Raw genomic sequence first — 60,819 nt, forward strand, 5'->3', positions numbered from 1 at the left:
AAATGTCCTTTTTTTTTTTTGCTTCAAAGTGCTCTCCCATCTCCCGTGTTTGTACTCACAACAAATTGGTGATTCCTGAGACCTGGTGTCCCAACAGAAGAAACACTCAGTGTCCTTCGTAAAGACCTGAATGACATTGAGTGAACCTTCCACATAGCTGCCTGATAACTAAGATCATGAGCAGGAGGTTGGCCAAGAGAAGTATCACCCAACACTGGACAACCCATGCCCAAAATCTCACACCTCTCACGGAGCTCTGGTGAGACATTTTGGAAGTGGGGCCAATTCAGTGCAGTTAGTTGGCAGACGCTTAATTACAGTCTATGATGCGTTCCAGGCGTCTCCCACACAGCCTGCACGTATGATGGGGTGCAGGAAGGAGCACACAGCTCTCAGTCCAACTTCTGATTTGGGATGCAGTCTTCCTGTGTAGAGCTCAGATTAGCTCCAGCTGAGTGAAGGAGCTGGAACAATTGCCTTTTGTACTGCTCTTTGGATTCAAATATGCATTTTGCTTTTGATAAACCTTTGTTCAGAACTCAAAGGATCTGAGAAGTTGCAAGCTTTAGCTTGAAGCCTCTAATATTTGCCAGCAGAATGTTTTAACTGATATTGCCAGTTGTGCTGGCAACACAATGTGAACTGTGAGCCTAAGATATTATAAACAAAAAAGTCATGCTATAAATATGTCGAATTATTCCACCTGTATAGGGCAAGAGTATCAGTTTACGCAACTAATTTATACCACCAGCCCCTCAGACTCATGCAAGTTGCAATTACACATTCAATTAATAGCCTGGTGAATCTCGGTGCTGCAGTCACGTCCTATGTTTCGCTAAGCTTCAAGGTGTACGTCCCTTTCAGAGAGCTTGACATAAGAAGGTTTAATGTTATAAGGAGGTTTAGTCTTCATTTTGTGACTTGCAAAGGAAATGTCTTCAGCGGGACTAAAGAGGATGTAGGAACATACTACTGGCTGTCTCCAGATACCATCATTGGTATAGAGAGAGCATGGAGATTTCTCCAAGCGTAGTTCCCCTTTCGAAGGGCTGAAGGCAATTGGTTGAGTGTGTGGTAATGTGTCTTTCTATCCCGAAATCTTTACTCTCAAAGAGCTGAAAAAGCCCTATTGTTTTGACTTTGCAATTGTCATTTAGAAAGGCCCAGGGAGGGTTGGCTCAGCCTCACCTCCTTGGGCTGGTGATTAGGAACGAGAGATTTGTCTTGCCATCATGAGTAAAAGCCGTCCCAGGTGTTCAGTTGAATCTACTCATTAAGACTTCCTCTGTTGATGAAAAAGACCAATGCCTGTGGGTGTGAATCACCTCAGCTCCCCGGACACTGAGCCGGGGGCTGTTGTCTCTCCCTAATGTATCTCCATTGGGTCAAGGACGTGCCTGGCAATGTCACCCAACCTTCAGCAGTCACTTCTTGAATACTCAGCAGGCTGGAAGGTGCAGCTCTTCCCTTTTTGTTAGCTGTAGAGACCGCCAGACGATGAAAAAAAAGGTCTCGTGTTCAGATGGGTAGAGGCTCCAAAACAGCAATAGATGAAGATTTAACAATGTCAAATGGACCCCACGTTAAGAATTTGCAACGTCGTTCGAGTGAGAACATCACTGAAATGCCACAGAATGCAAATCCAGTGGGCGGACTGGAAGATGCCTCAGTTCCTGGGGGAACCTGCTCTGTTTTGGTGGGGTTTCATGGTGGTAGGAGAAGGTCAGTGAAATGCTGCAAGAGAATGCTTTTGCCGGGCACTTTGAGTCCTCGCATATGAATACAGACCCATAACTCAGTAAATTTACCTGTGGTGCAGGCAGGGAAACAACACATACATCACAACATGACTGCCAGTGTTTTTCCATGGTTGATTTTGGTAACTTTTCCGTGTCCAAAACAAACCTGGTGAGAGAAAAAAGGAGAGATTGTGAAATTAACCTCACAAAGTGCAAGCCTGCAAAATATGCCATCATTCACAGAAACCCATGAGACACAAAACCCCAAACGACACACAGCAAACAAATCACAAAGAGTTTCTTCAGAAAAAACGTTCACTAAACTATAATTAGCCTAAGTTAGGGGAGCGCTTCAAACCGTAATATATTCTAAGCCAACTTGCAAACAGAGCACTTTTAGATTCCTTTTTATTTCCTCAGTAGTTGGTATTTGCTAGGCTGCTTTGCATTTTGAGAAGCATTTATTGCTGCCAGGCAAACCAAACCCTTAAGCGCTTTAAATTAACGTCCTGATCCTATCAAGGCCAGCTTCCCAAACGTATATAAGGAGTGGCATCGCGGTGTCACCCCAGCGGGATCTCTGTTCCTCTCCTGCAGAAGAGCTTCCCCTCAACTCCCGTGATCCGCCCTCACCCACGATGAGCAGACAGGCACCGACGGTGAGGTCCATGCTGGGACGGCGAGGCTTCAGCTCAGCGTCGGAGATCTGTGGTCGGAGCTATGCTGCTGCATGCCAGCCTGCCCGGTGCGCGGCCGGAGCCTACAGCAGCCGCAGCGTCTGCAACCTGGGTGGGAGCAGAAGAATTTCCTATGTGAATGGGGTCTGTGGCAATGGCTGTTTTGGAGATTTTGGCTTCGGAGGGGTTGTTGGCTACGGTAACGCCGGAGGAAGGGTCGGCCTTTGCAGTCCCAGGGGATTCAGCATCGTGAGGGGGTACCCCGATCGCAAGGGAGAAGGTATCCAGGGCATCTGCATCGATGAGAGGCTCCTGAAGCCCCTCTGTGTTGGGGTTGACCCACTGGAACATGAAATACGCTGTCAGGAGAAGGAACAGATCAAGACACTCAACACACAGTTTGCCTGCTTCATCGACAAGGTGAGTGCAAACTGCTCCTTGCTTGCAGCTGGTGGTGGAAAAAGTAATAATAAACTCTCCCCAGACCTCCAGTGCTGCTCAGGCCATCCTGCTGAGCTGGGTACATGCAAGGGTCCACATTCTTCAGAATGAGGTCTTCAGTGTAGGAGATTGTCTCAGTGTGGGCGTATAGGATTTGATGGGGACTGTTCTGGCCGTGGCAGCACTGGATCTTCTTGCTGTTGTCTCCTGCCTGGATGGCCCCAGATCAAAGCTGAATTCTTGTTTCAGCCTTTTTTCTAGCCCAGCCAGAATCACAAAATCAAAAGAACCATAGAATGATAGAATCATAGAATCATGGAATTATAGAATTACAGAATCATAGAATCATGGGACCATAGAATTATAGAAATACAGAATCATATAATACAGAATGATAGAATCATAGAGTCACTGAATCATAAGAATCATGGAACCGTGGAATCACAGAATCATGGAATTGTGGAATTTTGGAATCATAAAATCACAGAATTATGGAATTATGGAATTATTGAATGATGGGATCATAGAGTCATGGAATCATGGAGTCATAGAATCATAGCAATACAAAATCAGGGAATCAGAGAGCAGCTAAGGTTGGAATGGTCATTATTGGTCATCCAGGTCCAACAGCTCCAGTTCAGATGGGCTCATCTTTCTGTCCTGCATTAGAGTCCTTTTTCCCTTTGCCATTAAATGTAGTGACTGTTCCAAAAACATTCCTGAAGACAGAGAAAGTTGTTCCTGATTCAAGTATTTAAATGTTAGGTGTCTAATTCTGAGCTGTTACATTAGGATCCCTTTGTAGAGAAAAGAGACAAGCAGGTCCCTCCAGTTGGGCGCTCCATTGGAGTCCATCAGAGCTTCTGGAAGAGCTCATTTGCAACCACTGGGGAGAAGTGGAGTTAGCACAGGCCTGTATGTATTTAAGATTTCTAAATACCAGCAGATAATTTCACATTCCTCATGGCATATCACCCCTCACTTTCCTAAAATCCCGTTCTTATGCCTGCAGGACTCTCGCTGCTTTCAAAGTGAGAGCAGACAGTTAAATCAGGTGCAGAATTATTGCATCCACCTTTCTTTGAAGAATCACTCCTTTTCGGCCTGCAGGTCCGGTTCCTGGAGCAGCAAAATAAGGTGCTGGAGACCAAGTGGGGCCTCTTGCAGCAGTATGTCCTGCCAAAGAAAGGGAAGAACCTGGAGCTCTACTTTGAGAACTACATCTGTGACTTGCGGAAGCGCCTGGACTGCTTGCTGTGCGAGAAGCAGAAGCTGGGCAATGAGGAGTGTGCCACAAGCCAGCTGGTGGAGGAGTTCAAGTGCAAGTAAGGGCTTTTGGGTCTCTTTTGAGACTTCTCTTTAGTTTATCTCAGACACATGATGTGTCCCCTTTGGGGATGTCCCATTTTTCTGTCTCATTTGCAGACTCTTTTGCATTGTTAATGCTGGTATTGGTGAAGAAGCTTGTGATCTTTGGATGGGCTAATGTTGGCTTGCATGCAGTGCCCTCAGTGCCTGATGGCAGCCTGAGCAAGGGGAGGCTGCTCTTTGTCGTGGTGGTTGTGTGTTTGGTGGTGTTGCTCAGCTCAGCCCTTTTCTTCTCTTTTCCCAACAGATATGAGGAGGAAATCAACAGGCGTACAACTGTAGAGAATGAGTTTGTGGCACTCAAAAAGGTGAGAAGCTCAAAGTAAATGGGTTGTTAGACCTTTCATGGGTTTATCTGGTGTGAAAAGTGGCTGCAATAGAGCATGGTGAGCAAACACTTAGCAGAAGTATTACAGTGAGCAGAAAGAGGACGCCTGTGAAGAAACACAGCCAGAAAAAGAGGCAAATGGGAGGAGAAAGTGAAAATACTCACAGCTCACATGATCAGTGCTGCAGCAATAGCTTTGTTGGACCAAACACAGCCTTAGATTGCGTGTTTCATGGTGCATTCATGGAATGAGGACAGAGTGTGGGGCCACAAAATGGTGTATGAGACACAGGTTATTTCCTGACAGTCTCTTCATATCCTTTATATTTGCACATCAGAAAAGGAGAAATCATTTGAACAATATTAAAAAATCATTCTAAAGTCCTCATTAGTCCATTCTGAGTTTGTAGCTAAGTCCAAATAAATAAACTAATCCCTGTCAGTCATGTTGGAGTGGCTTTGTTTTCCTTGAGGAGACAGTGGGACACCTGACTCATCCCTTTACACCTTTCTGCTCCTGGAACTCTGTTGGAACATGTCTCTGCTCCTCTGGGGCCGCCTCTACCTTCCCTATGCTTCAGAGCACATCTCCTCTCTTTCAGGATGCAGACTGCATCTTTTTGAACAAGGAAGAGCTGGAGGTGAAGGTGGACCTGCTTAGAAGGCAGCTGGAGCTGCTCAAGTGTGTGTTTGAAGAGGTGAGTTCCTCAACTCTGTCCCAGCACTGGGTGCTGCCTCATCCTTGGGTGCTCCAGGACCCAATCCCTCTTGGACCTGTCTCATCCCAAGCCCTGAACACTTGAAAGCATGGAACTATAAGGCTGATGTATTTGGTTGATATTAGCATGATTATGTTGGGAATTGGGTGGTTCCCCCTCTCTTAATGCATCTCTGGGTATGAATTGGCAGTGTCCTAACTCTACCCCTGAGAACAGAGGTGAACCTGTCTCGTTACTCCAGATTGCAGTTGTCTGATTAGAGATCCCAGCTTAATCCTGTCATTAACATCAGCAAAGCAGCTGAAGATGACAGGATACCAAGGGTTAAGTCACTTGCATACCTTGCCCTTGATGTGGACAGAATTGCTGCAGGTCAGCAGTTGGCACGCGGCAACTCATCCAGCAGGGAGGATTTTCTGCTGAGCCAACCTGAGGGAGAGCTCTTGACTTGCACCCATCATCCGAGCAGAGTGGCTCTTTGTTCCAGCCCTCCCTTTGCTACAAAGCCTGAGAATTCCTTGCAGCTGACCAAGCCATTCCCCAATGTTCAGGAGCGGGCTCAGGTCGATCGCCAGCTGTGCGACACTTCGGTCATTGTGAAGATGGACAACAACCGGGACCTGGACATGGAGAGCATCATCAAGAATGTTGAGTGCTGGTACCAAGAAATTGCTCAGAAGAGCAAAGAAGAAGTGGATGCCTTCTACCAAACCAGGGTGAGTAGGAAGCAACCTATTCCAGCTCATGGGCTGCAGATCAGATGTGGCAACTGTCTTGTTTCTGCCTTCCAGTTTCAGGAGCTTCAGGATAAAAGGGGCAAATACTGCGACGATCTGCAGAGCAACAAGTGTGAGATTTCAGAGCTGACCCGGATGATACAGAAATTGCAGTGTGAACTGGAGAATGTGAAGAAGCAGGTAGGTGGGACCCAGAGGCCACGTGTGTCTGGAGGACAGCTCAGGCATGGGGGAAGGTGATGCATTGGCCTTCAGGAGATGTATGACCCAAATCCAGCCTACCGTAGTGACCAGCAGTGAATTTAAACAGTGAGAAAGCTGAGAACCCAAATATTCCTTTCATTTTAAAAGTTGTTGCTTTAGTCATGCATTGTACAAAGTGGTAGAAAAGTGGATAGAGATAAGAAAGCACTCCAGGGAAGCTGGTATCTCTCCCTGTTTGCAATCAGAAGAGCTGCATGCAGAACACCCAAGCACTAGGAAACTGAAGACACCCGCACTGTTGTCCTCTCCTCTGACAGGTCTCCTGCCTGCAAACCTCCATCTGTGATGTTGAGCAGCGTGGGGACTGTGCCCTGAAGGATGCACGGGAGAAGCATGTTGAGCTGCAGAATGCCCTCCAGAAGGCCAAGGATGAGCTGGCTTGCATGCTGCGGGATTACCAGGAGCTGCTGAATGTCAAGCTGGCCCTGGACATTGAGATCGCCACCTATAAGACTTTGTTGGAGGGTGAAGAGAGCAGGTGGGTGGCAGAGGGTTTGTCTCTTTCTTCCTAACTATCAGAGCTAATGCCAGAATGAGTCCAGTTCTTAAGTGAACCCTGCAGGTCTGGGATCCTCCCAGGCTCACAGAAGCTGGGGATGGACAGATGGCTGACAGCCATCCCATTCACTTTCTGCCAGCAACAACAGTTACTGTCCTAGGAATAGTCAGATGTGTTGCAATATGGGATTAAGAGACAAGAGGACTGGATATGTGGCTGCAAGTGATGAGTGACATCAAATTTCTAGAGATGCATGCCACTGGATATTTTTAATGGAGTAACAATTAATGGAATAACACACATTTCTCTTCCTTCCCCTAACAGGATATGTGTGGGGAACCCGGTGAGCGTGTGTAAGTAACCTGAAGTTTTACAACCTGGAGGGTTTCTCCTTGTAGGAAGGGCAGTTTATGGGGCAGCACTGCCTTTCCCAGCCCCCTATGCCTTTGGCTCCCTGCCTCATTTCAGACTAGGCCCACAGTGAGAAACATTTGTCCCAGAAATCCCAAATGGCCCTGAATTTCAAGAAAACCATCGATTTGATGTAGGAGGGAAAGTCAAATTCATACCCCTTTTCTACTTTTGGGGGCAACAGCATTCTGTCCTGGCCACCAGAACATGCATTATGCATGGGAGAGAACGTTGCACCAATCTGAAGAGCAGCATGGGAAGTGGGAGGACATGGAGGGAAGACACTGGGGCATGAGGAGGAGATGGGAGGAGTAGTTTTGGACCAACTCAGGGGGAATCAGGCTTAGTTGGTTCTGCCATTTGTGAAATGACATGCATGCAAGACTCCCCCAGCTCCAAGTAATGCATCCCATGGGCTGTCTTGCAGCGGTGGTCAGCAGTGGCTACAACCTCCCTGATGACTGCGGGATGTTGGCTGCCAACGCAGCAGCATATGGCTATGGCTCCTTGGGGAGACGGTCCGGACGTCACAGCTCTCAGAATGGAGGATTCAGCTCCCGCAGCGCCGGGATCCACCCCAAGAGGGTCATCAGCTCGGTGGCCAAGCCGTGTGTCCCAGAGGTGTTCTGCCAAGCCGGAGGAGTCAACTGTAAAGCCGGGGGGTTCAGCTCCCGTAGTGGGGGATACCCAGCCCGCACCGTCATCAGCACAGCCAGTGGGGGCTTGAATGCTAGGATGGGGGCTTGCCAACCTGGCGGTGTGGTCAGCTTCGGGAACCAAGGCTGTGTCATCAGGCAGCTGGCGGGCCCGCCGGTGGTGGTGGCCAACAGCCCTGAGGTTGTGGCGTGCAACAACGGCGTGGTGGGGAATTTCGGGGTGGTCAGAGACCCTTGTGTGGTCCCATAGGGACAGCAGCCCACAGAGGTGGCACAGCTAGGAGCAGCGGAGCGCGGCGTGTAGATGCGCAGTTCCTACCACTGAGATGAGGCAGAAGGGTTTTTCTGCCCTCAAACAGCAACATTTGTCCATTGTCAACCCAGTCCACTCCCAAAGTCGTTAACATTACACACATGCTCTGAAAACATTATGTTTTCAGAGTCCCTGCCTTACAGTCACATCTAGCAAGCTTCTCCAGCAGGTGCTCCATGTCATCTTACTTCTTTGAGTTTATACTGCTTAGTTGACTGCAGCTTTTAGGTTTTGTTTGTTCCATCGCATTGCCCCCCCGGCTTTCCCATAGCAAGCAGGTGCATTAGGGGTGTTCTTCCTTACAAGACACCTCTTTCTTACAGCACCTCCCAAAGCATTTCAGAAAAGAACATGATGATTTAACTTCCCCAGGAGGCGCTGCACGGAGCATGTTCCTCTTCTTACCCATAGAGAAACCCCAAGCTGAGAATTTGAGCTTAAATTTTAAGCAAGGCAACTTCAGCGTTCAAAGCACCTGCTGTTTGCACCGCAACCATAGGCTTTTTGTGGAATTTGCTTACAGATGAATACGTAGTACTTTTGTTTGCTTGTGCATGTTAGGGGTGGCTGGTTCAAAGTGTGCCGAGTCTTAGAAGTGCTCACCCCCATCCCCACCCCTAAACGCTGAGGAAGTGTTAAGGCTTCTGACTCTGACGTCTTGTGCTCACACAAACAGAGCTTCCACTGACTGCTCAAACTTCCCAGCTTTCCACTGCGCCTTCAATAAACTGCATTGAAAGTATTTGTTTTGTTCCTGGATTTTTCCATGATGCTGGCTAATGTAATTACAAGACAGGGGGAGAAGTGCTCTTTTGCTCTCTGTATGTCCACAGGTAGAGAAAGGACCCGTTGTCTCTGTAGGCAATTTGGGACATGTTGGGGCTCAGACACAAGGAGAGTCCTAAGAATGTTTATTCTATTTACCTCCTCATGTGACATGAGCTTTTAGGTATTTTATAGGCCAAGGTGCCATTTGCTTAAGTAACAGCTGATATCAAAGCTTGCTAGGAATCCCCAAAACTTTTCAGAGTGTCGTAACACCTCCACAACTAGTGTGCCACCTGTAGCTTACTCACCACTGTGATATCTGAACAACACACTCATATGGTCCTTCCACATCCCAGCAATTGGATGAGGACAGTGCCAGCGCTGACCTCTATGGGCTTGGTGGGCTCTGCCAGATTTGTACGTACTCCAGATACTAATACCTTTATTTCAAGTGACATTAAGGCTGAGAAAGGGTGACGTTCCCCCATATGACTTAAAAGGGATGAGTCGGAAGATCTCTTGGCCATAATGGGGTGGAAATGAAATTTGTCTAATTTTGAAATCTCCCACGCAGAGCTCAAAGTGAGAGCTGGTACCTGGGGGCTTATTTCATGGAAAGAAACCAACATTTCCATGAGATGATTCACCTGACCAAACATAGAAGCGTAGTTTAGCATGAAGTGCATCAAGTGCAAGACTCTACTGGATGCATCAATTAGATCCATCTCGGCTCTACAGGCAGCCTGGGGCAGGGGCATTAGTGCAAATGGAGACATCACCATGCAAGACGTCTGCATACACTCAGACAAATGCACCCTGCCTGTCATCCACAGGGTTTGCAGACACTATTATCACCATGAATTTCTTCCTGTCTCCAGCACACAAAGAATTACAGGTCGCACGGAGCTATTAATCTCTGTACTCTCATGGGGCAAAATTCTAATGGTAACATTAAAAAAAAAAAGGGGGAATATTAAAGGCTGATGCAAAGAAGATAAGCACCTTGGGAATGGGCAGGAGGTGTCACTTCAGTGCTAAAAGAAGAAATTGTCTCATCTGAATCTGGGCATCAGAATGTCAGATCCAGGTTAAAGGAGATGGGCAGTCCTCTGGCTGAGCTCCACTTGATCGAGGAAATCCAGTTTGGTGGCTCATCCGAGCAGCTAAAATTGGATGGGATGGAGTCCACTTAAGCAGTTGATTTTGCATCTGAGTTTAGTGCGTTCCCCATTGCGTGCTCACAGATGTGAGTTGCGAAGAAGAGCAGAGCAGAGCCTGGAGCACTGCTGGGACACGGGCAGCTCCAGTGACCACCTGCATGTCATTGTCTCCACACTCTGGTCCACTCTGCAACTGCTGTGGCTCCAAGTTTGGGTTCTCCTTGGGGTATGTAGAGGCATGTCCATCCTCTTGCAATCCATAGCTAGAGCAACTCTGCTTGACTTTCCTTTGGAGGCTGAGTGGTGTCTGCTTTGTTTGGGTCTCAGTGTTGCTAAAGAAGACGGTTGTTTGAGAAAGATTTGGACCTGGATTATTGCCCAATCTGATGCAGGTTGACGTGTTGGCCAGTCGGTCTGGCCCTTATACGCAGCCTGGTAGAGCAGGAACTTGCTTTGCATGACACTCCCAACCTCCAAGGGCTGAGTCCAGTTGTGGTCTTTCCAGATCTTTCCCCTCCGACCCTTAGAGACTGTAAGGCCTGCATTCCCCAACAGCACCACCAAAGAAGACATCCCCTGGAATGTTGAGGTGTGAAGGGTAACTCAACCCTCCTCCTGCAGACAGGAATCTGCCAGCAAGGTGACTTGTCCCATCCCAGGAAGCAGCAGACGACTGCCTAATTGCAATGGAAGAATAATTACCATGTAGTGGCCTGAATAATAGAGAGAAGAAAGGAAGATGATAGCACTTTTTCCAAAACACGGGCAGCACCTTTCCTTCTCGTGTTTGAGCCAACACCCAAACGTTCTCAGCTATAATTTTCACAAACCAACAAGGAAAATGGAGACAGCACTTACTTCTTCTCTATGGCTACATCTGTAAAGACTCTGTCACTGCAACAAAGGGGAAAGGTTCATTTCAGATGGTTTTCAAGCTATTCATTAATACATGTATTACAAGCTTTGAGAGGCTGGGAACAGTTCCAGATAAGTGATTACTGTTTTTTCTTCCTAGTCTTGTTCTGTAGCTGTTTGTTTTAAGTATTGAAACAATGCCCCCATTCTGAATGATGGCAAAATAGCAAAACCAACGTTATTGTATTTGCGAACTCCTGCCAGCTATGGAGTTTCAGTGCAGACATTCCAAAGGACAGTTTTGACTTTTAAAAAGAATTCTTTTTTTTTTTTTTGCTCTTCTTCTCATTTTGCTTTTCTTAAACGAACTGCTGTTTCAGGCCAACCATCTGGATGTTTCTGTCTCTTCAAATACCCAGAGAAAGCATTTTGGTAACTGAGAAAAGATTCTCTCCAGTCCTTAAAAGCAAAACTATTCATGATATGAATATGGAAATATCATTCCAGAGATTTTATCGTAGGAAATGTTCAGGGTTTGGTGTTTCGCTAGTCCAATACAAGCACTCTAAAACCTATCTTAGCCAAGGAGATGAAGAACTGACTTTATAGGGAAGGAAGGATGACTTGTCATTCCCCATGGCAGTTCCCTGTGCTAAACACAGCCAGATAAGAAATTTGAGAGAGGAGGAAGAGGGGCAGTAATAGAAACAGAGGGGAAGTTGTCCCTAGGATGCCCCATGTCCCTGCAGCATGATATGGAAGAGATGGCACAACCACAGCATCAGCCTGAAGAGCTTTGAAGCAAGTATTTGAGCAGGTACCTTGAGTGTGACATTAAAGAAGGAAAAATTCTTCAGGCCATACTTGTCAATTAAGCTTTTTCACTTATTCACTATTTTCCATGCTTTTGTGTGATAGCAGCTAGAATGTTTTTTTCATCTCAAATTCAACCATTGGTTGCCATGAGCCAAAGCAAATGGCACAGGTTCAAAACCATTAATTTCGTCCAACCATGCCCAACGTGAGGGCTGTTTTCAAAGCGTGCCGCTAGATGGGCTCCTTCTCTTCCTGCTCTGCACTTTGCTATGGGTAAAGTCCTTTTCCATCTCTTTTTATCTGGATCAAGATGAAGATACAGCTTCCGAGGCTCAGCCCCCCCAGACCCTGGAAAATGGGTCTTTTCTTCTCCTTTTTCTGCTGGCTGGGGGATAACTGGGTTGATATTTGGAAGACAGTGGGTTGATGGTTGGACTAGATAATGGGTTCATGGTGAGGCTAGATGATATTAGTGACCTTTTCCAATAGATTCTCCAACTCTGTGATAAAGAGGTTTCAAATTCATGATCAACAGCAAAGAAATTGAGCAGCTTTGCTGAAACGAAAACTCACCTTTGGTCTCTGCAGTACTACGGCGATCTTGGTGATGGACAACACGGAGCTGCAGGTGGGGTGGCATGAGATGTGGAGTGTCACAGGGCTGGACTGAAGATCCCAGAGGCTGTGGGGGCCCCAGATAGCACGGAAGGTTTGGGTCTTATGGAGGGGACATAGGGAGAGTCCTGGTGATGCTGATCCTGGAGGTCCCACTCATTCTGCAAACTGTGGAAAAAACACCACTGCACCTTTGGGGCTGAAGGAGAAGAGCATGAAACACATACAAAAACTCAGCAGCAAACCTGCCCACTTCACTGATAAGGCAGGAGTGGGAATTTTGCTTTATTCACAGAATCACAGAATCACAGAATTCTAGGGGTTGGAAGGACCTCTAGAGATCATCGAGACCAACCCCCCTGCCAAAGCAGGTTCCCTACAAAGCCACAAAAGTCACAAAGCCTACAAAGCCTACAAAGTCACATTCCATGGTGAATTCCTTATGCAGCTGAAGCAGGAAGTCCCCACCTGCATCAGAAGGAAATGGTTTGGAAAATCCCACTTAAAAATAAATAAAATTAAAAAAAAAAAAGTTCATGTAATTTCACCTGAGGTGAAAAAAAAGGAAATAAATTTAAATACCTCAGGATTTCCTGGGGGACCAAAGCTGCATTTTTGTGGTCTGACAAAATGGATGCAGATTTATTGCGCTTTTTACCGTTACTCAGGGAATCATTATCAGGGTCCATCTGCATTTCCCTTGCTTCAGATGCCCTATTTCCAAGCCACACAGCTTGTTCCCAGGAAGCACTAGAGGTTTAATTTCCCCTCCCTGACCCCTGCACTGGTTGGAATGGCCTCGGTGTCCTCCTGATGCGCTGCTTTCTATTTTTTAATGAACACACTACTGCCCGTAATTATCATCACGTTATTATTATTGCTGGCAGCCAAATGGGGAACACGCATGGGAAATTGGAAGCGGTGCTTCCAGCCCCAAGAAGCAGATAGGTGCTTTGCACAGCTGGTGGGAGCAAATACCCAAGGAGCCTGCCACAAAGCAGATCATGAATAAATGCAGGTAAGAAAATAGCCAGTAATTAGTTCCTCTTGTGAATGCTCATTCCTTGCAGCCAGACGGCTCCACAACCTGCATTATATCCAGAAGCAAGTTGTTTCTTGTGATGTGGTCAATTGCACCAGGAGGGAGGGGGAGGGGCAGGCTTTAGGTAGAGATCTCACCTGGAAAAGGAGATGCTCTGGGATTCTGGTCCAGGCTTAGCCTAAGGCTGGAGGAATCCCCAGCCCCTGGGTATGAGCCTCACAGGGTCGTGCTGGATTTTCTTGCTTCTGCTTAATGAATTCTATTTCCTTATAGGATTATTTTAATGGAAAATTGCTCCTTTTCTTTCACTTTATTTCAGCAGCACTGGAGCAAAGTGAATTTTGGACCTGGTGGCTGGGCCAAACATCTGGATACATTCTGACCTGAGTGTGCCCGTGCATTTTTTGCTACCTGGATTTCAGGGCTGAGCTGGGCTCCAGGAGGCAGTGATTCCTCCCTTCACGGGATGTACAGGTTGGATATTAGCAAAAAATTTATCCTCTGAAAGAGTGGAAAGGCCTTGGAACTGCTGCCCAGAGAGGTGTTCAAGAACCATGGAGATGTGGCACTTAAGGACACAGTCAGTGGGCATGGTGGGGTGAGTTGGGGTTGTATCTGGTGATCTTAGAGGTCTTTTCCTAACTTAATGAGTCTAAGATTCTATGATTTTTTTTTCAGAAACACCTCATCTTTAGCTGCAGCTTTAGTGCAGACAGAACTGGGTTCTGGAGCTGGAATTTCTGCTGACTGAAAATCTTTGCATATGGAGCCCAAGACACACAGATGTTCTCCATGGGTTGGGTGGGTTAGCATAGCCATCAAGTCCACAGTGCAAAACCCTCCACCCAAACCCAGGGCCCATTGGCCATGGACCAGCTCAGCAGGTTGGCTTCATCCTTTCCTGGATTAAAGGGATTGTTCCTCAAGGATGAGTCACCCTGGCCTGATCCCTGCTGCAGGATGAGATTCACATTATGCAATTAGTTCTGCATTTCCCCAGAAGTGTTGCAAATGAGGGGGAATCACTCCGAACTGCAGCTTTTCTCAACCTTTAGGCACAAACTTTGCATCACCTCCGTCAGGGTGGAAATGGACAAATGATGGATGATGGGCACTGTTGGGAACCCAGCACCGAGCACAGCTCTGACCAGATGCACAACACACCAACCTCTTAACCCAACTGCACAGCTGCAACACCCACACACTAACTTAGGATGGATCCCTAAAAAACGGCTAATGCTAGATTTCTTAAAACAAGCTATTTTGTACAACAGAAGTTAAATTGATGCTGTTATCATTCCTGGGCAGCAGCGCCTTGCAGAAAGCAGGGAGGCAGAAGGGTGAAGCATAGAAGAATTTCCCATTGGAAGATACTTCTTCAGTTCTGGGGTCAAGAAGAGGGAATTGGGTGTTCCTAAGGAACAGGGTCTGAGCACTCGCTCCAATGTTGGTGATGAGGGGTGTGGGTGCCAAAGCAGCAATCATACCAAGCCCAGGAGCGATCTCATAATCGACTGCTTGTCTCTATCGCATGCTCTTGGAATAACTTGAAAGAAAGTCATTGGAGAGGGGTGGGACGCTTTGGGACAGTGAGACTCTGGTGTTTGTCAATCCTTAATGGAAATGAGGACAGGGAAGCCACAGCTGTCACGCTTGGTAATTAAAGGGAAAGTTGCACCTTGGACAGACGGGGATTTGCGATGCGGAGCAGCGTGGTGACTGCCTTTGCAAAATTGCCCTGGAGAAAAACAGTAGCTGTTTTCTGCAGGAAGCTGAGGAGCTGGGAAGGCAGGTGTGCAATTATTGGGATGTCCAGGGCACCCAGCTGGCTTCTGGTCATTGTCATTTCCCCATGCAAGCCATTCCTGGATGGAGAACAAGAGAGCCAAGTGCTGAGCACTGCCCGGTGTCACACGCAGGTGGTTACCCCATAGGGATTTCAGTGAGAATATGCAACCACATAATAACAAGAACAAAGAGAATAATGAGGCAACACTGATGCATGGAGCAAGAAATGACGCTGGAATTCCCCAAACAAACCTCTGCTAGCGTGCAGGCAGTCCGGCTGTTAAACCAAACCCTGGATTTCTGAGACCCTGCTCATCCTTCTGAAAGCAGAAGGTGTCCCTAATAACATGCTTCCCTGTGTCCTTCAACGGAGGAAGGCCAGGGAGTCCTGTGCAACCTATGGTTCACAGCCAGACTTTCTCCTTTCTATGTTTCTTTGCCAATCCCAGCTTGTTTTTTTTTCCCCGTCTACTGAGAGCTGTGTTTTCTTGCAGCGCAGTTCCCAATCCAGGGCAGTGGTCAAGGAAAGGTGCCAGCTGGATTTCAAGCCCACCATGGACATGTGGAAGAAACAACTTCCTAAAGCAGGAGATGGAGGTCAGAAAGCTCAGGAATCCACCGCAGAAAGACGTTCCAATAAATAGAAGCATGATTTTGCCTCTGATCTTGCTCCCCACAGGATGTGGCTGCTGCAGAGGAGTGCTCAGCTCCTGGAGGAAGCAGCTATAATTGTCATTGTTGCTTGGCTTTATCTCCTTGGCTATGTGGTTTGCTGGCAACTCAGAGAGCCCATGTTTGGGGTTGGAAGCTATGAGCCCGTGAGCTGCTCAGAGGGGAGATAGAGGCTGCAGTGCCCTCCGGGGCAGATCTGAGCACCTCTGGGTGCTGAGCATTGGGCTGCAAGGAATGGAAGCTGGCTGCATCTTCCTCCAGGACAAATGCTTCTCTTTATCACGCTCAGACCAGTGAGCCATTACCATTACACAGAGCTTACGCACCCAGCCACCACCTCTGCCATGACACACAGCCATTTTTTTGCATGCTGGTGGCAAAATGAGCCACAAAACACGTCTCTAACCATTCATTAAGATAATAGGTACATATTCTACAAGCTATACCTTCTATAATCTCCTTAATCTGAGTGTCCATCTGGAAGGCATTATGAATTGCTGTGTGCTTACCAGCACAGCACTGTTGCTTCTCCCGGTTCCCATTTGTCCTTTTTTGTTTGGCTTTGACCAAGAGCCCCACCTCTGCTCCTGAATCTGCCTCTGTCATTCCCCTTGACTACATGTGGGGCCTCCAGCTTCCACTTGGTGGTGGAGGAAACCAGTGCAAGAAGTCTGTTTATTCTCTCCTTATCCTACCTGCCAAGCCGTTTAGACCAAGCCTTTCATGAGATTTGCTCTCTAACATTTCCCCATGTCCCCCTCAACAGAGCGGTGTCTTGGCTCCACAAGCATGCAGAGCTTGCATTGCTGATAAAAGCTCTGAGTTTTCTGCTCTGTGCATGTATTCCACTGGTACTTCATTTTTATTCTAGGGAAACCTAAATGTAAGTCTGAAAAATTAATGCTATTATACATCAATCACACATGCTGCTGCACAGCTCATTTCTATGGCCATTACGGTGCACAAACAAACAGATTTCCAGACCCCACTGATGGGAACAGGTCGAAATTCTGCATTTCTCTCCTCCTACACCTCCACTGCTGCAGGGCATCTCTGGAGTCCCTGCGCATGAAGGAACGCGCTTTGGTTGGAATTGTTCATATCTCACCAGAGGAGAGGCAGAGGCATCTGTCCCATGACACAGCACAGCAACACTTCCAGCCTCAGCACCTGGCTGCTGTTTGCCACCTTTCCCCAGAAAAACACTTTGAGTGCAAACCTCACGCCCTGCTCCCAGCGCGTGGTTGCACTCCCTTTGCAGTGACCATTCCCAGCGCTGCTCCATGCGCTTTCATCGTGACCCTGCCTTGCCCATTCCACCCCATTACTCAGAGCCCTAATAACTCATCAGGCCACACGGCTGGCCAGATGATGCAAAAGGGCCTTACAAATTCCTATGCAAAAGAGGAACGTTACAAAGGAAGAGGGTGGACACCCACAGTGTTTGGTATGAAACCTATTTGTCTCTTGCAAAATAAGGTGGTAAACAAGGGCTATGAAGGAGAGTTTCTCTGCTTGGGTCACTGTCAGCATCATCAACGAGAAGATTTTCTAAACCCAAACAGGATGCTGTGTGCTGCTGTTGGATTCAATCAACATTTCCAGCAATCACCCAGCAGTGCCCAAAGCAGCACTCTATGCCCAGCTTCCCCACCATGAAAATAGTAAAAAAGAAGCACAGAATATGGCAAAGGCACCCCAAATGAAACACCTGGATTTGCTTTCAGGGCACCAGGGTTGGTCAATGCTTGACAGAGGAAACAGGACAGTAGGAAGCTCTCCATGGCGTGACGCATTGCCTCTGGGAGTAACGCTCACTTCTGTTTTCCTTACCGTCACAACACCCAGCATCGGTGCTGGTGAAATGACTGATGTTGGTGACCCTCTGTTCATCACTGTACAGATCCTCTTTCCAGTAGAAAGGCAGCAAATGAAGGGAAAGATTTTGGCAAAGTCCTACATAGCAGGATGGCAAATAAAGATGGTGCACGTGGGCAGTTGCCAATGCTGGCTTGGAATCACAGAATCCTGGAATCATAGTCATTAAGGTTGGAAAAGACCACTAAGATCACCGAGTCCAACCATTGACCCAACACCAGCGTGCCTACTCATGGAAGCAAAGAATCATTAAGTCTGGAAAAGACCTCCACGACCATCCAGTCCAACCCAAATCCATCCCACCATGCCCACTAAGCATGACCCTCAGTGCCACTTCTCCATGGTTCTTGAACATATCCAGAGCTGGTGACTCTACCACCTCCCTGGGCAGCCTGTTCCAATACATCACCACTCTTTCAGAGATTTTTTTATCCTGATATCCAACCTGGAAGGTTGGAATATCCTGCTCATTTTTTGTCCAAAAGCATCATGAAAGCAGTGTGATGTCCTGTGGAAAGCAAGGTTGAGGGTGGGCAGATGGGAGGCATGGTGCCCATAGTGATGGAAGGAGCTCAACTATTGTCCCAACAAATCCACCACCTGCTTTGATGTGGGAACATCCAGCTGCAGTTAAGAGCAGGAAGAGCCCTTATGGACCTCTGCAATCAGAGGGTGATGTCCCAGTGGCCTCATTAATGCTTTTAATGGTGACTGCAGGGTCCCTTTGCAAGGAGCCACAAAAACTGCCCAGGGAAGAGAGGGAGGGCACTGACAGTGCTGGGAGCACAGCCAAGCCCTGCTGGCCCCATTTCATCAGGAAAGGGTCTTTAAAAAGTGGTTTTCTCATTGGGATAAAGCAATCTTGGGTGGCTGGTCATCACAGCAGGAGGCTGGAAAACCCCTGGGGCTCTCTCTGTTTTCACAGATGATCCAACAGAACGAATGTAGCAGGGTGCTTAAATAGGACTAATTTGTCCTGATGCAAGGTGGATGTAGATCTCAAGGCCTCGGGTCCCAGGGTAGCCACCAGGGCCTGAGGCATATTTAAGGCCAAGGACCTTTGGGGTTTCTTGGCAAATTCAAGTATCATCTACTGCTTTAAAGCTTTGCTGAGTCCCATCAGCCTGAAAACTACAGTTTCAACTTTTTCCTTTAAAGCAGCAGATCAGTGCCTCTCTGCAGCTCCCCAGCCACCACCAGAGCTGCATCAGACAGGACAAAGCTCGGAGAGAAGGGAAGATGTGTGACTGCAATCCTTCCCTGCAGAAGGTGAAATGGCATCGGCGCGCTCTTTGCTTTGAAGTTTATGTAACCAGAACTGGCTTTGTGACAGCTCAGCAGCTGTAAACCACAAGCACTGCCCTGAACCCTCTGATGTGCGGGGCTGGGCACCTGCAAGCAGCCACCTCTCAGGGCTGGAGTATGGGCTTGGTGCTGTGAGTGCATGGGGAAACAGCAGGGAGGGGTTGCAGGGATGGTAGCTATGGGAGGAACACGGGTGATGGTCTCATTTTCCTTGCTTTACAACCCTAAAATTGTGCAAGCATTGCACATGTGGTGTAATGGGGCCACGAGTGCTCTGTGCACAGGCAGCACTCCAGGTTGGATTTCAGACAACACACCTGTTGTCCTGCACCAAAACTTGGGCACAAATACATTTCTGAAGTAATTCCCCATTTTGCTTACCAGCAAGAGGTTCAGCTGCCTGGGTGACTGTGGGCAGGATGACATGGAGACTGCAGAGTCCAAAAGCCCATCTCCTTCCTTCAGCTATCACGACCTCATGCATGGAATTACATCTCATCACTAAACTTGCACCCTCATTTCTCAGACCAATGTGGCTACAACAGAGCTACAACGTGATTAAAATTGCATGGAATATTTCATGCCTCATTTCAACCCACTCTGAGATCTGTAAAAAAGAATAGGAAGACCTTTAACTGGGGAGACACCACAAATATTCTGAATTACCATAATTCCTTTGCATTATTTTCTCATTCGAGACAATCCATTTTAAGTATACAATCCCATTGTCTAGGAATCCTCCCAGAACCAGGAAATTTTGCCCTAGCAAAGATGCAAAACCTTCTTCGGGCACGCTATGCAATCACATGTGCTTCTGTGATTAGGCTCCTTTGTTGAGGACCAAAAAAAAAAAAAAAAAAAGCACTTTATTTGTTTCCAAGCAAATTCAAAACTCTTTTTAAGAATTTTAATTAAGAAGACAAGGTGCTTTCTCATTAACAGATATCACTCGAATAATTTAACGTCCAGTAGGCGTGTCGCAGGAATAAGAGGAAAAATGTTCACTCTGGCCAACATGGCTCAACCTGTCTGAAATGTCTCTCTTCACTGCTTTGTTGCATCTCTGGTCCCATCACACCCAGACACCGAGCACAGCCGCCCCTTCCCTAAGCACATAATTCAGCACAAAACTCTCTTCCGATGGGCACCTTGACTTCTTGCCCATGAACCCCATCTCCAGAGCATCCCCCCCATGACCAAACTCAACACAACCACACAATGCTCCATTGGCTCCACCACCAACCCTGTGCTCTCCTCTTATCCCATCCAGGTTTGACCCAACACAGCTGCAAGCATCCACCTTGGAGAGCCATGGCCATGCACTGAGGAGCAGAAACGCGTGTACTGATGGAACCGTCTCCTACTCCATTGTCCATTGCTCAAGAGCAGCCCAGAGACCCTGGTGGGGCGTTCTGCAGGAGGTCCTGGAATGTAATTAAACGCCGTGGTGAAACCGAACCGTAAACAAGCCATGAATAAAAAACCCTTGAATTATTTTGCTAAACTATAATTACACAATAAGGAAGCAGATTAATTAAGTAAAATATAAGTCCTGAAACTGAAGCTTGCAAGCAAAGCAGTTTATTTTAATTTCCACATTATTTCATATGAGATGGAAGTGTTTGCTGTGGGTTGGAAATGTTGGAAGCCATTCCTTGCTGCCAGGCAGACCAAACCCAGTGGATAAATTAAATTTTTGCATCTCAGGCACCTCCTGGAACATATATAAGGAGCCGAGCTGCACCTGGGAGCAGCCACAGGAGATCTCCTCGCGCTCCTCTCTTGCTCCTCCACTTTCTTCCACCACCGTTGCTCCCATCCCCGTGTGCCACAGCATGAGCCGGCAGTGCTACACCTCCAGCTCGCTGCTGGGCCGACGTGGCTTCTCCTCAGCCTCCGCTGTCTGCGGTCTGGGCAGGGCAGGCAGCAGCTCAGCCTCGGTGTGCCAACCGACGGCACGGCGCTGCGGGTTGGGCGGCTTCAGCAGCCGGAGTGTCTGTGACCTGGGCCGTGGGCAGAGGATTTCCTTCGGAGGAAGCTGCCGTAGTGCGGCATACGGAGCGGGCAGCGTGGGACGATGCGGCGCTGCCTATGGCGGAGGTCGCTTTGGCGTGGGCACGGTGGTGGGGTTCGGTAACTGCGGAGGCTATGGGGGCCTGGGCAGCTACAGAGGCCTTGGGGATGGCGTGGCGATGGGCGGCTATGGCGGAGGCATCAGCATCGGGCTTGGAGGAGGTCGATCAGAAGGGATCCGCGGTGTCAGCATCCACCCGGAGCTCCTCAAGCCCCTGTGTGTGGGGGTGGACCCTGAGGAGTGCCAGGTGCGGACCCATGAGAAGGAGCAGATCAAGAACCTCAACAACCAGTTCGCCTGCTTCATCGACAAGGTGAGCCCCGCGGATAACGTGACACCAATGGCTCCCGGTGCAGGCACTGCTTGGATCCCAGCCCTTCTGCTGTGCCTCTTGATGGCCACCAGCCTGCAAAATGGCTCAGTTGGGGTCAGCAGCAAGCCAAAGCTTGTGGGACAAAGGAGGGAGATGCTGAGATGACCTTGGAGGTCTTCTCCAACCTAGATGGTTCTATGCTATGTGTGATTGGCAATTGCTCTCCTACCTCTACAAACACCAAAGAAACACCTTGGAGGTGCTCAAGACCATGGATGGGGCCTGGGCAACTGATGGAGAGGTGGCACTAGCCTAGGGCAAGCGGTGGGGATGGGGGGTTTTTGAGGACCCTTCCAACCCAACCATCCTATGGTTCTATGATCTTTCAGGACCCTTTCAACACAATAATCCTATGATTTTTTGGTCTTTAGGGACCCTTCCAAGCCAACCATCCTATGGTTCTATGATCTTTAAAGTCTCTTCCAACCCAACTATACTCTGGATCTATGATTCCATGATTCTGTGATATGGTTGTATCATTAAGGTCCCATCCAATCCAAACTATTCCACAGTTCTATGACATCTATATTCTTAAAGCTGTTTGTTCACTTCACCCTGCAGAGGGAGAATGATGCAGGTCTAGCTAAAATGAGGTCAACTTTAATTCTCTACCACTCTGTCAATGAAAGGACTTGGTGATTTCCTAAACAAACGTCATTTGTCATTACTATCTTAGCTGAGCCAAAGGAACTTTCATTGCTGGTTAGGGGTATGTTATGGAAAATGATTTTTCAAATGACAGAGGATTCTTTGCTCCATCCAAGCTCAGATTTCCCTGTGAGCTGTTCCGCAGCTGAGAAAAACAAACCCACGTAAAGGAGCCACCCTACTTCCTCCCGCTGAAAAATGACTTATTCATGATCCATAAAAGTTCCCAAGTACTTAGAGAGCTCTTTAATCTAGAAGTGAAAGGCATGATAAGTACCCGTGGTTAGAGCTTCAATCAGATGAATTCAAATGAGCTCTTGGATGGAGCTTTCAGCACTGGGAGAGCTTGTTCCTGGAATCAGCTCGTCAGAGCAGGAAGGGATCCTTCCTCAGCAGAAGTGTGCTTTGCTCAAACAGATCATTGGATTCCACATGGAGCAAGCACGCGGGTCTTGTTCAGCCCTGGGCTGGGAGATGATGCCCTTAGCACTCAGGCTGCTGAGAAATCAGCCCTTAACCACTTGCCTTTTAGTTTTGTTCTTACGTCCTGCAAGCAGAGGAACCAAAGTGCCTTTGCCCAGGATAAGAGAGGCAGGTGACTTTCTCATCTCTCCTTTCTGCAGGTCCGGCTGCTGGAGCAGCAGAACAAGGTGCTGACCACCAAGTGGGATCTGCTGCAGCAGTATGTCCTGCCGGCATCCCGGCGCAACCTGGAGCCCGTCTTCGAGAATTTCATCTGCAATCTGAGGAAGCAGCTGGAGTGCGTGCTGGGGGAGCGAGAGAGGCTGGAGAATGAGGAGCGTTGCCTGCGGGACCTGGTGCAGGAATACAAGTGCAAGTAAGCAGAGTGCAAAGGGGAGGTGGAGGGTGCTGGTTGCTTTTCGGAGCATGAAGCTAATGCATTGGTCCATGAGTCTAAAAACTTGGGCACAGAGCAGGTCTCTGTGCTGGGGTCCCATTGCCTCACACCCAAGACTTGCAATATACCCATAGGTATGGTATGGTAAGGACAGGGAGCTCCTTCCCTGACCCCGATGCTCCTGTACACAGCTGTTTGCCATATCAATCTTCCCACTTCACCAAACTCTGTGCCTCTGGTGTTGCCCCTGCCCACAGAACCCTTCATCCACATCATCCCTACTGGGTTCATTCATTCTTCTCAGAGGAAATGTGGGAACAGCTTTTTGATCTACGATGCAGATATTCCTTAATTGCTCCCTGTGTGCTATGCTCAGCCATAACCAGGACGCTTGGTGGCTGGTTATGCACAGCCAGGATGAAAGAGTCTTCTCCAAAGAGCTTACAGCCAAGCTCTCAGAAGTTTTCTCTCACTCAGTGAGGTCAGACTCATCCTGTGAAAGTTCTTCTCAGCCCCAATTACTGGGCCATTACGCACTGTCTCTGCTCTCATTGCAAATGGGAGTTGCATGGCTTGCTCAAGCTCCTGACCTCCCCTGGAGCATTTTGGCCACATTCTGCCCATAAACTCCCAGAGCAGAGTCCTGGATGCTTCCAAAAAACCTCACAGGGTTAGAAGGAGCACACCCAGCCTTCAGCTCGATGCAGTGTTTTGCACTTCTCGTGGTTTCGTCTGTCTTGCTGCCACCTCACACTAGCCACCGATACTGCTGGCGTGGGCTATTTAGAAGTGCTGAACTCAGCCAAGCAGGGAGGAAAAATAACAACAAAGCAAAAAACAAATTTGAGATGCAAAGTAAAAAAGGAGAGGTCCTGGCTTTAACCATGCTGTGCTGTGGAGACAGAACCCCCAGCACTCAGCAGCCCCCTCCCTCTGCTTTCCAACACAGGTATGAAGATGAGATCAACAAGCGCACAGCAGCGGAGAATGAGTTCGTGGTGCTGAAGAAGGTGAGCAAAACCTGGGGGAGAAATGCAAAGCCACAGCACTGCCTGAGCAGGGGAAGCCCAACATAGAGGTGACCCAAGGAATGTGCAGAACCTCATCAGGTTTTAAGCACGGATAATGCAAATCCAGGTAGAGTCAGGGGTTGGTCACAGCGAGAGTCCTGCAAAGCTAACAGAAAAAGAGCTTGGGCACAGCCCTTAGTTCTTTTCCCTCTTTTCACCCAATACATGGTTTCTCTTCAGGATGTGGACTGCCTCTACCTGACCAAGGAAGAGTTGGAGGTGCGGGTCGGCCTCCTGCGGCAGCAGCTGGAATTCCTCAAGTGCATCTATGCTGAGGTAAGAGCTGCTCACCCACTGCCCCAGGCTCTGAGAGCAAAACCAACACAGGAAAAGGTGTCTTCTCCTAAAATCCTACAACTGCAGCCCCCCTGAAAAGTTCCTATCTCTATATATGTACCTAGTAATGACACTTAGATGCTTTGGTTGTCTGCCACACAGCTGGCTGCAAAGGGAGAGTCCTTTTGCATGAAAAAAAGCCCCTTAAATTCGCATCCAATCCATGACTGGGAGCCACTGAAAAACCTCGATCTTGAAAACCCAGATTATTTTTAGCATTTCACTTTTTTAGCTGGATATGTCAACATCTTTTAGTGGAAGTAATGCTTTCACCTAAAATGTAGCAAGTTCCTACCAAAACTTGATGCTTGGTGCTCGCTCTCCACCTTTTCTAACTAACACATCCCAGCAGCCTGCAGGCATTGGGCCCAAAGCAGTTACCCCAAGGGATACCCAGCCCAAAAATCTGCTGGCACAGTCACAACACTGAGCTGCAACCCAGCGAGTCACTCCAGCTGGATTGCTTTGCTCCTTCAGGCAATCCCATGTCGTGCCACCACAGCAAGTCCCAGCTGTTGGGAACCAGTCGGCTGCTTGAAGTATCCCATGTCCCAGTTGGGCATCCATAGGACAACTGTCCCTAGTTGTTCTCAAGGCTCCTTCTTCCCTCCAGACCCTTTAGCTGAGGTGCAGCCCTGGGACTGGTATGGGAAGGGGAATGACCTGTGATGGGTCTTGCAGGAGAGAGCACAGATGGACTGCCAGCTGTGTGACACTTCAGTCATCGTGCAAATGGACAACAGCCGGGACCTGGACATGGAGGGCATCATCAAAAGCGTAGAGTGCTGTTATGAAGAGATTGCCCAGAAGAGCAAGGCTGAAGTGGAGGCTTTCTACCAGACCAGAGTGAGTACTGCACAAGTAGCAATGAAACCCTCGCTAACAAAACACTGAGGAGAACTTCTGTCGTTCATGACACAGCTCAAATCCATCCCTTCCTTGGTGTTCAGGCACTGTAGTTTAATAAAGAAAACTGTGCCAAAAAGAAACCCAATCAACACAACGCCGTAACTACTGCATCTGAAGAATTTCCCATAAAAACAGAACATCACGATCTCCTCTTGCACACCCATCAGGAGCACTGTTCCCTTCCCAAAGTGCTCAGGGCCCACATAAGGTCCCATCTCAGTGCTACCTTGGAGCATTGCTGCAGCTCCAGAGCGTTGTCCCCTTCCCTGCAAGGAGTGATTCCCAATATAATGTTGTCCCTTTCCCATGCACAGCTGGAAGAGCTCCACAGCAGCCGGGGCAAGTTCTGTGATGACCTACGGAACAACCAGAGTGAGATAGCTGAACTGAACCGGATGATCCAGAAGCTGCAGTGTGAATCAGATAATGTGAAGAAACAGGTAGGTGAAGAGCTGAGCACTGCATGGGAGGCAGTGTGCAAAGGAACCCCAAGGCCTAGCTCCAGCCTGGATGTGTCATCTCACTTCTCTGGGTGGCAGATTTATTTCCACCTAGCAGAATCCAGTTGGTTTGGCTCTGCCAGAAATAATGGTGGCTGCATGTTTGCTACAGTGCAGTCAACACATCCCTTCCCTTCATCCCCCAGTGCATGGCCTCTGCAGGAGCCCAATCAAAATCTAGGTTTCTCCAGTTTTTAGCTGAGAAACAAGGGGGGAAACTTGTAGCCCACCCAAACTCTGTGTTGCTATTTCAGCCACTTGTTGCCATTCACAGATCGCAGCTCTGCAGACAGCCATCTGTGACGCCGAGCAGCGCGGTGACTGCGCCCTCAAAGATGCACGGCAGAAGCTGGTGGACCTGCAGACAGCTCTGCAGCAGGCCAAGGACAAGATGGCGTGTCTGCTGAGGGACTACCAGGAGCTGCTGAACGTCAAGCTGGCCCTGGACATCGAGATTGCGACCTACAGGACTCTGCTGGAAGGAGAAGAGAGCAGGTGGGGGCATGCCCAGCTGCAGCTTGCAGCAAAACCCAACAGGAGAGGGAGTGGGGAATGTTGGGTGGCTGCAGTTCCCCGTGAGTACAAAGAGGAGCTCCTTCCCATCTCCCCACGGGTGTAGAGAGTAGCATTGCTCCCATTCCCCTCTCTCCCACTCAATGCAGCTGCATCGCAGTGCTGCAGGACAGACAGACAGGGATGTGACATATGGCCACCTGTGGGGTTTCGGGTCCAACCCGCAGCAGTTCAGTGGCCAATACAGACGACCCCCAGGCACACAGACGAGGTGAAGGACCCCCAGGATTTCTAAGACTGGGCAGCATCTCCATGTGCATGCATGTCTGGGGAGCATTCCCTTAAGCACATCTCTGAGACATTGCTTTGTTTTACAGGATATGCACTGGCAACCCTGTGAGCGTAGGTAAGCCCACCAAGCACCTCCCTTTGCAAGCCCTTTCATACCCTTTTACACTTCACACAACCTACCTGGGTGCTGCTCAGCAGTGACCAGACCCTTCTTTTTCCTGCAGCCGTGGTCAGCGGCGGCGGCACAGTCGGTGAGTGCCGATCCCTATCCGGAATCGGTGGCAAATGCTCTGTGAAGACCGGAGTCAGCTCAGGGCTGGGTGGGGTGGTCTCATCCTTTGGGGTCAGCGGTGCTGGGTTCAGTGCTCGCAGCGTGGACTGCATCCCTAGGGTGGGGGGTGGCTTTGGGGCCCGGAGTGCAGCCAGCTGCGTGGGGCGCGAGGTGCTGCCCGGTGCTGATGGGCTGCAATGTGCAGCCGGTGTGGGCAACCTAGTGTGTGCTGGAGTGGAGCAGTGCAGCCCTGGGGCTGTCATCATCCCAGGGGCGGGGGTGTGTGGAGGGGGCAGCCGGTACAGCACGGCCATGCGCGTGGTCAGAACGAGCCGGTAGGTGGGCAGCACCGCGTTGTATTGAGAAAGAATCAGCATTTCTGCAGTAAAACAGTATTCCCCTTCCTTCTAACAGCTGAATCACACAAGCATGCATTGCACACGCAGTAAGGTCGGTAGCTGTGCCAAAAACATGGTGGTTTTTTGAATGGTCACCACTCACCTTCTCTCACATGGTGCTCTGGGGGTCAGCGGACCCCCAGGTCTCAGGCAGGCGAGATTTGCATTTCAGTCTGCTGCCTTCATGGCTCTTTCTGCTCAGCCCCTTTTCCAAGGGATTTCCTGTCCCTCACACAACAATTGCAAAAGAACAAAAAATTTGCTCATCAGAAAGAGCAGCCACATCTTACACTGCCCCAGATGAAGCTGCATCTATTATTTAGCTCCTTTAATGACACCTGAAAATCCAATTTTTCCTGTTTACGAGAGGGTTGGTAATGGTTATGTAAATGGGCCCAAGTTGCTACACCAGGTTTGGTAGAGCAGATTTTAATTACACGCCGACGAGCACCTTATATTTCTGTAGTTAAATGCATGCATTGTTTTTCCTGTGTGTGTACCAGATAGACGGATTTAATGCTTTTAATGTGTAAGTGAACAGTTGATTACCCTTCGCTTACTCCAGACTTTCAGCTGTACCTTCAATAAACTACATGCATTATTCAAGCCGCGCTCCACAGGTTTCATTTCCCTCTCAACATTACCAAAGCAGCGACGTCTTCTCAGACATGAACCTCCAAATGGGTGGAGTTTGTAGTTTGCAAAGTTTTAACTAAGTCCTTAGACACTGTCTGCTCTCCTTCCCCATGCACTTTTGCATAGCTCTGTTCCATCAGAGGTGAGCGAATGCACAGCATCACTCAGGACATTGGGAACTCAGACGATGCAGGCAGAACACAAAGCAGGCAGGCCCTTGTTTAAAGTAATCAGCAAAAAAAATAAAAAACAAAAATCCCACACCTCACCCCTGAAACCCTCTCGCAAGAGCAGGTTAATTTCTAAATGAAACATGTCTTTGCAAAACATAGCACCAGCGGTGTCCTCAAGCACCACGCCTTTAAAGCACACAGTCTGCACCAGGGTCTGCAGGATGCACAGGGAGGGATGAGCCCTCAGTGCACTTTGAGGCAGTTGAGATTGTGAGGTCAGGCTCCCCATCTCTTTGCTCTGTGCTGAGCTCCTGTTCCCAAGGCACCGTACCCCTGGAAGGTCCCCACAGCACAGCTGGATGCACAGCTGGATGCCGGGAAAGCCGCCATCCCCACAGGTGCAGAGGGATTGCATAGCTCCTTCCCATCTTCCCATCAGTTAATACAGGAGCATTGCTTCTTCCTATCTCCCATGGGTGCACAGAGGGGCATTGTTCCTTCCCATCTCCCAGAGGTGTGGAGGGAACATCGCTTCTTCCCATCTCCCCATTCTCAAATGCATGGTGCCCCCTGGAAAATCTCACAGAACAGCTGGAATAGGTTGCTGTGTGGGTGCTTGGCACAGCTGGATGCACACCTGGATGTGGACAAATCAGCCATCACCATGGCTCCCTCCTTCCCCCCACTCTCCTGGATAACACCAAACACCTCCAGGACATCTCTGCTTTGAGTTTCCCTTTGGAGAAACCCATTTGGAAGCAGTTCAGGGTGCAGGCAGGTTAATTTCCCTCTGTAATGCGAACTGAAGAGGAGTGAATGTTGCAATTTATTTCCTGCTCCACTTCCTTAGCTTCACTGCTGACTCATGGCTTGTCTGCCCCATCCTTCCTGCATCTCGCTCCACAGTTGGGGAAGCAAAACCATCCAGGCTTGGTCTGCTCATAGTTTCCACCAGGGGTAACCACCTCTGCTGCCCTCGTGCTACATTTGGGCTCGCTGTGTCTTGCAGGGATTTTCTGCTGGGAAGCAAGGAGGTTCTATGGGATGTGCTCACCTTGCTGCTGATGGCTGATTAATTTTTAGTGAACAGCATGGCTTAGCAGCAATCTGGGCTGTGGAGTGGTGGAATCCAAAATGATCATCCCTTGCAGAAAAGGCAAAACCCACCCAGCTAAAGACAGTATCTTCCCAAATGGTTATCTATGGCTTTTCTGATTCAGTGTTCACAACTTGGAATCCATCTCGTTTGTATGTAAAACAACCAAACAAGCTGGCAGTGCCCCAGCAGCTCATAGTTTATGTTGATCACTTCCCTGCAAAGAAAAACTACGCACCAGCAACCAGTTGCTCCCCATGGTACAAAAGCAGCCTGGCATCTCTCACATTTCTGGGTAAAAAACTTAAGCAGCCCTGCCCTTCTCAACCCCATCTATTGCAAAACCCATGGCTCTTGCTGCTTTCCTGAAAGAGAAGTAAATGTCAGGAGTCCAGGCATAGGATTTTTGTGGCTATTTTGGGGCTAAATCTTGCTGGATGTCACTCTAGATGTGAACCTTTGTTGGAGCTGATCTGAAGGGACAGATGTGAAAAGCCACATCTGGGTGTGGAGCCCACGACCAACAAGAAATGGGGTCTTTCCTCCAGCCCTCGCATCGCTCGCACGCCTTGCAGACAGTGGGCTGAAGGGAGAAGAGTGTGGGAGCCCCAACTGACAATTCCCTCTTTCTTCTGGCAGCCGCACCCTTAATGCCATTATATTCATTCAGCTATAATATCTGATCCGAACCCGTTTCTCAGCTTCAGGACAATCAGCCTTCACTGGGGTCAAGCCAGTATGAAGACAATCTAATTTTCCCATCGCACCGAGGCTTTGAATTTTATGCAAATAATGAACGCAATGGGTGTTTGTGGATTTCAGTAGTATCTCAGCCCAATGAGCAACCCAATGCACTCCAGCCCAGGAATTTCAATGGGAAATTCAATGTGAGCAACCAAATCCCTTGGTCCGAGCCCAACTGGCAGCATTTCTCCAGGGATAATTGCAGATGTGGTCTCATGTATGCAGCAGAACACCAAGCACCTGCTTAATTTCTCTTCCAGTGGGACCTCAGCTCATGCTTAACAGCTCTGCAGTGCTGGGACACATGAGCGTATTGCAGAGGGCATGTGGAATCCTGTCCTGCAAATGCAGAAGCAGATGTTTAAGCGCCAGTCATGCACACAGCATGGGATATCCACCAGAACAACAAGCTGAAAACTCAAATATGAAGAATAAAATATTGTAAACACAGCAGTTCCCTAAAAACTGAGAGGCCAGAAAGTGCCACCACACCCTGCTGGCTTTGCTCTTTTTCCCAAGGACTTCAGAAAGTAAAATAACCAGAATTTGTGGGAGGATTCTTTTCATGCCGGTTAAATCTTTGCTTTTGGCAATATTTTGAAAGGTTCAAAGATCTTTCAAAGCAATTGCAGCTGTAAGAGAGCTAGAAACTCAAGACTGATTGCTCCGAGTGTTAAGCATGCAAATCACACAGTTCCACAGATTTGGGCAAAATATTGTTTCAGAAAATTTGCCTCTTTTGTCGGCATGTTTTTTAGGTTGAGGTGCAAATGCATCACAACAACATCACCTGTAGGCTGGGAGCAGTGCAATGGACCCCATGGATGGATGGAGCTGTCTGATGGATTTGCTGGTATCTCCAGAAACGCATCCTAGAAAACTTGCCACGGACAAAATACCTGGCATTAAATGACCAAAATTGAGATGACACCAAAATGCAGCAACTCAAAGGCAAATGATGGATTGGATCTCTCTGTGCTTGGGTCTGGATCAGCTCAGATTGGGTCTCTGTCTGACGAGTGTGAACAAAGACGACAGGAGAAGTCAGAGCCCTGAGGAGGTGTCAGTCCTCATGAACATCACTCCCTCATTGTGTCTTCATGCAGCAAAGTCCCATGCAATATTTCTCTTCAGCTTTACTCATTTTAATTTCACTGCCTTTCACTTGAGTTATTTTGGAGGAATCTCCACTAAACTCTTTTGTGATCTACTGCACCTTGAATAAGGCAGGGGATCTGGGTAGATATTTCTCTTCTTCATCTTTTTTTTTGTTTCTTTTCTTCTGCTTCATAGGGATGAAATAAAACAAGGCATCTGTGCAAGAATGCTTTGCACTAAGGTTGAGTGATTCTGGCCAGAAATCAGTTAGGTAACGCTTCTAGCTGAGCAGCTTCACGCTGTCTCCAGGAGGTGTGTTTGGGTGCAATCAGTTTAACAAGTTTCAATCAGACAGCTGGCTGCCTGGCACGTCAAAACCATGAAGGCTCTGAGTTGATCTCTGGACTTCCATGCAACCAAGCCCAGATCCTCGGGGGGATAAAAAGGGCCTCCCCCTGCTTGCTCCTCACACAGAGCTGCCCACTCACAGATTGCTGCTCCTTATTGTGACCTCCTGCTGCCATGAGCCGGCAGACGTACAGCACCAGAGCTGGGGGTGGAGGGCGGTCGTACAGCGCTGCTTCAGCCATCGTTCCTGGGGGCAGCAGGGCTGGCTTTAGCTCGGTGTCAGTGGCACGATCTGGAGGAGGTGGTGGTGGCTTTGGAAGGCTCCTCGGAGGAGGAGGAGGAGGAGGAGGTGGCGGCAGTGGTGGAGGTTTTGGCAGCAGGAGCCTCTACAGCCTTGGTGGTTCCAAGAGGATTTCCTTTGGTGTTGGAAGCAGCTTCCGGAGTGCTTTTGGGGGTGGTGGATCTGGCCTTGGAGGTGGCAGCGGTGGTGGCTTTGGTCTTGGTGGTGGTGGAGGGGGTGGTGGCCTTGGACTTGGTCTTGGTGGTGGCGGAGGTGGCGGTGGCCTTGGACTTGGTCTTGGTGGTGGCGGAGGTGGCGGTGGCCTTGGACTTGGTCTTGGTGGTGGTGGAGGTGGTGGTGGTGGCTATGGCTTTGGTGGAGGTCCTGGCGGACTTGGATTTGGTGGAGCAGGAGGCATGGGGGGACTTGGAGGGCTGGGTGGTGGCAGGGGTCCCGTGGGATTTGGTGGCCCTCCTGGCATGGGCACCATCCAAGAAGTGACAATCAACCAGAGCCTGCTGGCACCTCTCAACCTGGAGATCGACCCCAACATCCAGCAGGTGCGCAAGGAGGAGAAGGAGCAGATCAAGACCCTCAACAACAAGTTTGCTTCCTTCATTGACAAGGTGAGGTGTCATCAAGTGCTGTGGAACTGTGAGAGGGACCAAGACAGAGCTATATCTACAAAAATACGGCTTCAGGAATCTTCAGTCTCTTGCATGCTTCCTAAATATATGTCAAAAATTAATATACTTCTCGACAGCTACAAGGCGGAAAATGAGATATTGAAAACTAGAGGCTTAGATTCAGGTTTTGTTCCTTGAAAATAAGACATACTAGTTCAAATATTAGTAAGCCAGTTGCTTAAGCAAGTCTCTGTGGGGTATCATAGCAGAAGTTCTGGTCCTTATGTCCAGTTTTATTGCCTGCAAGCTAAAGCCCTTTTTGTATAGGCTCAAGTCCTTTCTTGGCTTTTCCTTGGATAAGTACCTTATATATAGAATAAATGATCAAGAGGCAAGGCAACTTAACTGCTTTTCACTTGTCTTGTAACCTGTAGTGCACAGATCTTAGCTTTAATGAAGGAAGATAAATATCACCTACAAAGAAGGAAAAAAGATTTTAAAGAAAGCAGGTGGTGAAGGAGCTGAGCCCACATTTTGTGATGATTGCTCACCAGCTTGCTGAATTACATTGTCTCTCATTAGAACTGTCCACCAATGGAAAATTTGCTTAGCTACTGGATAGGCTAACATAGCCCTAGATAGTCCAGGTGATATTGACAACTGGCCTTAATGCTCCTGGGATTTACTGTGTCTGTGCTGCGCATCTGTCTCACTTACTGACTCTTGGCCATCAGCATTTATCTTCTGCTAACCCCTTCTCCTTCCCAATGCCCAGGTTCGCTTCCTGGAGCAGCAGAACAAGGTGCTCGAGACCAAATGGACCCTCCTGCAGGATCAGGGTCAGAAAAACAGCTCAGGCAAGAACAACCTGGACCCACTCTTTGAGGCTTACATCAATAACCTGAAGCGGCAGCTGGCCAACCTGCTGAGCGAGAGAGGACGCATGGATGGGGAGCTGAAGAACATGCAAGACCTTGTTGAGGATTTCAAGAACAAGTGAGTGCCTGTTTGGTGGCTCATCCCGGCAGCCTGGGGTGAAATGTGATGCAAATGGTTCAGCTTAGCATTAGGCAGTAGGATTAGTCTCACTTAGAACTATTTTTCTCAAGGACAAACATCTAGCCTGAGATATTCATCAAATTTTCTATGAGAAAGGGGAAAAAAGTGCTTTAGTCCATAACATGAGACCGGATGAACCTCCCTGTAAAGCATGGCACTCACGCAGTGCCTCTGCCTGCAAAGCCCCTGCTACCTGGCATGGCAGAAGAGTGCTCCAGCAACATTTCTCCAAGCAGAAAATGCAGGTTCAGCCAGGACGTGGCAACTTGTGATGAAACTTGCAAACGAAAATCATCTCGAGCTGCTTTATGTAAAATGTCACACTCATCTTGCAGTCCCATCTGTACAGCTGCTGTGCTTACCAAGGTGTGACAAAGCACAGCTTTCCCTTTACTTTATTCCTGTAGGTATGAAGAGGAAATCAACCGACGCACAGCAGCAGAGAATGAATTTGTGGTGCTGAAGAAGGTGGGTGAGATGAATTGTATGCTGAGCCATCCCCCAAGAAGTGAGCTAACAGATGGGAGATCTCATAGAGATGCATCCTTGTCCTTTAAAATGGTGTTATGTTTTTAAGAGAAAGGAAGGAAGGGAGTTGAAGGAGGATGAAAGTCAACTTTTGACACCAAACTATGCATTTGTGCTTGCTTGAGCAGAATAGATCATGTAGATATAAAGATGCTGAGCAATGCTGGGAAATGCATGTCCCAAGGACAGATGGACTGCATGCTGTCCTTATCCTCAAGCAAGGTAACACCTAGCACTTGCCTTGGCCAAGAGATGTTCTCATGGTGGCCTTCCAGGAGCATGTGCCAAGCACAGCTTCTCCAGTCATGCATTACCACTGCAGCAGCTTGTCCCCGAGACTGACAAAATCTTGGTAGAGCCAAAGAAGAGATAACAGGTGCTGCAGATGTCCCCACGGCTGTTCTTTTCCAGGATGTGGATGCTGCTTACATGAATAAGGTGGAGCTGGAGGCCAAGGTGGATGCTCTGACTGATGAGCTCAACTTCCTCCGAGCCCTCTACGAGGCGGTACAGACACCCTCCTCCCCTGACTCTGTCCTGCCATCACCCCCAGGCAGTGACTGCCACTACAGATGGCACTTTGAAGGTAAGTGCAGCTGAGTTCCCATGTGCTTCCCCACAGGAGCTGGCTCAGCTCAGCACACAAGCGTCTGACACTGCTGTCATCCTGTCCATGGACAACAACCGGGACCTGGACCTCAGCAGCATCATAGCTGAAGTCAAAGCACAGTATGAGGACATTGCCAACCGCAGCCGGGCTGAGGCAGAGGCTTGGTACCAAACCAAGGTGAGCACGCCTGTAGGTGTATTTGTGGGAAAAAATTATTGCTGTCCCTGTGTGAGGTTGTCTAAGCCACCTGGACATCTCTGAATGTTTCCTCTTCCTTCTGAACCCCAGTACGAAGAGCTGCAGGCCACAGCTGGGAAACATGGGGATGACCTGCGCAACACAAAGGGGGAGATTTCTGAGCTCAACCGGCTCATTCAGAGGATCCGAGCAGAGATAGAGAACACAAGGAACCAGGTAGGAATGGCAAAAGTGCCCCATTCTGGGGTTCCTAAGCATTACAGCTCTACTCTCTGCCACCATTTGCTGAACAGAGACATCAGCAGTCACAGAGCATGATGTACCTGGAAGGGTATCACTGTGTCATGCATCAAACCAGGCTGGCTTTGCAACTCCAGGACTGTCAGATATGGTTGAATGACCTCAGTCATAACCATTGTTCATAAAGACCCCAGCCAGAATGGTTTTCTTCCTTCACTGAATCATAGAATCACAGAATGTTTTGGGTTGGAAGGGCCCTTAAAGATCACAGAGCCATAGAATGGTTGGGTTGGAAGGGACCTCAAAATCTCCAGTCCCACCCCCAGCCATGGACTGGTGCCGCTCCTCCCTCCATCAGCGGCCCAGTGACCCATCCATGGTCTTAAGCACTTCCAGGGAAGGAACACCCACAGCTTCTCCAGGAATTGCGTTGTCTTACTCTTACCCAAAGAGAAAAGCAGCAGTCAGGATTCTCTGTTGACCTCTTGCAGTGTGCCACCCTGCAAACAGCTATTGGAGACTCTGAGGAGCGTGGGGAGCTGGCTCTCAAGGATGCCAAGGCAAAGATGATGGAGCTGGAGGATGCTCTGCAGAAAGCCAAAGCTGATATGGCCCGGCAGCTGCGTGAGTACCAGGAGCTGATGAATGTCAAGCTGGCCCTGGACATCGAGATTGCGACCTACAGAAAGCTGCTGGAAGGCGAGGAGAGCAGGTGGGAGCAGAATTCCTGCAGAAATTAATAGCAAATGTCACTTTTCCACTCTGAGCATGTTGGTCCCCCTGCCTGCATCTGCATTTTGCTCTAATGTCCCCTTTATTTGCCCTCCAACAGGCTGAGCGGAGAAGGACTCAACCCCATCGGCTACTGTAAGTACCACAGTGCACATCTTCCTTGGGCCCATTGAGAGTAAAGGAAAAGAGAGATTTTACCCAACTGTTCCATATAAGACATTCAGAACCTACCAGAACCCTTAGTGACTAGGGAACAGAAGTTGGGTTCAGGCCCTATGGGTCCAAGCCTTGATGGTGGTGCTTTCTGGAAGTGGCTGACCACCAGAATAGATGTCCAACATTCTGGCTGTTTTTCCCTTGCAGCGGTGATCAGCTCCAGCTCTGGCACAGCTGGTGGAGGAGGAGGATTTGGTGGACTGAGCCTAAGTGGAGGCGGCGGTGGAAGCGGATACGGTCTTGGAGGAGGTGGTGGAAGTGGATTTGGCCTTGGAGGAGGCAGTGGAAGCGGATACGGTCTTGGAGGAGGTGGTGGAAGCGGATACGGCCTTGGAGGAGGTGGTGGAAGTGGATACAGTCTTGGAGGAGGTGGTGGAAGTGGATACAGTCTTGGAGGAGGTGGTGGAGGCTACAGCTTTGGAAGCGGAGGAGGACTTGGACTTGGAGGTGGGGGTGGTCTCGGAGGTGGGTATGGAGGTGGCAGTGGGCTCGGGCTTGGAGGAGGCAGCAGCGGAAGTGGGCTGAGTTCTGCAGGAGGGAATTTCAGCTCTGGGAGCGCAAAAGGCACCAATCCAGGTGTGAAAATTGTCTCCAAAACCTCCTCCAGCAAAAAGAGCATAAAGAGCCAAAGCCTGAAGAATGCCTCACAACCCGAGTAAAGTGATGCTGCCAGACCCCTTCCCCCAAAGCCATCGCTGCTGCACCGCTCCTGTACTCCCGCACCCACCACCTCTCTGCTGTAGTTCTTAAGCATTTGGGTTCCACCTCAGGAAAGCAGCGAGCACGAGCTAACTCGAAGCACCAAAACAGGTTTCAAAGGAAAACACAGGTCTACAAGATTTATGGAATGGGGAATTTTTTTTTTATTATTTTTTTCTTAATGAGGGTGAGCAGCCTGTAATTGCGGCTAGCTGATGGCCCTCAGCAGCACAGATCAAATAGCAGCTCAGACGCAGTAACTGGTTTTTGCATTCACTGTTCTGGCCTGCAGAAGCCCAGGGACGGGCTGGGAACATGGCTTCCATCCAGGCTGCTTCTCCCTCGCTGCTGGAACAAATCAAACTCATCTCTTCAAGTCAAGTAACTCATCTTCACACATCTCCATACATCTGTGAGGGGTTTTTCTGCTATGTAGAAACACTCTGGGAGGCTCCTGAAAGATCCCAGGCAGTGGTTTGCAAGCTCAGTGCTCCTCTTAAGACACCTCTTCCAATGGCAACACAGAACCGTGAGGAGACACTTCTCAGTCAGTGAGTTCGATGGAAAATATCCCTCTTTTCTCCACCTGTGGCCAAGCTTTGAAAAGTGTGTTGCTTCCAGATGTGCTGAGCAACCACACAACATCTGGAAAGCTCCCTGAGATGTCCACAGAACCCTGAACCACTCTCACTTCTGTCCTTTCTCTTCCCAAATAAATGTTTGCCCCATAGCAGCACCTTGCATGTAACCTTGCAGGTGCATTTGGTCTCCTCTGATAGATCCCAAGCAGGTGGGAAAGGCCTTGTTCCCTAAATTATCAGATTTTTGGGATTGTTTTAAAAAATAACCAGAACACAGAGGCTTTCAGCAGATCAGTGTTTGCAGTTACACTGGGTTGTTGTCTTGCTTTATGCTAGGTTTTGTGGGAATGGCTTAAAAAGTGCTGAAATCACCCCAATGCCCAAACCTCAGACTTCCCCCATGGTGTCGGCAGCAGCAATCAAGGTAAAAGTCTGCTGAGACAAAAGTTCCCTACAAAAAACCCACACAGAGGGCCACGTCCATGCTGCTCCAGGGGGACCTCATCCGCTCCATGGGGTATGCATTTCTGGGCCAAAAGAGATGCATTTGGATAAAAAATGCATTCATATCTCAGCCCAACACATGGAAAATGTGGCCATCGGGAGCAGGTGCCAAAGGTGCCCCTTTCTGATGGGATCTGCCCCTGTAGTGCTCCACTCTGCCTTTATTTTGGTGAAAATACCAAAGAAATTTGCAGCTTTTTATACTTCAATGGTAGCAAAACAATGCTGTGTTTTCCTTCCTCTCTCTTTTGGGAACATGTCCAATAAAACAACTGTAATGTATTTGTTCCTGAGTGCTTTTCTTCCAAAGCAGAACCAGCAGAATGAACCTGCAGAAAAATGAATGGGATGAGGATTTTGTTTCACTTTAGGGAAAAAGTTTCAAAACTGAAGAGGAAAATACAATTAAATGCTTGAAATCAGGTGTTTACTGTCTGAAAGTGAATTGAGGCATGTGGGAAAAGAGGAGGAAGGGGGACAAAAAAAAAAATCAGGCATTGTTTGTTTCTTGGATCATTAGGATTAACTCAAAAGCCTTTCTTCCAGAAAAGAGGGTTTGGAACAGCTCTAAAAGCTCAGGCAAAAGTGAAAACAGGAGAAATAAAGGTCACACAGTGTTTAATTTTGGCTTTCTCAAGGGACACAGAGTGCAAGGGCTCTGGGGGAGGATGTCATCAGGACAATGTGCGCTGAGAGTGGTTTTGGTGATGGAGGAGAGCAGCCTATGAGGCCTGCAGGTTTGATGATTGTAAAAGGGGAAGGAGAAAAAAAAAAAAGAAGAGAAAAGAAAAAAAGAATCCTCAGACAAGCCCTCACGCCTTATTGCATTTCAAAGGACCAGACGCTTCGCTCTGCCCTCACCATCCCCAGGGCAGGCGCGTGCAAAACCTCGCCGGGATCCGGCAGCACCGAGTGCGGAAGCACCACCCAAAAATCAAAGGAGCTGCAGTGAAAGAGACCAAAATCTGGAGGAAAATCCCCTCTCCACCGCCCCCACAGAGGATGGTGTTTGGGGCAAAGAGCCCCAGTAAACGGTGAGTCATCTCGGGTTGTGCGCCCTGTGCTAAGGATAGAATCTGCAGAGATTCTGCAGAGCGTGGTAGGAGTTAATGCAGCTAAGGATGACCCAACCTCTGCTCACCTTACACTGGGAATGTCTTTTATGCCAAAGAGAATAAAAATTAAAAAAAAAAAAGGGAGAAAAAACAGATAGGACCCAAAAGGGAGGAAAGGAGGTGGGGATGCCCAAAGGGGGCAAACAAGCAGCCCTGGGCAGCTACAGAGAGAGCAAGGAGTGAGACACTGCAAGAATTCTCCTCGAGTTCTGTGCCTAACCAGCTCACTGAGCCCTTTGTAATATTCCACTTAATTACCACTGTCTGCAGCAACAGGCTTTCCTAGAAGAGCGGGGAGGTAATGAGTGCCTTGCCATGAAGCCTTTTTCTCTTTGTGTTAATTACAACACTGTGCTTGGTTCCCAGGTGTGACTTTGCATAGCTCTAGGAGCCAAAGGCATGCTCCCCGCACTGCTGCTTGGCCCCTGTCCATGGCTCCATCTGCAGCGATGGATCCATTCACCAGAAACCCAACCTCTGCACACATGCTGTTCTCCCAGCACGATTTATTTCAGTCAAAAGCACGAGCAGCATTACTGGAATTGGCGTTAGGATTGGGTTCTACAGTCGTTGTGCATCACTGTGAAACCAGAGCTCTGTCAGCTTCGGGATAAATGAGTGTGGGTTAGATTTTCCTGCAAAAATTTGGTGTTTTCAGTGCCTCCATTCCTGAGCTGAGAGCACCCCCTCGCTACAGCCTGGCCCCACTCCTTCTGCTCACCCCAGTGCGCTCCATGCCCATGACTCACATCTTTGGCATCACGCAGTGGATGGCATGGATGAGGGTTGGGAGCGCTTTTATGATTGCAATAAGGAAATAAATAAAACAAAACAAAACAAAATAAAATAAATAAATCAAAAATCCCTTCTGCTCAGGTTCTTTCAAGTTCCCAGACAGAGCAAACGGCAGCTGGAAACACATCAACAGAAACAAGCCATGAGATGCCGCAGATACCCTGGAGCGACTCATCCTGGATTATGTTCCGTACTTATTGCTTACATAGCCAATTTTTAAAAATCTCTTTGATTCAGCTTTATCTCTCTGCTGTGTGCTGTTGGTTTATCTGGCACACGGATAGCAGCTGGGCTGGGTCTGCGTTGCAGATGGGTTTGGGTGGGTGGGGGGATGTGCAACTCATCACTTTGGGGGCACAAGAAGTGATGCCATCCATTGCTCCTGCACCATCCCAAAGCCCCACTGCAGGGCGGGTTCACCTGAGCTCAGGATCAAGGAGCAAACCATCTGAAATGATCTCAGCAGAGCGAGGGAAGGGTGGGAGGGAGATGGGGGAGAAGGTGGTAAGTTCCCCCCTGCTGAGCACAGTGATGTGGAAACTGTGGGTTTGAGGGCCAAAATGGGGGGAGCAATAGAAAACAGCTTCCTAGGGAACTTCTGAGCCCTCAGTTGGCTGGAAGACTCGGAACAAGAACAACTTCCCAGCAGCTCTGTAATATCTTCTTTAGAGGGGTCAGCGCACTATTTAATGCCGTTTCATGTTATTTTGGAAAGGTGAGTCCCTTGCTGTCTTTGAAAGCAACAAGAATTGATTTCTCTGTTCCTCCTGCAATGTAGAGAGACAAGTTTTTGCTAAAACAACCAGTAGACACCTCCCACTCAGACCCTGATCCCTCAGAGCTCTTTTCCAAAAGGAACCAAAAGTACAGAGCTGGGAAAAATATCCCCCCTTCCACCACTCCCCCCCCAGCTCTCCCCAGGGCACAAAACCCCAAATCAGGCCATCCTGGGGACATCAGCCCCCATTTTTTCACCATGTAACACAACACAACCCCATACCAGGAGGTCCTGGAGACATCAGCCCACATTTTTTCACTATGTAAAACAACACAACCCTAAATCGGGTGGTCTATGGGACATCAGCCCCCATTTTTTCACCACGTAACACAACACAACCCCATACCAGGTGGTCCTGGGGACATCAGCCCCTATTATTTTTATTTTTTTGTCATTCAGTGTGCTCAATCCCAAATTTCCCCTCGCTTCAGAGCAGGGAAGCTTGCTCCAACGGGTGAGCTTGGCATAGAGAACAGGATCTCCTGGGGCTCTGGGAGCTTCGTGCTGCGTCCTGCTCGTGCCGATCCCGTCCAGTTCTCCTTCAGTGACTCAGGGCTCTGGGGGTGGGGGGAGCTCCCTTGCTCCGTTACTTTCTTGCCTGCAAACAATGCATTTTTCAGCGCCTCGCCGTAGCCTAGGTGTGTTTGACAAGGCAAGTTGCTGCAAGGCACGTCAAGTTCTGAATCCCCGTGCCAAGTTTTCCAAGCAGATAAAAGAGGAGGCTCCCAGGCTCTCCCATCACAGGGGTTTCTGTCTCCATTGCCCTCTGCTGCTTTCCTGCTGCTCAGCTTCTATCACCAGCTCTTTCCCTCGTTCCTGCTCTTTGCGTTTCCAACTGCACGAGCCATGAGCCGGATCTCATACAGATCTTCCACCGGAGGGGGCATGAGGGGCTTTAGCTCAGGCTCTGCTATCGTGGGAGGTGGCAGTGGCACGCGGAGCAGCTTCAGCTCCGTCTCTGTCTCCAGAGTTGGAGGAGGAAGAGCTGGAGGCGGAGGAGGCTTCGGAGCCGGTGGCGGCTTTGGCAGCAGGAGTCTCTATAACCTGGGTGGAAGCAAGAGGATCTCCCTTGGCGGAGGGCTGCGGAGCGGAGCCGGCGCTGGATACGGCTTTGGTGGAGGAGCTGGCTTTGGTCTGGGCTATGGTGGAGGAGCAGGCGCTGCTTTGGGCTTAGGAGGAGCTGGTGGCGGTGGTGGCTATGGGCTGGGTGGATTTGGGATGGGAGGTCCCGGATTTGGTGGTCGTGGCGGCCCCGGGTTTCCCGTTTGCCCACCCGGTGGCATCCACGAAGTGACCGTCAACCAGAGCCTGCTGGCACCCCTCAAGCTGGACATCGACCCTGAGATCCAGAAGGTGCGGACACATGAGCGGGAGCAGATCAAGACCCTCAACAACAAATTCGCCTCCTTCATCGACAAGGTGAGAGCTGGGTCTCAGCCCAGGCACACTCTTTTTTGCCTCAGGGAAGAACAGCAGGAAGAGCTTTCTTTGGATTCAGGGCTTGCCTGAACTAATCCGCGCTTGGCTGAACATTAAGAATTGTCCTACGCTCTTTGCAAGGACAAGATTTCCAGAGCCTCGTTTCACTGACATAGCAAATCCCCCCTTTGCCTAAAAAACTGCCCAGGCACTGCATGGATCCTCCATGGATTGTAAAGGGGCAAAGTTCCTCCACAAGACACCACCAGTTTAAACCATTACGGAGGGCTGAGCATCCAGAGCAGGGAGAAACATGTAGAATTGCAAACGCAGACGTTTGGCAGCTTGATAACTCTTGAAAATTCTCCCTAAGCTGTTTGTGCTTCTTTGAAGAAGTCAGCGCCCTGAATTCCTGTGGAAAGATCCTCATTCCATGCTCTCCCTCTTCTCTTTCTGGTGGGTTACAGTCATTTTTTGTTTCCCCAGGTGCGCTTCCTGGAGCAGCAGAACAAAGTGCTGGAGACCAAATGGAGCCTCCTGCAAGAGCAGGGCCACACGGTCACCAGGAAGTCCCTGGAGCCCCTCTTCGAGTCCTACATCAACAACCTGAGGCGGCAGCTGGACAGCCTGATGGGGGAGAGGGGACGGCTGGACTCGGAGCTGCGGAGCATGCAGGACATGGTGGAGGACTTCAAGAACAAGTAAGAGATTGCGCTCTGTAGGTCAACAGACACAAAAACTGATTTCAGAGGGGCTGGGCTCTGTGGTGCATGCCTTGTGCTTGCACTGGGCTCCTCTTGCAGTTTGCAAAGTGAACACAGAATAGCAAAATTTGAACTTGGTTACCTCTAGTCACGTTGGGTTTCTTGCACACAGGATTGGCATTTAGCACAGGACTCTCCCATGCACTGTCATGGAGCCATGGTCTGAACCCTTGGGCTTCCCAAAATATCATCTGTAAATAGCAAAAAGTGTAGCTCATGACCGCACTAGACATGAAAACAGAGATAAAACATAGCCAGCTCCCAAAATCCCTAATTTTCTGTTGTAGCAAAGGACATCCCAAGCTTTCCAAAGGGGCCCAGGCAACCGCACATGCTCAGCCTCACTCAGTTCCAATCACATGGAAGATGCTCAGATCTTTTCTTTGCCCATTGACTCAGCTCCCGTAAAGTAAACCTCTGGGGAAGGCTGTCAGCCCCATCACCCAGCAGAGGGGGATCAATCATTTTTGGGACGTGTTGGTGGGTGCCCACTGGCATTTAGGTGCTTTTTTTAGGCGCGGCAATTTGTTTTCCAGCAGTGAGAACAGTTTCTCTCTCATGCAACCAGGTCTGGTCAACTGTAAATTTGAGTAAAACACCCTGAAGTACAGGGACATGGTAATATTAGAGAGTTAAGAGTGTGAATAGCATGTGATTTTGGAGGTGGGAGCTAGTTAGATCTGACAGGATGGTCTGACACAAACCAGCTCCTGGTATGTTGTCCTTGGGTGCATTTCAGGTCTTGGTATGAGTTAGAGCCTTTTGCAAGCATCAGCTAATACCACAAAGGGCATTGTCTGGATCTTGGAGCTACTGCCTGGGCAAGAGAACATGTTTTACTTCAAGTCTGGAGCTTGTTCCTCACCCTCTGGCTCATTTCGACCTTGCCTGCTGTCCACCCAAGCTCCAACTGCAGGCAGATGCTCACCTCCAGCATTAGCTGGAAGACTGGCACAAACCTGCCTTTCAAAGCCAGCTCTTTGCCACAGCAGCCCACATGCTTTGTCGGCTTTCTAGCTAAGCCCTGCCCTGATTATCTGATGAGAGGATGTTGCTCAGAGCCATAAAAAGTTCCTCATAGACGTAATCTGAGGCTTACTTAACGATCTGCCCTTGCACAACCGTGGTTAAAGAATCACAGACTTCTCCTTTTTTTTCTTTTTTAGTAAATTAAATGCTGTGGTGGGTTATTCAGAGCCATTAGCATTATTATAGTATCAAATATCAAACGGTCACATTGTTGGATATTGCAGCCCAGCTTCACTGAAAGCCTTTGCACATCTTTGCTTTGGGCAAAGGTCTCCACGAGCGCTATGCCACACAACCCTGCATGAACTTGGATCTAAGGGCAGCAGTTGGATTCTTTAGATTTCAGCCAGGACTTCTCACACATAGAATCCTTGAAGGTTCAGCCCCAGTGACCATTTGCTCAGCATCTGCTCTGTAAAGAAACGGGAGTGCAGGATGAATACATGAGCCACAATGAGTGACGTGGGACCCATCTCTGCACTCTGTGCTCTGTGGGGTTCTTTGCTGCTACCCAAACCCTCTCCTATCTCTGCAGGTATGAGGATGAGATCAACCGGCGCACGGGTGCAGAGAACGAGTTTGTGGTGCTCAAGAAAGTGAGTAAAGAGGGAGCGAGGGAAGGGGGAATGGAATAAAAGGTCTGAGCCCAAGCAGAGCTGCTGGGAAATGGGATCCTGCGGCATCACAGCAGGGTCAGGCTGTGGAATACAGCGTTAGCACAACCAGGAGTGGGTAATGGGCTGAGTACTGCTCCGGATACCCACAGCAAGGGAGCAATTCTGACTCCAGTCAGATCCCCATGAATCTGAGCTTTGCCTTCTGCCCAAAAAACGGACATCCCTTTGCTGTGGGTTTGCACCTGAAGCTTTGCTTTGCTTTTCTTTAGGATGTGGATGGTGCTTACATGAACAAGGTGGAACTGCAGGCCAAAGCAGACGGGCTGGCAGATGAGATCAACTTCCTGAGGGCTCTGTATGAAGCGGTGAGCAGTCGGTTCTCTGCACGACGTCCCTTGGCTCCATACTCAGTGCTGCACGGCAGTGAAGGAGGAAGCATCACTGCCTGTTAGAAACTGCAGTGCAGCCATAAGATAGAAAATTGTGGATAAGTAGAGTCAGAGAAGAATTGTAGACTTATAGGATCATTATGGTTGGGAAGGACCTCTAAGATCATCCAGTCCAACCCCAATTCATCTCACCATGCCCCCTAACCCTGTCCCCAAGTGCCACATATTTCTTGAACACCTCCAGGATGATGACCTGTGCCAAGAGAGATAGAGACAAATGCAAGAAATTGCATCTCTTGGAAGACAGAGCTCTGAAGCCATCTTAGGTTTCCGCTGCAGAAAGCAGACAATTAACTCAATTTTTTCTATCTTCTGCAGGAATTGTCCCAGATGCAGCAGCAAGTGTCTGACACCTCTGTGGTGCTGTCCATGGACAACAACCGCAGCCTGGACCTCAACAGCATCATCGCAGAGGTGAAGGCGCAGTATGAGGACATCGCCAACCGCAGCCGGGCTGAGGCAGAGGCTTGGTACCAGAACAAGGTGGGTAACAGGGACCACAGATGCTGCATCATATTAGCTGAAGGGAAGCAGGACTCACCAAGGAAGGATCTCAGCGCTGCACAAGAAATTAACTAACGTTCTGTGCATGTTGCAATGGGCTCTTGCATACAGATTGCCATTGCTTACTGGTGGACCGCTGCACAAGGCAGACTTTCCCTGCTGTGAACCCAACCTTAAACACCTTGATTCTGGGTTTACAGAGCTGCTGGTAGACCTGGCCTTAAACACAGGGCACTGCTCTTTCCCTTCCAGGTTCCTAAAGAAGGTGACAACTCACAGGCGCTCTATGCAAGGCATAGTTTGCCAACTCTGGGCTAAGCAAGGTGCCCAGAGGTCCCCCTCAACCTGCACCCAGACTTGGTACACACCATTCCCAGCCCCGTGGTCCCTCACCACTGCTTTCCCTCTTTCTGCCCACCAGTATGAAGAGCTGCAGGTCTCAGCTGGGCGCCACGGGGATGACCTCAGGAACACCAAGATGGAGATCTCAGAGATCAACCGGATGGTGCAGCGGCTGCGCAACGAGATTGAGAGTGTGAAGAAACAGGTAGGGGGAATGCTCCTAGCTTTGGGCAGGGATGGAAGCCCATGTCCTGCATTGGCAAGCATGGCCATTTCTTTTCCCTACTGGAGAATGTCCCCTGATGTGAGGATGTGCTGTGATTGCTGTTTTCTTGCTGGGGAAGCAAGCTGTGAGCTATTGCATCATGCCAGCAAAGCAAAGAGATGAAGATTTTGCTCATTTTCATGTGGAACAGGACTGTGGCTCTTCAGTCACTCACCCTCTGACACCTCTCCGATAGCTCCACACATCGCAGTGCTATGCTGGAGCCCCCAGTAGCACTGACAGTACCACAGGACTGCAGATTTGGGTAGCCCAAGTTAAACAGCTATCTGTTTCCCTCTGTTTTAGTGTGCCAGCCTCCAAGCAGCCATCGCTGAGGCAGAAGAGCGTGGGGAGATGGCCCTGAAAGATGCCAAATCCAAACTGGCCGAGCTGGAGGATGCCCTGCAGAAAGCCAAGGCAGATCTGGCCCGGCAGCTCCGCGAATACCAGGAGCTGATGAACGTCAAGCTGGCCCTGGACATTGAGATTGCAACCTACAGGAAGCTGCTGGAGGGCGAGGAAAGCAGGTGGGTGCAGAATCCCTGCAGACATATCAGCAAATATCACTTTTCCCTGCATGCTGCACCTCTCCTTAGGTCCAAAGCCTCAGATCACCCCAAGGATCTGGAGCATAAAGGAACATAAAAAAAGAGGGAGGTGGTGGGTGTTTTGATATGTGAGGTTCCTAGGAAAAGCTGGGTTCCTCCAGTTGTTGGCATCTGATGCACTAAGAAAAATGAGAATTGCCACTTCCACATGTGCTGCAGACATAGCCCAGTAGTGGACGGACCCTACGGACCCTATTGAAGGCCATGAAAGTCTAATTAGATGGGCCTCCAAACAGAAAATCCCCAAATTAGATGACTCCCCATTTAGATGGTCCTCCAACTGAGTGCTCCCCTAGATGAATGATTCCCCAATTGCATGTCCTCCTAATTAGATGGTCTCCCAGTTTGAAGGCCCTCCAATTGGATGGCCCCTCAGTTGGATAGTCCCCCGTTTAGATGGTCCCCCCATTGGATAGTTCCCCAACTGGATGCTCCTGCAGTGAGACGCTCCCAGGTACCAGGGCATCTTGCCTGCGTTACCTCCTCCTTTCCTCTTTTCCACCAGGCTCGCCGGAGAGGGCGTTGGAGCCGTGAGTGTCTGTAAGTATCTCTCCCTCTCCCACCCTTGTTTGCTGGGGTTGGTCCCCCCACCCCGGGGACCTGCTGAGGTGGACTCACCCACCCTGTTCCCTCGCAGCTGTAGTGAGCAGCTCCAGCGGGATGGGCTACGGCGGCGGCATGGGAGGAGGTCTCGGCATGGGAGGTGGTCTCGGCATGGGAAGTGGTCTCGGCATGGGAGGCGGTGGCAGCTACACCATGAGCAGCAGTGGAGGCGGTGGAGGATTCGGGGGTGGCAGTGCCAGCTACAGCTATGGCGGAGGCAGCAACTTCAGCTCCAGCAGCAGCCGAGGGGTCAGCTCCAGCACGGGAGGCAGCGTGCGGATCGTTTCCAAGACCACTACCAGCAAAAAGACCATCAGATAAGGATGGTTCTGGCCAACGGCGTGTTTCCTGCCTTCCAAAAGCAACGTGCTGCCTTACCAATCAGTGCTGTATATAGCTGCGATGCGCCCTCTCCTCCCTCCGTCCTTCGCCAGCCTCTCTCGGGGTACTGGGGGGAGATCAGGACCCCACTGTGAGAATCTGGAGCACCTTTGGCCAAAGCACAGGTTGTAGCAGATCACCAATGGGGCTTTGGGAACTGGCACGGTACCCGATGCCAGCCCTCCTCCATTCCTCCCCACAAGATCATGTATCTAATGCAAAGCATTTAAAGCACTTTGCTGAATGGAGGGAGGCCGCATGCATTTGTTTCATTCGCCCCACAACAAGGGGACAGCCCTGTGAAACCTCAGCCCCAGGTCCTTGGCAAGGACAGGAGCCCCAAGAGGCTCTGCAAGCCCCTACTCACATCACATGTTACAACCTCCAAACCTTTCAGCTGCAATTAAAAGATTTTTCCAGCCTCTTCTATTCTCTCAGGAACCCAGGTGAAAGTTTACTGCTTTCTGCATACAAGAATTGCCACTGATCTCCAACTTCTTGCCCCCATGGCTATAACCTCTTCATTTCCTACCATACTGTGTTGTCCAATAAAGAGCATCTGTCATTTTTAAAAACTGCTGTTTCTTGGCTTCATTCTCTGATGGGAATTTGTTTGGAGACAAGAAGGCTCCGTGGAGGCAGATATCGTTGCAGCCTTCCAGTACTTACATGGAGCTTGTAAACAGGAGAAGAGCAGCTTTATGCAATGGCAGACAGTGATAGGACAATGGGGAATGGCTTTAAATTAAAAGATAGGAGATTTGGGTGAGATGTGGGGAGGATATTCTTTACCCAGAGGTGGTGAGACCGTGGCACTGCTGCCAGGAGAAGTGTGGGCACCCCATCCCCAGAGGTGCTCATGGCCATGGATGGGGCGACGGACAGCTGATGGGGGGTGGAGCAGCCCATAGAGGGAAGACTTTGGGGTTCCTTCCAACTCATCCATTCTACGGTTCTGTGATCTTTGAATTCTATTCCAACCCACTGTGTGATTCTGTGATTCTAAGACTACTACCTTGAACTCGGGGCTAGGACTCAGACTCCAGTGTGGCTCTGGTGAGAGTGTGCTGGGCAGAGAACGAAGGCACAGAGAGGACAAGCTGCTTCTGGGCAAGACAAAAGCTGGAGGAACCCCACCATGGGGCTGTCTTTTTTTCTCATCCCTGCAGGAGTGAGAAAACACAGGAAAGGGAAAGGAAGGTGATTGTCAAAGGCTTGGCAAGATCCTTGAGTTAGTGTAGGCATAGCATGTAGCAAACCTTACAGCAAAGGAGCCCAGTGCTGGCATGAGGACCACAGCCAGGACATCAAGAACTGCACTGAGGAGGGGAGGCTCTGCACCGAGCCCCCAGGAAGGGAAATGTCACCCCCTAAGGGAGGAGGGCAGTACCAGCAAAGAGCAAATTGGGGCAGGACCACGGCAAAGCGTCCGATATCTCACTGCATGCTTGCATGTGGAGTTTTCCCTTGCACTGTGATATCTCGCTAAATGCTGCTCTGGAAGGGCTGTTCTGGGACCTGAGCTTCATTCTGAGAGAACGTGCAGGACCTGGGAGCCCCATTTCCACCCATTTCCACAGGAGGTTTCAGTGACCTCTGGGAGCAGGTTTGGGATGGGATCCCACCATTCAATGAGTGGCAATCCGGGTAACAGCAGCGATGGGTGCAAACTGGAAACCCAGCACAAAGCTCTGAGAGCTGCAGCGTGAAGGAGGGGAGCAGAGAATCCCCACAGCCCTTTGGGGGATGTCCTGAGGGTGAGCATCTCACTCTTTCCCAATATCAAACCACCATCCCACATGGCCTACCAGTTCCAATCATGGGTACCCCAAAGGAGAGGAAAGAGAAGGAGCAGCCCCACTGCCAAAAATCCCGAGGTGTGCAGGCACCCGACACCCCAGCCTGCTGTCTCCAGTAGGTGGGGACCCAGAGCAAGGGAAAGGCACAGAGCTGGCTGCCAGGCTGGAAGTATTGGTCCTACCATGCAGGGCCCCTCCAGACAAGGTTTTCACCCAACAAAATTATTATTTTTTAAAAATTTGCAAATGCATGCAGCCTGGAAATGAAGCAAGACACAAAATGGCTTCAGGGAAGGTGACGGAGGACTCAGTAAATCCAGCAGAGGAGCAACACCCCTGCTACAATGGATCACTCAACTGTTTGGAGAGCAAAACCCAGCTCGGAGACACCTCCTAGAATATGTGAATAATACTTGTTGATTTTACCTGCTCAGAGAATGGTGTTGTTTGTTTTAATTGGGATAAATTAAATTTTGCACAAGCGCTAGGTCTGTCTGCGAGAAACCCTGAGCTGGAAGCGGTGCTAGTGCAGGATGCTAACCTGAAATCATGAGGTATCCAGCAACTTCACTTTCACTGCAGCTTTACAATGAGAGAAGATTCACCCTAGGGCCATGAGAAAGGAGATTACAGAATCATAATCATAGGATGGTTGTGTTGGAAGGGTCCTTACAGACCATAGAACCATAGGATGGTTGGGATGGAAGGGTCCTTACAGACTGTAGGACCATAGGATGTTTGACTTGGAAGGGTCGTAGAACCATAGAATGGTTGGGTTGGAAGGGCCCTTTATGATCATAGAACCATGGAATTGCAGCATGGCTTGGCATAGAAGGGTCACAGAGCCCCATCCAGGGTATTAAAGGTGCTTGGAAAGTGCTACAGAATAATTTGGGGGCATTTAGGATTATTTATTTGGGTATTATTTATTATATATTATTTGAGTACCTCCATGCAAGCAGCTGTGTTCAGTGCAGAGCGGGATAAGGATATATACCCACCAAGGTCAGAGGCTCTTTTGGGATGCAACAAGCCATGGGCTGAAACGAGACCTCCCCAGTCTGCGACAACAGCAAAAATAAAAGCAAAGTTACTCCAGAACCCTGAGCTGCACTGGTGTCTCTGCACTAACACAAAAACCAATTATCTGGAGAAAGCTGGTCACACCTACACTTCAAAGTCCTGCACTACTTCCAGCTGACTGGCCTCCAGATACTGCTGGGAACAGGCTCAAAGTTCTGCAACGCCCAGCACGGGGCAACACCTATGGGAACGCTCCAGAGCAGCTCATCCCAATTCATTCCTTGGGGAAATGAGATTCAGGGAAGTGAATCCCAGCTCCCTCTCTGCTCCTGGAGGTCTCTGCCATGCCATGCAGTGACCATGGGGTGCAGTGTGGAAAAAGCTCAGGGTGACCATTGGGACTGCATTGGCTTGGGATGATATGGTAAATTACAGCCAAAATGAGCAGGGTTTGAATTTAGGTTAGCAGCCCAAGTTTAACCCAAAGGCTTTAATTTAAGCAATTAACGTAAATTATAGCCTTGACTTTACTGATAATTAAACTGAGATTAGGTAGTGAACCAACAAGAGTCAGTAGGACATGCTCTTATTTTATAAATGTCTGTTTTTCAAAGAAATCACATGAAGCCACTGCTAAAAGGTTCCAACCTTGTCTGAGAACAGACGTCCATCGTGAAATGAAGGCTCCCATGGCAGATGCATCTGTGGAAGCACCTCATGGTGGATGCTGGAGAACGGCAGGTGTTGGTGGCAAGTTGTTGAAGATGTCTTCTTTCTCTCTGGCTGGGAAACAGCTCAAATTTCCCACTACAAGGACCAGACTTGTAGTTATTGCCCTGATGCATCCAGAATTCACTTTTCTACCCTGAAAGGAGTGTATTGCCTCAATGTTAGGGTGATACCAGGCTGTACCCCAGGGATCTCCCACCTATTCCTGGAGGAGGAAAGGAGGGAGGAAGGTGGAAAAGGCTCCAGAGCTGCATCACGGAGCTCTCAGCCCCAGCACAGCTCTGTGATCTGATCAGGAGGAAAAAGCAGAGCAGCTCCAGCGTTACACTCTGACAGAGGAGAAGTCTGTATCAGGGTGAGCTATCTGCATTAGAGCAGCAAATTCATCCACATGCCTGGAGCTGCAGGGCACAGGGGAGACACTCCCCCGGGAGCTACCTGGAAACCCAATGTTTCATCAACAGGGCAGGGTGGGGACCCTCTGCCATCACCCATACCCCAGACCTGTAGCTGCAGCTCCTGGTGCTCCCAGTTCTGCCTTTTGTAATTACCTCTCAAATTCCTTCCAGATGAGTGACAACCGCATCACCTCCACCCTAGTGCAAATGTGAAATGGAAAGAAATTAATTTCTTTTTATTTGGTTGGAGGAGCTGTATTATTACTATTATTAACAATGGACTCCAACGCGGTTGGCGTATTCTTTGGCTAAAAAAGACGAGTTTCATATGTAAAACGGAGCCTGAGGGGGGAAAGGAAAGCACTGACTCATCACACTTGTTGGTAACCAAGGGTGGGATTCAGGCTCTGCACACCCTGAGTCAGCCCTGTGGTGCTGCAGCAGCGCAAAAGACGGGGAATCCCTTTAGTGCTGATGCCCTCCTGAGCTGCAGAGCAACGGGGAAAAGCTTTCAGGTGGAACCACAAGGGATGGAGGGCATCCCAGGGAGCAGTGCCCAAAGCGTCACAGGGCTTTGGGTGTGCAAATGTGCACACCTGGTGAATAGCCCCACTGGGACTGTTGCAGTGTGGAAGCTGCAGCATCACAATGAAAGCTCAGCCCTTCATTGAAGGAGCTGAAGGAACAGCTACCAAAATAAACAAAGGATTGCTTCTCCAGAAACACGAGATGAAGCCGTTCGGGGGGATGCTTTTGCAAAGTCACCCTCTTGTGTAATTACATATGAGTCATCTTTTCCAGACCTACCTGAAACAGAGAGGGCCAGATGCTCTTCCCACCCCTCAAAATTGAGGCTTTTTCACATTTTCTGTTTGACTCATTACTTGAACTGCTTGTGATGCTCATGCAAAGCAAACGTTTGCACTGGCACACACAGATGGAAAAGGACAGAGCCAGGTATCTTTGTGCCCAGATTGCTGAGGATTTGGGCAACAGATCCTGTGGAGCACTTTTCTCATGGATTCAGGTTGATGGGATCCCTCTTTCAGATGAGCTGAGAGAGCTGATTAAATCTTTGGGAAATGACATCATGTTTATAGACGGGGAGCTGGGAGCAGCCCTGGAGCACTCTATTTCCATAGAGCCAGTGGATTCAGAGCAGCTCCATTCCCACAGTCCTTCTTCCTCCTTAGTTTTTTTTTTTGTTTGTTGTTGTTTGTTTGTTTGTTTGTTTGTTTCGTTGTTTTCGTTTCCATCCTCCTAAATGCCAAATTTGAAAGCCTGGAAGCTGGGGGACCAGCACAGCAGTGACAGAGCTCAATGGCAGCTGTAAATAGGGCTGTCAAAGTCCAGGTGTGAACAAGAGACTGTGACAAAATGTTCCATTTTCATTCCTTCCAATCTCTCTCTCTCTCTCTCTTATTTTTAAGAGTCACAGAAAGGTATGTCTGCTGGAGCAGGATTTTCAGAAGACACCAGCTCTAGAAACTCAGCCTATATAGAGATAAAGCAGAAATATTTGTACAGATGTACTGCAGAAGAATGTGAGAGGGAAAATCTTCACCCAGAGGATGGTGAGGCCCTAACATTGCTGCCCAGAGAAGCGTAGGTGCACCTTGGGCTGCTCAAGGCCATAAATGGACCCTGGGAAGCTGATGGAGGAATGGGATCAGTCCAAAGGCAAGGAGTGGGGATGGGGGGGCTTTGAAGTTCCCTTCTTGCCCCAGCCACACTGTGATCTTGAAGGACCCTTCCAACCCAAGACACCCAAGGATTCTATGATCCCATGATACCGCAAAATCCCAGGATAAAACAACGTGCAATGTTCTGCAGGACTGCACAACGCTGCCCTGCCAGCACATTCATTTCCCTAAAACACCAGGGACTGCAACTTCTTAAAGCCCCATTCACAGAGATGGGCTGAGGAGAGCAGACCCATGGACTGAAGATCCCAAGAGCTGATCCCAAGTGACAGCCACTCTGAACGGTGTTTCCCTCCCGTGACCAGGCTGATTCATTGCAGCTCCCAAACTCTTTGATATGGTGCGGAGTCTGCCCGTCTACAAAGACAGCAGAAGGCGACAGTTATTCCCAAACAATACCACTGTTGCTCAGAACTTGGCTGTATTATTTCAGAAGGGCGTGTGTGCGGAGTGAGTTCTCTCTCCAGAATGCTGTTGGACATGCCAAGCCTAATTAATCAGAAAGACGATCCACCTCATCAAACCCATCCCAGTCTCATAAATGCATAAAAGGGCTCTCCCGAGCCCGTGCGGAGCACAGGTTCATCTTCCTACTTTCCCTCCCACTCCTTGCTCCAGGCCAGCACCTCCACTGCTTCCCTTGTGCCGTAGCATCCACCCCATCCCAAACCAGCCATGTCTCGCCAGTCCACCGTCAGGATCCAGAGGGGGAGAAGTGGCTTTAGCGCTGCGTCAGCCATCGTGCCCGGCACGTGCCGCACCAGCTTCAGCTCACGCTCTGTCACCCATGCTGGGGGCTGCAATGCTGGTAGTGGCTTTGCAAGGGTTGGAGGTGGCTTTGGAAGCAGAAGCCTCTACAATTTCGGTGGATGCAAGAGGATCTCTGCAGCTGGAAGGGGTGGGGGCTTCTACGGCGCCGCAGGGTTTGGTGGAGGTGCTGGGAGCATGCTGGGCTACGGATACGGGGCATTTGGAGGCCCTGGGTTCCCTGCTGGTGGCATCCAGGAGGTCTCCATCAATCAGAGCCTTCTGAAGCCCCTCAACCTGGAGATTGACCCCAGCATCCAGAGGATCCGAAAGGAGGAGAAGGAGCAGATCAAAACCCTCAACAACAAATTTGCCTCCTTCATTGATAAGGTGAGCCATGAGCTTCCCTGCCCTCATGTTTTGATGGGGATTCTTACTGCATGATGAGCACATGAGCTGAGCAAGAAGGAACAGTGATCAGGAATGGGTTTGGAAGATGCCTCTGCCCCTGGAAGACCAGGCAGCGGTACCTGCTGCGCAGTGGTTGCTATGAGTGCATCACCCAGCATCTGAGGCTCTCATTTGCTGCTAGGCAAATGGAGAGAGAAAACTCTCAGAGGCAATTGCACCCTTCTGCAGGTGTTGGGGTCTCACCATTGAGCACTGCAGGATAACAGGTATTGGGTGGTTAACGTGAGATGCGAGCAATCCTGAAATGACAAGAAAAGGAAGAGCACAAAGGAAGATATAAGGCTCTCAGTGCTTGAATTTTCCTCAAAGGCATTTAAAGCTCAGAATGAAACAGTACCAGCAAGTTGAGACTGCTCAAAATTGCAAAATCTGATCCGGCACTTTCTGTCCACTTCATTTCCTCATTAAGCATATTAGATGCACAAGAGCACCTGCTTGGTTTTTCTCCCACTTGAGCAGCTCCTCTTGCTACCAAGCAGAATGCTGCATTATTCTGCATTATTTCAGAGCTTTTTCAAAGTGGAGAAGCAATGCTGAGAAGGGGGGGAACTGGCACTTTTCTTAATAGGAGTTCCAATCTTGTTTACTCCTCATCTGATTTTCAACATGCTGTTTGCACCTTGCACACTTATTCAAAGGGAAGAAGGGGAAAGGAAATTAGTTCCAATGTTTGTTTGCAACACTGAGCAGGGAAATGGCAATCAAATAGCAAATTCCTGCTTCTATCAGAGGTAAATTTATCTGTGAAAACCAGCTGGAAAGGGTACTGCACCCCCTCTCTGGTACTGGGACCCCACAATTGCAAAGGAAGTTCACCCCAATCTCTGCCCTTTCCAAACATCTTCAGCGTATTTCTTCTTGCAGGTCCGATTCCTCGAGCAACAAAACAAAGTGCTGGAAACCAAGTGGAGCCTGCTGCAGGAGCAGGGGATGAAAACGGTCCGGAACAACCTGGAGCCACTTTTTGAGACATACATCAACAACCTGAGGATGCAGCTGAACAGCCTGCTGAGCGACAAGGGGAGGCTGGAGGGAGAGCTCGTCAACACACAGTACCTGGTTGAGGACTTCAAGAAGAAGTAAGTCCATGGGAGGTGCTCTGCCCACCTGATGGGTGCAGCTTCCCCCATCCCACTGCCACTTGGGGGTCCAGGTGAGTCCTCCAGCACTGGGGCATAGGAATCCCAGCAGTGAAGGAATTCCCAACAGCGAAGGCTGTGCCGCTTTCTCAAGATAAATGGTAACGGAGCAACAGATGCACAAATGCACAAATGCACAAATATTCAGGGAATAATTTAGAATATGATCAAAGGCTTATTAACTAAATTACCTAGCACTGAGAAAAAATTACACGGTAGGTCTGAAAGTTTTGAGGCAGCATGCTTAATTTGCTTAAGAGAGGCTGAAGAGGAATGAGTAACGGCCAGAAAGAGGAGAAAAGGAATAGCAGAGATGCTTTCACTTTTTTTTTTCTAAATGTACTTGTTTTAACTAGTTCAGCCTAGGAAATCGCTCATGGTCTCTTATTCAGGTGCAACGTAGGAGAAAAGAACATTGTATGCAAACTGCTATTAAGGAAGTTCATTCCAGCAAAATAAAATCACCTCCGTCTGCTACCTGCCTAAACAATACTCCCTCTGCCTCCTCCACTAGGTACGAAGATGAAATCAACAGGCGCACCATTGCAGAGAATGAGTTTGTGACACTTAAGAAGGTGAGAGCGCATTGTGGCTCATCGGCTCTTTGCAGATCTCCATCCACTCTCCATCCACAAACCCATCCGTACTTCTTGATGCCCTCATGACTTCTTCCCTGTCTTCTTCATGACTTCTTCCCTGCTCTGTTACTGCAGAGATACACATGTGAACAAGACTTTAAAACTCACTGCCCACTTCTCTCATCCTCCAGGACGTGGATGCTTCCTACATGAACAAGGTTGAGCTACAAGCCAAGGCAGATGCGTTGACCGAAGAAATCAATTTCCTGAGAGCCCTCTACGAAGCTGTGAGTACTATCACCCACCTCCTTCCAACAGCTCTTAATTCCTCCCCCCAGGAGATGCTGAACTCTTCACTCTTTAGAACAGTGCAGATAATGATCTGCAGCCTCTCCCAGTTTGGCGCGCTCATCCTTAGGGATGAGGAGGCACCACCGAGTGCAAGTTCACCCCGTTCCCATTGCAGGAGCTGTCCCAGATGCAGACCCAGATCTCCGACACCTCCGTGGTGCTGACCATGGACAACAACCGCAACCTGGACCTGGACAGCATTATTGCAGAGGTGAAGGCGCAGTACGAGGACATCGCCAACCGCAGCCGGGCTGAAGCTGAGTCCTGGTACCAAACCAAGGTGAAGGAGATGGGGCTTTCCGTGCTGCTGTCTTCATGTCTTGTCTTGAATAGAGAAGGGCTGACTCTTCCAGGAAAATGGAAAATTCTCCTATGGAGAAGGGATGAGGGATCTGGGGAAATTCAGCTGGAGATGGGAAGGCTTCCGAGAGACCTCACCGCAGTCCTCGCATGCATAAAGGGAGCTTAGAAACAGGAGGGAGACCTGTGGGTGCCCTATCCCTAGAGGTACACAGGTCCAGGCTGGATGAGGCCCTGGGCAGTTGATGGAGGAGTAGGACCATCCCAGGGCAGGGAGTGGGGCTGGGGGAGCTGTAAGGACCTTTCCGACCCAACCATCCCATGGTTCTACGACCTTGAAGGACCCTCCCGACCCAAACATCCCATGGTTCCATGATATGATATTCACATGCTGCTTCACCCTACAATGCTGGATTCTGTCCTGATCTCTGTCCCTCTCCCTGGCAGTACGAAGAGCTGCAGGCTACCGCAGGAAGGCACGGTGATGACCTCCGCAGCACCAAGCAGGAGATCTCTGAGCTCAACCGCCACGTCCAGCGGCTGCGGGCTGAGATTGACAGCGTGAAGAAACAGGTACAGGGCAGGAAAATCCATGCTTTCAACCAATTTACCCCCCAGATTGGAAGAAAGGAAAGAAAATATCAGAGGCAATGTAGGCAAGTTCTGCTTAGCTGACACTTCTTCTGTCAAAAACAGAAAAGTCACTAAAATTGGTTAAATTGGTAATGCTGGAATAAGAACTTGTGATTATAGGGTAGAAAAGGAACAAGCCAAGTGGGGGAATGTGACCAAGAGTTTCTCTCCCCTAGTGTGCAAATCTGAAAGCAGCCATTGCGGATGCTGAGGAGCGCGGGGAGATTGCCTTGAAGGATGCCAAAGCAAAACTGGCCGAGCTGGAGGATGCCCTGCAGCAGGCAAAGGCAGATCTGGCCCGGCAGCTCCGCGAATACCAGGAGCTGATGAACGTCAAGCTGGCCCTGGACATCGAGATTGCAACCTACAGGAAGCTGCTGGAGGGCGAGGAGTGCAGGTGGGTACAGATCCCTGCAGAAATATCAGCAAATTTTACTTTTCCCTGTGTGATCCTCCCTGGAGATGGACATATTCCATTGGGTTCAAAGAGCTGGAGCACGAAGCAGTATAAAATGAGAGAGGAGGTGGGGGGTATTTTAAAACAGGGGTGGGATGCTCCCTTATGAAGTACACGCATCGACTGGGATACCCAGAGGCAGGGGGAGGTCGGGTAATGGATTGATATTGTGAGGAGCATCCATGGACAATACCAAATATTTACAGGAGTCCTATAAAATGGCCCATGTATTTTCCCCTGCTGTCTTCTGTATCCTCGTCCTCTTACATTGCTGTTCTCTCCCCATACAGGCTGGCTGGAGACGGTGTCCCAGTGAATATCTGTAAGTCTCTAAAATCTATAAAATTACCTCACCTGATTGTTTTTATGCCCCTGCACTGAGAAGCCAATGCCTTATTACTTTTCAATCTCTTTGCAGCCGTGACCAGAACCACTGTGGGATCAGGATATGGAGGAGGAAGCAACCTCAGCATGGGGGGTGGCATGTGCAGCATGGGGAACAACTACAGCTGCAGTGGGCCCGGAGGGAGCAGTGCCCTGGGTGGGGGCAGCAGCTCCAGCATGAAGTTCTTCTCCTCCTCCTCCTCCCGGAGAAGTTACAGGAGCTAAAGCTCTCCCTCCCTAGCCAGAGAACACCACGACACGGGTCCTTCACCACAACATAATCAGGGGAAGCAGAACAGGAGCCACCTGAACCCGATGTCCTGTGGCGCAGGAGCCTTATTGGAAACCTCCTCTCTTGCACACATGCAGGGCTCCGCCGTGGAACGGGAATCCCTCTGTTTTAAATCTGCAGCTCGCTTGTTACCGCTCAGCTTTCTGGTTTTTTGTTGTTTTGTTATTTTTTTTCCAGCCAGATTTTGTATATAAAATGTGTCCCATGACTTTCTCTCTTCACTTTCTGGTGTTTGTCTAATAAAAATGCATATGTAATTTATTCTATTGCGTGGAGCTTTTAATTAAAGGCATGGAACAACAAATGCAAATGCGGATAACGAGCACTTTTCATGGGGCCCTGCCCAGTTCAAGGTGCAGTTTTTTGCTCCCTGTTCATGTCTCCTGAATCTCCCCATGAGCAACCAAATAAAGGCACGGTGCAGCAGCAAGGGGAGGGTGCCATGGGTTGCAATGCGTTGCTTCTCCTCACTGAGCAAGGAAAACCCCCGGAAGCAAAACGCAGGGCACGCCAAGGCAAGAGTAAGGCACAGGGGAAAAGGTCTGGGATTCATTTAGCGTGCAGCCTGCAGCCAGCACAACAGCTCCCAGGGGGCACAAAGGGCTGTGCCAGGCGTGTGATGTACCTGCATGAACTTAGAACAATAGGGAACTAATTAGCAGGGAGTCAGCACAACCACCCAACTTGTCCAAGGATATAAGCCCATCTCGAAACTCTATTTACTGTGAGCTGTCTCACCTCAGTTCTTGGGTATTAGAAGAAATTTCTCCTCTAGAAGAGCTGTCAGGCACAGGAGCAGGCTGTTGGAGTTACTGTTCATGGAGGTGCTCAAAAACCATGGAGATTTGGCACTGAGGAAATATTAGTGGGCATGGTGGGATGGGTTGGGGTTGGACTGGATGGTTTCAGAGGTCTTGTTCTATCTCACCGATTCTGTGAGTGTGCATGGTGGGGAAGGACTGATGGTTGGACTTGATGAACCTAGAGGTCTCTTCCAACCTTACTGACTCTATGATTCTGTAAGTGTAAGAGCAGATGCCTGGAAGAACTCCCCTTCTGCTCAGAGCTGTACTTTGGGGTATTCCCTTTCTAGAAGATTGTAAGAGGTGGATTCACACACATCCATGTGCTGTGTTGAAGGGAGCTGTCTCCCATCCAACAGCTATAAAAAAGTTATCCAAAAACCTGTCAGAAATAGCAAGTCTCCAACATCCACTGTTTCTTCTCGTTCCTAGAATGCATTGGAGACAAGATCTTGTTTTGAGGAGGTGGAGGAGAACCAGGGGAGGTGCAGCAGTTTTAGATGTGGTTCTGACACTAATCAGGAGAAATTAATTGAGAAATGAAAGCAGAGCATTATCAGGCTGAAAACTCCAAAGTAGTGACAGTTGCTGGAAAACAAGTGGGAAAGATACAGGATTTTCAAAAAAGTCCTCATTGCCTTTGTACATAAGGTCAGGAAATGGGTAGAGCCACGCTCTTGGGAAAATACTCAGAGTTGAACTGTTAGAGGAGAAAAGGCCCCTGAGTGGCAGAATATATTTAGGTTTTTCTTCAAAATCAGCTGTTTCCCATGCTTTTCTGGGATGCTCTGAACTCTTTCTGCTCCTCTCCACATCCCACAGGGAATCTCCCCTGCAGTGAGTTGCCAACAGAGTTACAGCTCTGTTGTATCTCCGTGCTCCTCCTCCTCCATCTCTCCCTGCTGAGGGCTCCTGGGATCCCCCATCCAGCATCCCAGCCAGTGCTGTGGGTTGCAACTCCCAGCCACCAGGACGCAGCAGTGCACATAGCCACGGGCACAGCAGCAGTTGCATCACACCTGGGTCATAGCACTGAGATTACGAAGCTCTTCAACGAGCATGGGAAAGGCTGAGGTCAGAATTCCTTTTCCCGGGCACTGCTTTTTAGCAAGATAGCAAGAATGAAGCAAAGTTTCTCATCACACAACATGCAGCTGTCGTGCTGCAGAGCACGGTCTGCTCTCCGTGCACAAACACGGATATAGAGATGAACTGGGGATGCTGTCCTGCAGGACAGCCCTCATTAACACTGGCACAGCCCAGAGACTCAAATTTGCAATGTGTGGAGGAAACTGTGACTCCAAACACCCATCACTGAGTGCTGCCTGTGATGGAGTTCTGCCGAGAGTCGAGACCAGTGCCTTAGGATTGGGTACTGAAGCTCTTCTTTGAGTGATGAGCTGCCTTGAAATCTGCTGCATGCTGTAGCTCACAGGTGACAAAACACTGCCAGGACAGTTATTTTACCTTCCTTGCAGGGTGTGTGATGGAAATACTAGGAGAGCAAGGAGAGAACAGAGGTGGACAAAGGGGAGGAGAGGAAGGGGGAAAAGAGAAGGGAAAAAGCAAAGGAAAGGAGGGAAGTGGGGGGAAAGAAGGAGAATAGAAGAGAAAGGAGATGAAAAGGAGGAAAAAGAGGGAAAGAAGGGAGAAAAGGGAAAGAAGGGAGAAAGGGAAAAGGG

General features: G+C 49.3%; 5 protein-coding genes across 5 annotated transcripts; all 5 read left to right on the forward strand.

The window, feature by feature from the left end:
- Positions 1-2,377: 2,377 nt before the first annotated feature.
- LOC100544391 (keratin, type II cytoskeletal 73-like) lies at positions 2,378-8,871 on the forward strand. The gene is made up of 9 exons (XM_010710539.2): positions 2,378-2,836; positions 3,968-4,182; positions 4,473-4,533; positions 5,156-5,251; positions 5,824-5,988; positions 6,064-6,189; positions 6,531-6,751; positions 7,097-7,125; positions 7,611-8,871. The coding sequence occupies exons 1-9, from the start codon at positions 2,378-2,380 to the stop codon at positions 8,087-8,089; spliced, it is 1,851 nt and encodes a 616-aa protein (XP_010708841.1). The 3' UTR covers positions 8,090-8,871.
- A 12,015-nt stretch (positions 8,872-20,886) lies between these two features.
- Positions 20,887-27,852, forward strand: LOC100544550 (keratin, type II cytoskeletal 6B-like). The gene is made up of 9 exons (XM_019615017.1): positions 20,887-21,438; positions 22,770-22,984; positions 23,955-24,015; positions 24,256-24,351; positions 25,093-25,257; positions 25,635-25,760; positions 26,095-26,315; positions 26,711-26,739; positions 26,849-27,852. The coding sequence occupies exons 1-9, from the start codon at positions 20,887-20,889 to the stop codon at positions 27,232-27,234; spliced, it is 1,851 nt and encodes a 616-aa protein (XP_019470562.1). The 3' UTR covers positions 27,235-27,852.
- A 3,710-nt stretch (positions 27,853-31,562) lies between these two features.
- Positions 31,563-35,690, forward strand: LOC100544709 (keratin, type II cytoskeletal 5-like). The gene is made up of 7 exons (XM_031553214.1): positions 31,563-32,294; positions 33,070-33,290; positions 33,761-33,821; positions 34,293-34,385; positions 34,516-34,668; positions 34,780-34,905; positions 35,421-35,690. Exons 1-7 carry the CDS (start codon positions 31,563-31,565, stop codon positions 35,667-35,669), a joined length of 1,635 nt encoding a protein of 544 aa, XP_031409074.1. The 3' UTR covers positions 35,670-35,690.
- A 5,377-nt stretch (positions 35,691-41,067) lies between these two features.
- LOC100544862 (keratin, type II cytoskeletal 6A-like) lies at positions 41,068-47,913 on the forward strand. Its single transcript, XM_010710533.3, has 9 exons — positions 41,068-41,768; positions 42,255-42,469; positions 44,097-44,157; positions 44,448-44,543; positions 44,946-45,110; positions 45,553-45,678; positions 46,045-46,265; positions 46,852-46,886; positions 46,984-47,913. Exons 1-9 carry the CDS (start codon positions 41,196-41,198, stop codon positions 47,268-47,270), a joined length of 1,779 nt encoding a protein of 592 aa, XP_010708835.1. The 5' UTR covers positions 41,068-41,195; the 3' UTR covers positions 47,271-47,913.
- A 5,625-nt stretch (positions 47,914-53,538) lies between these two features.
- Positions 53,539-59,080, forward strand: LOC100545013 (keratin, type II cytoskeletal 75-like). Its single transcript, XM_003205995.4, has 9 exons — positions 53,539-54,119; positions 55,065-55,279; positions 55,854-55,914; positions 56,109-56,204; positions 56,384-56,548; positions 57,016-57,141; positions 57,378-57,598; positions 57,949-57,980; positions 58,077-59,080. Exons 1-9 carry the CDS (start codon positions 53,658-53,660, stop codon positions 58,265-58,267), a joined length of 1,569 nt encoding a protein of 522 aa, XP_003206043.1. The 5' UTR covers positions 53,539-53,657; the 3' UTR covers positions 58,268-59,080.
- The last annotated feature ends 1,739 nt before the right edge of the window (positions 59,081-60,819 follow it).

Source organism: Meleagris gallopavo, chromosome 4 (assembly GCF_000146605.3).
Source record: "Meleagris gallopavo isolate NT-WF06-2002-E0010 breed Aviagen turkey brand Nicholas breeding stock chromosome 4, Turkey_5.1, whole genome shotgun sequence".
NCBI lineage: Eukaryota > Metazoa > Chordata > Aves > Galliformes > Phasianidae > Meleagris > Meleagris gallopavo.

What these genes read in the sequence shown, in the direction of transcription:
- LOC100544862 (XM_010710533.3), top strand. Translation starts at nt 41,196, where the DNA reads ATGAGCCGGATCTCATACAGATCTTCCACCGGAGGGGGCATGAGGGGC. An exon ending in AGTTTGTGGTGCTCAAGAAA is followed by an intron (nt 44,158 to 44,447) that starts GTGAGTAAAGAG and finishes GCTTTTCTTTAG; the next exon opens with GATGTGGATGGTGCTTACAT. An exon ending in AGGCTTGGTACCAGAACAAG is followed by an intron (nt 45,111 to 45,552) that starts GTGGGTAACAGG and finishes TCTGCCCACCAG; the next exon opens with TATGAAGAGCTGCAGGTCTC.
- LOC100544550 (XM_019615017.1), top strand. Translation starts at nt 20,887, where the DNA reads ATGAGCCGGCAGTGCTACACCTCCAGCTCGCTGCTGGGCCGACGTGGC. An exon ending in GTGCAGGAATACAAGTGCAA is followed by an intron (nt 22,985 to 23,954) that starts GTAAGCAGAGTG and finishes TTTCCAACACAG; the next exon opens with GTATGAAGATGAGATCAACA. An exon ending in AGTTCGTGGTGCTGAAGAAG is followed by an intron (nt 24,016 to 24,255) that starts GTGAGCAAAACC and finishes GTTTCTCTTCAG; the next exon opens with GATGTGGACTGCCTCTACCT.
- LOC100544709 (XM_031553214.1), top strand. Translation starts at nt 31,563, where the DNA reads ATGAGCCGGCAGACGTACAGCACCAGAGCTGGGGGTGGAGGGCGGTCG. An exon ending in TTGCTTCCTTCATTGACAAG is followed by an intron (nt 32,295 to 33,069) that starts GTGAGGTGTCAT and finishes CCCAATGCCCAG; the next exon opens with GTTCGCTTCCTGGAGCAGCA. An exon ending in AATTTGTGGTGCTGAAGAAG is followed by an intron (nt 33,822 to 34,292) that starts GTGGGTGAGATG and finishes GTTCTTTTCCAG; the next exon opens with GATGTGGATGCTGCTTACAT.
- LOC100544391 (XM_010710539.2), top strand. Translation starts at nt 2,378, where the DNA reads ATGAGCAGACAGGCACCGACGGTGAGGTCCATGCTGGGACGGCGAGGC. An exon ending in TTGCCTGCTTCATCGACAAG is followed by an intron (nt 2,837 to 3,967) that starts GTGAGTGCAAAC and finishes TTCGGCCTGCAG; the next exon opens with GTCCGGTTCCTGGAGCAGCA. An exon ending in AGTTTGTGGCACTCAAAAAG is followed by an intron (nt 4,534 to 5,155) that starts GTGAGAAGCTCA and finishes CCTCTCTTTCAG; the next exon opens with GATGCAGACTGCATCTTTTT.
- LOC100545013 (XM_003205995.4), top strand. Translation starts at nt 53,658, where the DNA reads ATGTCTCGCCAGTCCACCGTCAGGATCCAGAGGGGGAGAAGTGGCTTT. An exon ending in GTTGAGGACTTCAAGAAGAA is followed by an intron (nt 55,280 to 55,853) that starts GTAAGTCCATGG and finishes CTCCTCCACTAG; the next exon opens with GTACGAAGATGAAATCAACA. An exon ending in TGAGAGCCCTCTACGAAGCT is followed by an intron (nt 56,205 to 56,383) that starts GTGAGTACTATC and finishes TTCCCATTGCAG; the next exon opens with GAGCTGTCCCAGATGCAGAC.